Source organism: Coffea arabica, chromosome 5c (genome assembly GCF_036785885.1).
Source record: "Coffea arabica cultivar ET-39 chromosome 5c, Coffea Arabica ET-39 HiFi, whole genome shotgun sequence".
Taxonomy (NCBI): Eukaryota; Viridiplantae; Streptophyta; class Magnoliopsida; order Gentianales; family Rubiaceae; genus Coffea; species Coffea arabica.
Window position 1 is genome coordinate 32,004,515 of NC_092319.1, and position 72,089 is coordinate 32,076,603.

General features: G+C 33.7%; 6 protein-coding genes and 1 long non-coding RNA gene across 8 annotated transcripts in view; 5 read left to right on the top strand and 2 right to left on the bottom strand.

Annotated features, from left to right (window-relative positions):
- Positions 1 to 9,631: 9,631 nt before the first annotated feature.
- On the top strand, positions 9,632 to 11,496 carry LOC140007702 (uncharacterized). The gene is made up of 2 exons (XR_011815051.1): positions 9,632 to 9,993; positions 11,302 to 11,496. It is a non-coding gene; the product is annotated as an uncharacterized lncRNA (long non-coding RNA).
- A 4,517-nt stretch (positions 11,497 to 16,013) lies between these two features.
- LOC113691075 (GDSL esterase/lipase At2g42990-like) lies at positions 16,014 to 22,390 on the top strand. The gene is made up of 3 exons (XM_027209263.2): positions 16,014 to 16,450; positions 18,348 to 18,843; positions 22,080 to 22,390. Exons 1-3 carry the CDS (start codon positions 16,088 to 16,090, stop codon positions 22,271 to 22,273), a joined length of 1,053 nt encoding a protein of 350 aa, XP_027065064.2. The 5' UTR covers positions 16,014 to 16,087; the 3' UTR covers positions 22,274 to 22,390.
- A 4,475-nt stretch (positions 22,391 to 26,865) lies between these two features.
- Positions 26,866 to 30,325, bottom strand: LOC113690852 (pectinesterase 31-like). Its single transcript, XM_027208939.2, has 6 exons — positions 29,869 to 30,325; positions 29,647 to 29,751; positions 29,131 to 29,208; positions 28,458 to 28,645; positions 27,742 to 27,915; positions 26,866 to 27,354 (listed from the first exon to the last, which is right to left on the bottom strand). The coding sequence occupies exons 1-6, from the start codon at positions 30,109 to 30,111 to the stop codon at positions 27,192 to 27,194; spliced, it is 951 nt and encodes a 316-aa protein (XP_027064740.2). The 5' UTR covers positions 30,112 to 30,325; the 3' UTR covers positions 26,866 to 27,191.
- Positions 30,326 to 40,283: 9,958 nt separating this feature from the next.
- LOC140007266 (uncharacterized) lies at positions 40,284 to 41,225 on the top strand. The gene has a single exon (XM_072049975.1). It carries the CDS (start codon positions 40,284 to 40,286, stop codon positions 41,223 to 41,225), a length of 942 nt encoding a protein of 313 aa, XP_071906076.1.
- Positions 41,226 to 42,146: 921 nt separating this feature from the next.
- LOC113689270 (uncharacterized) lies at positions 42,147 to 44,260 on the top strand. The gene is made up of 3 exons (XM_027207065.2): positions 42,147 to 42,780; positions 42,900 to 43,432; positions 43,487 to 44,260. The coding sequence occupies exons 1-3, from the start codon at positions 42,147 to 42,149 to the stop codon at positions 44,258 to 44,260; spliced, it is 1,941 nt and encodes a 646-aa protein (XP_027062866.2).
- Positions 44,261 to 48,453: 4,193 nt separating this feature from the next.
- LOC140007267 (serine/threonine-protein phosphatase 7 long form homolog) lies at positions 48,454 to 50,383 on the bottom strand. Its single transcript, XM_072049976.1, has 4 exons — positions 50,121 to 50,383; positions 49,900 to 49,996; positions 49,546 to 49,629; positions 48,454 to 48,711 (listed from the first exon to the last, which is right to left on the bottom strand). The coding sequence occupies exons 1-4, from the start codon at positions 50,381 to 50,383 to the stop codon at positions 48,454 to 48,456; spliced, it is 702 nt and encodes a 233-aa protein (XP_071906077.1).
- Positions 50,384 to 70,259: 19,876 nt separating this feature from the next.
- The window catches only part of LOC113690954 (uncharacterized), a 3,385-nt gene continuing 1,555 nt past the window's right edge, over positions 70,260 to 72,089 (top strand). For both annotated transcript variants that reach the window (XR_011815052.1, XM_072050745.1), the window contains exons 1-4: positions 70,260 to 70,559; positions 70,664 to 70,725; positions 71,342 to 71,479; positions 71,899 to 72,089. The exon at positions 71,899 to 72,089 is cut by the window's right edge and continues 404 nt beyond it. Coding sequence is in view for 1 of the 2 variants with exons in the window: in XM_072050745.1 (XP_071906846.1) it covers positions 70,690 to 70,725; positions 71,342 to 71,479; positions 71,899 to 72,089 (365 nt within the window). In the remaining variant the exon portion in view is untranslated. The remainder of the gene's footprint in view (positions 70,560 to 70,663; positions 70,726 to 71,341; positions 71,480 to 71,898) is intronic.

Below are 72,089 nucleotides of genomic sequence, written 5' to 3' on the forward strand. Positions count from 1 at the left end.
AGTTGGTTAGCACTACCATCTATTGAAGAAACTATTTGGTGGATTCAACTCCAAGTTTGGAAGAAGCTTGGGAGTTTGATTGGTTTGAATTTCTTTTACTTTATTATTACTCTATTTTTGTACTTTAAAATTGCTTAAATTCTTTGTCATTGTATTTATTTGACTACTTGTCTGGTTGAGTATTTTGGTTGTATTTGGTTGCATCAGGGCTTACAATTGGTATCAGAGATTGGTCTCCTAGAGATTAAGCTTAACCGCTTAGAGTAAAGATCATGGCAACCATAAAAGTTTCCTTTTTAGAAGGGCAATCTATTGATAGACCACCTATGTTTAATGGTCCTCATTTTAGCATGTGGAAACAAAGAATGATGATTTTCTTACAATCCGTTTATATTGAATTATGGTATGTGGTAGAAGATGGTCCTTATGAAGTTAGAATAGTTGACTCTCCCACTAATTTGAGTAGATTAAAGATTAGACAAGAATTGAATGAAAAAGACAAGAGATACCTCTCTTTGAATGCCAAGGTCATGTATATATTGTACAATGCATTAGATGTAAATGAATCTAGTAGGATTAAAGGTTGTAAATCAGCTAAAGATATTTGGGATAAATTGTGTGAATTTCATGAAGATAACCAAGATATTAAAGAACAAAAGAAATCTTTGCTTGTTTCTCAATATGAATTTTTCAAAATGCATCCTCTTGAAAATGTTGATAAGATGTGTTGTAGATTTTGTGACATTATTCAAGATCTTAAATTGCTTGGAAAAGAATATTCTTTGAGTGAGAAAAATAGAAAGATTTTGAATGCCTTGCCAAAAGAATGGAAAAACAAAATAAATGTTATAGAAGAGGCAAAGGATTTAAATTCTATGTCCTTTGAATCTCTTGTAAATTCCCTAACCTCTTATGAATTAAAGCTGAAATTCAAAGTGCAAGAGAAAGAAAATGCAAGAATGTATAAGAGAGGCATAGCTTTTAAAGCATCTCAAGTGGGGGATAACCCATCCTTCATGGGTAATGAAAACATGGAAGTGGACAATGATATAACTCCTCACATCAAAAGTTTCAAGAAAATCTTCAACAAGAGAAGTTCAAGAGGAGATTACAAAATTACATGAGATGAATGCAATTCAAAAAGAGAAAAAGAAGAGTTGGCCCAAATGGCACTAATGGCCTTTGGAGAAGATGAGGTAAATTCTTATCACTCTTCTAGTGATGAAGATAATGAAGATGATGATGTGCAAATTCTTATGATTAAAATGTATAAAAGTTTGAGAGAATCTTATGCTAAAAATAAAGATTTGAAAACAAAAATAAATGATTTGTTGGAAGAAAACTCCAAACTTTTTCAAGAAAACAAATGTTTGAGAATGGAAAATGATGATTTAAAAAATCAAAAAGGTGTTTTTGATTGCAAAAATAATTTGAAAAGGAAGTTGGAAGAGAAACAAAGTTTTATGAAAAAATGTTGGAGGAACAAAATTTGTTAAAGAAAAGAATTAATGACTTGAACGAGTTTCTCCAAAATGAAAAATAAAAGTTTTCTCAAACAAAAGAAAGCAAATCTTTTCAAGGCACAAATAAGTTTGCTATGATAAGAAGTAAGAAAATTAGTTGCATTAAATCCACTTATGTGCAAAATACTTCTATCATGTGTCACTTTTGTTGCAAATTTGGACATATGCAAAATAATTGCTATGTAAAGAAAAATATGAGAAAAGGTATGAAATCCATGTGGATTGCTAGATCATGTTGTACTAACTCCCAAGGACCCTATAAAAAATTACAATTGGTATTTTGAAAGTTTTAACATTCTATATGGTCTTAATTTGAAAAATAAAGGGGGAGTTTGCTTTTTGATTGATACCAAAAGGGGGAGTAGGATTTATTGAAATTTCTTTGTATGTTGGCATTTTCTAAGGGGGAGTTTTATTTGAACTTATTTGATCAAAGAAATCTTCATTTTGTTTATCATCATAAAAAAGGGAGAGATTGTTGACCTTGGTTGATCAGTCATTGGTTTTGATGATTAACAAATCAAAATGTAGATTTGGACTAATGTTTTTATGTGAGAAATTTGTTAGAACAGGTCATTGATCCAAAAGAGAATCGAAAAGATTTGAATCATAGAGAAGTTAAGAAATATGAAGGTTCGGACGTAGAGGATCGGACGCTCGATAGAGGATCGGTCGTCCGACTGACGACGATACTCTTTGGACGCTTGGATCGGACGCTCATTCATTGCTTCGGCCGTCCGACACAAAAAGAATGAACGTTGAACATTCTAATTTCTATCGGACGCAGGGTTCGGACGCAGAACAAATGATTCAGACGTCCGATAGGTGGTTCGGACGCATGGTTCGGACGTCCGACAGGCCAACGGCTAGTTTCGACAGCATTTAATATTTGACCGTTGGAGAGCCTTTTGGAACATTTCTCACCTTCTATAAATACCCCAAAGCACAAGAAGACACGGACTTTTGGCCAACACTAAATACAAGCTTACAAGTGAGATCTTTGAGTAGAAATATTCTTTGTTGGTTGTATAAGGGGTTGAGAAAGTTGGGTTGTGAGATTGATCAAGTGAAGGTTACTCTCTAGGAGGAGTAAAACCTTGGTGAAGGTGAACCTATCACTTGGAGTGGTAAAACCTTGATAAAGGTTGCCTCACTTGTATAAAGTAGTTCTTAATTGAATGGGTAAACTTTCAATTGTAGCTAGTTGAGGGTTTACTTGGAGAGTAGTAAAATTCCTTTGCTCAACCAAAGTATGTTTGGGGTGAGGAAGGAGTGAGCCTTCACTTGTATAAGTTGGTTAGCACTACCATCTATTGAAGAAACTATTTGGTGGATTCAACTCCAAGTTTGGAAGAAGCTTGGGAGTTTGATTGGTTTGAATTTCTTTTACTTTATTGTTACTATATTTTTGTGCTTTAAAATTGCTTATATTCTTTGTCATTGTATTTACTTGACTACTTGTCTGGTTGAGTATTTTGATTATATTTGGTTGCATCGGGACTTGCAACGTGGGACATAATTCTTTAATCATGAACCTAACAGTAAGGTCTTTTAGATTATCCAAATATCGTTTTAATCTAATTCATTTTGATCTCCCATATTTTTTTTTTATCTCCCATAGTCAAAGATGATTCATCTTTGAGCGAACTAGCTAAAGAAGTAAAGATTATTCTCCACAATTATAACATAGTTTGAATTTGGATAAATTACTTTTTTATCCCCTATGGTTTGGTGTTTATCACATAACCCCTCTATGGTTTAAAGACCTATATATAAGCCCCTTATAATTTGCATTAATATGTCACAACTAGTTTTTCTATTAAAACTAACTGTCAATAGTAATAAATTGATAAATTTACCCTTTTATTACTTCTATTTTCCCCTCCAAACATAAAAAGAAGAAATTGAAATAAATATAGATAAATAAAAATAGAAAATACCATTAAAGATTTGGTTTAAAAACTTATAATGATATTTATAATCAAAAAATATTTGATATTTTATTCTTATTATTTATCTGTTTTACATTTCCCTTCCATCTTTTTTGTTTATTTATTTTTTAATTTCCTTTCATCTCTTTGGTGTTTAGAGAAAATTAAGATTTTGTAGGCTATAGTACAGATTTTCAAAGTCATCTCTTCTCCTCCCAAGATAGAGAGAGAGAGAATGAAAAAAGGCGAAAAAAAAGTACTGAAAGAATGAATTTATCAATTTATTAATTTGACTTTAATTTTTTACTATTGACCATTAATTTTAACAGAAAAATTAATAGTGACACTTTAATCTAAATCATGAGAGGGTTATATATATAAGTTTTTAAATCATAAGGGAGTTATATCGTAAAGTACCAAACCATAAGGGAGTAAAAAATAATTTACCCTTTGAATTTTATTGGGTCAAATGATCATATTATGGAGTTTTTTTTTTTTTTGGTGATATTTGAACCTACATGGAATTTTAAATTTCTATTTTGATGGCAATTTTTATATTAACACTCACTTTTCTCGAAGATAAATATGAGAGATCTTGGTATCAAAGGCTATCCCAAAAAACTAAATGTTTGGAATATTTGAAGGACGAAAAGAATACATATGTATATCATGGGAAGGACAAAATTTCCCCATAGACGGGGATAATCAAATTAAATGTTGTGGTCTATTTGGAGTAGTTTTAGCAACTAAGCTTTACTAATTTGCAGAAAGAAAGACATTTATTCAAGTTTATATAGCTTATTTATTGTCTGATTGGTCTTCCTCATGAATTAACTAATGGTTCGACTAGAGTTAAGAGTGGTCTCAAGTGTTAGTTAGTTAGATAAGTATAAAAAAGTTTCCAAATGCAATGGGTGTAATAACGTAATTGTGTATATTCACATAGTAATTTAGATGTACTAACGAGTGTCTATTAGGCACCCATTTAAAAAAAATCATTGACTAATTACTGTAGCATAATTTTAAATAGTTGAAGGAAAGGAGATTGTGGGCTTCTAAAATCCTCCAATATAACTAAGCATTGAATTCTTTGGAATGAATTTTTTAGGGTTAATTATAGTTTGCCCCTTGAACTAGGGTCCTTGTAATACTTTGCTCTCTAAACTCCTAATATACACAGTTTACCTGTTGTAGTCAACTTTTTGACGTGGTTAAAATGAAGTTATATATTTCATGATCAAAATATCCCTAACTAATTCTTAAACAGATATAATAATTGTAATAAAATAAATACCTAATTCATTAATAGTTGCTAAATACACTCAAACACAACTACACTATGCATTTCGATCTTTTAGTACTAAAATGAATTAGATAATTCATAAAAAAAGTAGTCCAAGCAACTCAATTTGCTTATTTCAATGCTGATAGCAAGACTTACTTTAAATAATATAAAATTAATTAGTGCATCTAGAATGAAAATTATTTGCTTATATTTTTATTGTAGCACTTTTTAATGTGTTTTATATGAGATAAAAGCATGATTAAAAATAAAAATGTATTGAAAAATGTATTTAGAGAATTTTTAGTTTTTTTAAATTTAGAATGCAAACAAAATACAAAGCAAGGTATGAATGTGGTATAAAATAACCAAATATCGTCTTGCTAACTCATAAAAATCTTGTGAAAGTTGCAAAGTAAATGAAAATTATCAAAACTAATCCATTTACAATTTAAGGAAGAAAGATAAGCAATGGAAAACTTGCGTAGATGCTTCATAAATTTTTAAATTCTTTGATATTATACCATCTTTTATATTTTAATTTTTTAAAATATATGATTTTGTGTTTTGTCTAATAAAATGTTTCATATTCCGATTAAAAGTATAGCATTATTCTAGAACTATTATGTAAGGGAACTAATGTCATTTTGTTAAAATTTTGGATGGAGAATTCATCATTATTGTTTGACTAGTCAATGAAGGGGCGAAGTGTATATATTTAAAGTTTAATGGGACAAAGTATTATAAAGGGTCAAGTTCAAGGAGACAAACTGTAATTAACCCTTTTATTTATTATTCTTTGGATTGAATTTTTAATTGGCTATAGCTGTCATAATTTGAGCATTTAATTTACTCGTTACACTTGGTCGTTGTTTAGTAACGATGATCTATTAAAGGACCTTCAATAAAGTTTGGTTGTTGTTTAGTAAAGGGATAATCTATTAAAGGAACTTTATACCTTAAATTATTGGATATGCAAAAAATTACTTTCTATGGGCTGCAACAACCGCCAAATAAAAAGTTTTCATTACTACGTCAAACAATTTATACATAAGATTAGGTAATCTCTGTTTGATGTAATTCCAAAAAAAGTATACAGAATGAGATAATACTGCACCATTCCAGAATTGGAAACAGGTTAACTTGAAAGTGAAAGTAGTGATCAAAAGTAGATAATGCCAAAAATTTAGTAATCCTATTGGTTCTCCCCCACTTTTTTGGTCGTTTGAGACAAAAGTTTATCTTGTATAAGATTAGAATTAAATGGCATGCATTTAAAGGTCGGTAAAAGTGTATGTACTATCAGTATATATAAAATTAATCCTTAAAGAGGTAAATTTAACAATTTTTATTGAAAATAACCATATCAAATAATACAGTCAATGATTGTTTTGCAAAACAAGACATTTTACCAACGCCACACTCAAGGGGGCAAAAAAGTTGCTAAGTATTAAAAAAAAAACATCGTTCTTGATTTGGAACAAGAAACTGTTTTCTCAAGTTTCCAGGTAACACTAGTTCATTCGCTTCCAAGCTGCAATATTGGACCTTTCATTTTATTTTCCTTTTTCATTCTTTTTAATAAAACTAAAGTTTTTTTTTTTAAAGTTATTTGCAAGTGAGTAAACGATAGAAGGGACCTTTAAAACAAAAAAAAAAAAAAAAGCCTTACCTTCAAATTTTAAGGAAATGCAAATTTGTCATAAATTCTAAAATATTACTTCAGCATGCACTAGAATGATGATAACGCGAAGATGTTGTGGTATTTGATTCCGAATCCCCTTGTATTTACATCGTTTTACCACAGTAAGTTTTAATGCACTTATTTAGCAGCACAAAAAATCATCATAATAATCTTGTCATTGATCCAAGTCAAAATGAAATTATTACAACATTATGTGGCATTATCAAGAGCAAGGATCAACTTACACTAGGTTAGAAAGCACTGCTTGTATTTCTGAGCTGCTAGATTCTCTTTGTAAACTCTTTTTTTTCTTGACAACTAATAAAAATACTTACTATTGCGTGAAAAAGGAAAAAACTTGTACTAGGTGTAAATATAAGTAATTTAGGGCCTATTTGGGGTTGTATTAACTTATTGAAAAGCACTTTCTTGGTAGAGTTTTTATTAAAAGTACTTATTAATTGCTTAAGTGCTTTTAAATATATTATTTGGAGATATAGTTCAATAAGTACTTATTGTATTGGATAATTTATAATTTGAAGAATTTTAAAAGTGTTTATCTCTTTATTTGGTTCATAGTATAGGATGAAATGATTAAATTTGATGTTTTAATTTTTAAATCATAAAAGCTACTAAAAGTATCAAATTTGGGTTTTTGCTAACAATACTTTTAAGGAAAAATCGTTCAAAACGTTCCTCACATTTTGTAAAATAACTTTTATCGTCCCTTACTTTTAAAAATGTAATTTTACGCCCCTTACAAATTCACATTGATCAAATTTTATCCCTACTTAAGTTTCCGACAGGTTTTTTGTCGGAATTCACCACGTGCCTTGCACGTGATCACATTTTAAGGGCAAATTGTAAAATTAAATTTTATATAATTCGATTCATAATTTCTCACATTTCATAAAATAAATTTTATCGTCCCTTACGTTTCACAAAATGAATTTTTTTATCTTTCATATTTTTCAAAATGAATTTTTTCATCTTTTTATTGATCATGTGTGTGAATAATTTTTTTTTTAAATCTATGTATATATCTATTTGATTTCACTGAACAGTACGAATAGCATGTGAAATCAAATAGAGATATATTACATATTATTCATACTACTCAAGTGAAATCAAATAGATATATACATGGGTTTAAAAAAATTGGTAGTTTTTCACTTATATTCATTTTTTTTACTCAAATTTGAAAATAAAGAACACATTTAATCCTCAATATTATCGAGTGTTTGTATCGAATTAAATTTGGACAGAAAAAATAAACAAAAGAAAATTATGACAAAAAGAAATAAGTGATTGGCATTTTCAAATTTTAAGACAATCACAAGGCAATTACTTCAACTGTTGGTCTTAAAAGTGTCGAGTAGAAATTTCATATTTAAACTGAAATTTGTTAGCACAATTATAGAATTCGAGTTAGAACCCATTAATTAGATGACCTTATTATACAATTCAATAAATAAATTATTACCAAAAGAGAAATGTCACAAATATTGAATAGGTTTAAATGGTGAAATCATATAAATATATACATGGATTTCAAACAAAATTATTAATTTTAAACCCCTATATATATTTATTGAATAACATGTGTATAACTACGATTAGTATATTTAGATGAAATCAAATAGAGATAAATTACATGTTATTTGTACTATTCAGGTAAAATCAAATAGACATATACGTGAGTTTATAAAAAAAAAACTATTCATACATATGATCAATGAGGAATGAAAAAATTCATTTTGAAAAATGTGAGAGATGGAAAAATTCATTTTTTGAAATGTGAGGAATGAAACAATTCATTTTGTAAAATGTGTGAATCAAATTATGTAAAAATTTGATTTGATAATTTTGCCCTTAAAAAATGATCACATCAAGTCACGTGGTGGATTCCGGCAAAAAACTAGTCAGAAACCTAGGTAGGGACCAAATTTGATCAATATGAATTTGTAAGGGACGTAAAATTACACTTTTAAAAGTGAGGGACGAAAAAAGTCATCTTGTAAACTATGAGGGACGTTTTGAACGATTTTTCCTACTTTTAAACCAAAAACTCGACTTCTAATTTTATGGGATGATATTCACCAAACACTTTAAAAGTACTTTTTTTTTACCAAAAGAACCGCAACCCCAAATAAGGCCTTAGACAACTTAATGTGACTTACTATGAACATTAAAGTGGCAACATGTGGCTGTAGAATTAGTTAACAGGATCATACAGATTATGTCTTCTAAATTCCATTAAAATCTGAGGCTAAAAGTATGTTTATCAAACTCATAATGAAAAGATACATAGTTTCAAAAAAGTGTATGACACTGGGCAACTCCAACGGAGTTGCATATATCGTGTAATGGGCCACCCATTACACGGGTGTGTAATACCCATTACACGCATCATGGATATGATGCGTGTAATGGGTAGAAACCCATTATTAAAAAAATTAAAAGAGGAGTAATTGGTGCAAAAGATGAGTAATTGATGGGCTATTCATTAATTAAAAAATTAATTGTGGACCCATACTATTATATTTTGTGGAGTGTAATTCATTGTGAGTGGAAGTGTAATAAAAGAGGAGAAAGTGAAATGCTGATGTGGCGTGTGAATTACATTCTAAAGAGTATAAACATGCCCTAAATCTGATGTATCAAGCTCCATCTTGCCTCTGTTATCAATGTGTTTCAAACTTAAAAGTCATGTGCTAATAAGTCTGTTGTCTATGTTACAGTTTTAGCTTTATTCTTATTCCTTTCTTGCATTTTGTTTGAGCATATGCAGGAATACCTAAAAGAATTACCATCAACTAAATTGCTAAAAGATGAATGCGTACATTTATTGATCCCAAATTACTTGGGATTATTTAGGACATTTCCTTTCTAACATATGAAAGTGTTTTACCAAACATTATTGATAAAGAATGAGCATTCTATACTTCCACTGGTTATTTGACAGTGAAAGTGAATAAAAATTCTAATTTATTTGTCATTAATTACATTGATTGTGGAATTGGACTTTTTTTCTCAGTCGCAATCCAATGTAACCAACAGTTCACTACTACAAAAATAGTCTTTAGTGACACACTTATTATGACACTTTTAGTAAAATGTCATAATACAATCTTAATATGACATGCAATAGTAATAATCATTAAAAAGGAAAAGAAGACACCAAAATGACATTGTAATGTTAGAAACGGATTGAAAAAAAAAATAGAAAATGCTGAAACAAAATGGCACTCCACTAAGGCGCCTTTTTTCAGGAAAATTTGTAAGCCCTTCTTTGAAACCTACCCGACCTCAAGCTCTATTGTTTCCTCCCCCAATTTTTCCTCTCCAAATAGAACCAATCATCCCAATTGAGCTAGAGAACTAATCATGCATCATCGTACACAACATCCATTCTCATACTCTTGCACCATGTCTCATCGCACCTTTTTTCATCTCTCTAAGTAACTCTTGGATCCGTGGTTTGATTGCGAAGAGGAATTAGGGCATTTGAAGCTAGTGATAATTAGGACATTTGAAGGTAGAGGAAGGCAAGATTGTGGTGGCAGACAAACGGTTAGTCTGCATTTGGTTTTTGAAAGTTATTTGCTTTTTGTGCCTAATTTTTCCATCTCTTGATTCAATTTTCTGTTGAGTTTTCCTTGCAAAATTAGGTTAGAAATTTTGGTTTGTAAGGCTAATACCCTGATATTAAGTGGGTTATTCTATTTGTCATGAGTTTGGACTGATTTCAAGCATTTAATGTTATACTTTTCCAGCCAAAAACGCGAAATCTAATAATATTTGCTATGTGTTTGCTGTTTTGCCAGAAAGAAATTTTCAAAATATAGCTGCCCCATTTGAATAGCTGTTTAACTAGTTTTAATACTGCTGGTTGAACTTGAGTGGGTTATTCTGTTTGTCATGAGTTTGGACTGATTTCAAGCTTTTAGTGTAATACTTTTCTAGCCAAAAATGTGAAGTCTAATAATATTTGCTATGTGTTTGCTGTTTTGCTAGAAAGAAACTTTCAAAATATAGCTGCCCCATTTGAATAGCTGTTTGGACTAGTTTTAATGCTGCTGGTTGAACTTGAAGATGCTTAAATTATGTGCTCCTAAACAAGGCAACTTTGGGCAATACTTGAGTGGTTGGCAATTACCAAGTTCTTGGATTCGGATTCGGATTGTGATAAGAAACCAAATAGAGTTTAAGAAACTTATTAGTCTAGTTTAAGCATCTTATTTTCAGCTTTGTTCATTCTTCATTTGATGGCTCTTGAAATTTGGTTTATTTGTTCTTCCTTGTAATTGGATTTTGGGATTTTGTTAGGAAGATAGAGAGTCATCAAGAGACTAATAAAGTGCCGTAACATACTTAAGAAAGAGAAAGAATTATTTTGCAAAATTTTGAAAAAGGTTAAAGTTCCTAATGGTTATTCAATCACAATTTCAAAGTCTGTGCACTTGAAACCTCCTAAACTATCCAGACTTAAGAGCCATGACAATCACATTTTAATGTAACGACTGTTACCATAATGCTACCAAAAACTTCTTCCAAAATCGGTGTGGTCTCCCTTGATAAAGTTGTCCAACTACTTTAGAAATTTGTGTTCTAAAACATTTTGTCCTAGGGAACTTGTTCAAATGGAAAGTGAAATTACTATTGTGCTATGCCAGTTGGAGCGTGTGTTTCTACCATTTTTATTTGTTGTAATGGTTCATTTGACCATTCATTTAGCAACTGAGGCAAGGATAATTGGTCTAGTATACTATCGTTGGATGTATCCAATTGAAAGATAATTATCATAAGTTTAAAATTTCATCTTTTTTTTTCTTAATGTGATTAGTCTTATTATAACATAGTATTTTGTAATTATCTCAGGTACCTATGCACCTTGAAGAATTATGTTCGAAATAGAAGTCGGACTGATGATTTGATTGCAAAAGAGTACCTAATTGATGAGTGTAAACCACTGAAATTTGGGTTGGTTTGTAGTATTATGTAATGAATTTCTGTTTAGGAGTTGCTCTCTTTGTAAGGCCTGGTGCAACCCAATGAGTACAAACAATTTCACAATGATGCACAAAGATATATCAAATTTAAGCACAATAAAGAAAACTTAATTAAAGAGAAAAGATAAGAAATGCAAACCAAATATTAATCCAATAGCCTCTTCAATAGATGGCGATGCTAACCAAGATGTACAAGTGAAAGCTCATTTCTTCCTCACCCCAAACACTCTTTGGTTGAGCCAAGGAGTTTTACAACTATTCTAGTTAACCCTCAACAACCTACACTTGAAAGATCACTCACCCAATTAAGAACTATTTTATACAAATGAGGCAACCTTCACCAAGGTTTTACCACTTCAAGTGATAGGTTCACCTTCACCAAGATTTTACTCCTCCTAGAGAGTAACCTTCACTTGAGCAACCTCACAACCCAACTTTCCCAACCCCTTATACAACCAACAAAGAATCTTTCTACTCAAAAATCTCACTTGTAAGCTTGTATTTTGTGTTGGCAAAAGTCCCTTGTCTTCTTGTGCTTTGGGGTGTTTATAGAAGGTGAGAAATGGCTCCAAAAGGCTCTCCAACGGTCAAATATTAAATGCTGTCAAAACTAGCCGTTGGCCTGTCGGACGTCCAAACCCTGCGTCCAAACCACCTGTCGGACGTCCGAACCCTGCGTCCGAACGTCGTCAAAGAGTCATCAAATCTTTGCGAAATTTTTCGTACGTCCGATACGATTGATGTGCGTCCGAGGCGTGCGTCCGATCCTTCCGGACGTCCGATGCTTCCTCACGAGCGTCCGACAGAGTTTCCTTCTTGATGTTCTTCATCCTTTCGGACGTCCGATAGCTTCCTTTCGGACGTCCGACATGATTGCCCTGTTTTTGCTTCTTCTTTTGTGCCACAAGAATCTGTTCTAACAAATTGCTCACATAAAAACATTAGTCCAAATCTACATTTTGGTTTGTTAATCATCAAAACCAAGGATTGATCGACCAAGGTCAACACTCTTATGTATGATTTTCACAAACTTTATAAAATTAATATTTTCAAGGTTGGGGATGATGTTACAATAAGGAGCATGATTGATCCAAACAAAATTTTGGCTGTTGGAGAGGTTAGAAGTTTGGATCTTACGGCTAAAGTTGGTGACACACCTTTGGGGTCACGTTGGTGTGAAGTTCATGTGAATGTGCCCGTGGAGAGTAATGAGGAGTTGATGAGGCCATACCATAATTTCCGAAAATTAGAGATGCAATTGGAGTAGCTATTGTTTGGCCAATAAATCTAGTACTCTTTTTGTCATACCTTTACCATTTGTCTAATATAGTTATTATTTGTATTCTAATGTTAAAACTGTAAAATAAGATGTGTGTGAATTGTAATTTGTCTTGTTTGGTTTACGACACTTGTAGGTGAGTATTGAAGAAAACTAAAGCAACATTGGGTCAAATGGCAGTTTTTTGAAGGCATCTTCCTTGCTTTGTAGTTGAGTTGCTATCCTGTGCGTCCTTTATATGTACACGACTAATTTAAAACCATCTAAATTAGTATGTAATTTGTAGACACTTTTGGTGTGGATTGTTTGGATGATGTACTTTTGCTCAAGTTTGGATGATTGTATTGCTTCTTTTATATTATTGTACTAGCTACGTTACAATCCTTCAAAATTTAGGATCTGAGATGCTTGTGTAGCAGGATGAAATGTGGTTTCTGACGTCAGATGATATACAACAGGAAGTTGGAACACTTTAATTTGGATGCTAAACTGACAAGTAAAAAATGTCATAAAAGCCTGATCTAGTTACTCTTCAAAAGTGTCATAATATTTCTATCTACTTATACTAAAAAAGCGTCGTGATATGTTATTGTCAATGTTTTAAAAACCGGACCGTTAATTGAACCGGTGAAGTGAAAGGGTCGAGGTTCAATCGGTCGGACCGGTTCAACCTCGGTTCAATGAATTTTTTAAAAAATTATTTATATAAATATATATATGTACAAAATAAGACATGTAATGGATTAATTTAATACTTTATATGATGAAAGGTTTACTATTTTTTAATAACTTGGATTTTTTAAAAATAAATTTTTTAAATTATAAGTTAAAACAAATAAATTTCATCTCAATTTCAATTATATCTAATTCCAACCCAAAAATATCACAATATTTTGAAATTATACAAAATTCACGCCTATGAGAATTTAGATATTGTGAACTTAAATTTTAATTTACGTTTTAGAGATTGCAATTTAAAAAAAGAAGTTTGGAGTTCGAAGGAAGTCAAGAAAATCGAAAATAGAAATGTAAACTTGATAAGAAACAAAAAATGAGATAAAAGTGAGTGGTTGTAGCATTAAATAATTTGGGTTAAAAAAATAATTCTTTTTTAACTTTTTTCAATTTAATGGACAAAAACAAAATTAAAAGATGGAAGAAAACATCAATAAATTAAAAATAAAGAGGTTTGATTAAAAAGGAAGTGACAAAAAAAAAGATGATAGAGAGAGAGATAGTTGAAAATTAAAAAGAAAGAGCCATGAGAGGATGAGATTTTGTAAGAAAAATGAAAAAAAGAAATATGAGTGTTTGATTTATATAAATAAGTTATCAAAAAAAATTAATAAGATGTGATGGTGCAATGGTTAATACATTGGTCTTCTATTACAAAGGTCTTGAGTTTGAATCTTCATAGTTGCATTTTGCAAAAAAAAAGATGAAGGTTGAAAAACGGTTCAATAGCGGTTCAACCGCGGTTTTTACGGTTCGACCGGTTCTTGACTTGTTTTCTGGCAAAGTCAACTATGGTATTGAACCGGATCGGTGTCATGGCCGGTTCGCGGTTCAACTGATCGAACCAGCCGGTCCGGTCCGATTTTCAAAACATTGGTTATTGTACCCCAGCATTTCTTGTCATTTGAAGGTGTCATAATAGGCATAGATAATGACATTTAATAATGTCATAATAATGATAAATTGGGACACTTAAAACTGTCATAAACCTATCGTGACACTAGAATGGATGACGCTTTCAGTAGAGCGTCATTATAGCCTAAACATCATGACATAGATCTATAATGACGCTTTTGAATGTCATAAAAGGACACCTTTGTAGTAGTGGTTCTTTTTGTTGATTAAAAATGTTTAATTTCTATTTGTGAAATCTTTAAGAAAACTTTTTGTTGTTCCCCTTAATGCCAAAGTTTAGTCCCTTCTCTCAATCAATACCGGCCAGTTGCATCCTATTTTCAATGAACTAAACTCCTAAAGCGGTGATTGGATGCCCTCTCACTCTCGAATTCTCTCAAAAGATTTAGGCCCACAAGGATACCTTAAATAATTTTGATCGGCTAATGAATTTAAATTCCCAATTTTGCACTATAAAAATTAATGTTGGTCGGGTCAAACTATTGAATAGTCAGATCTAAGACAAATGGTCAATCGACCTAATTTGGAGTTTGGCTACAACAAGTCATTCCAATGGTTAAGTCAATAATTCTCTAGAAATGAAGAAAAATAAAGTGCTTCAAGTGATATTAAAAAAAATTACATGTTACCATAAATGTCATCAGAGAGTTTTTATAGCCAAGGTAGAGGCCATAAGTTCAATTACTACACAAACAAGAAATAAACAGCGTCATTAGTACTCAGAATTCAATTTAGCTGATATGAACATTAGATGATTGTGAAGTTCCTAATTCAACTTTCAAACCTTCTTCCTTCCTCCTTCTTCTTTATAGGTTTGGAGTCTTCCTTGAACGGAAAAACGAAAAAAATAAAAAAAGTTTTCCGGAAAAATTAAAAAAAAAAAAGAGTAATGCATCGCTGGGCATTTATAGACAAAACATTGTCCATGGATGCAAAATGAACCGCATTCGGCCCGCGCAGCTTCCCTTTACATGAGCACCACATGGCAGCCTCTTAATGAGTGCTCGTGTCATATCAAGTCAAGAAACAAACATTTCCGGTTTCTGTTCCATTAACATGCAACGAGGTACTTGAAGGCTCTTTGAAGAAAGCAGTGGCAAAACCTTCTGTTCACCATACTCGCAAGCATAATTGTCTGAGATATGTTGGTTCGCAGGTCGATTGTATTTTTACTGTTTTGTTTATTCTTTTTTAACCGATATTTATACTTGAGCAACCCTCAAGATCGTGTCTTGCTGTTTTGTCCAGCTACGTGCCCACAGACATTAAGTCCCACCTGTATATTTTGCCTCAATTTTTGGTCAATCAAAGACACTAATAAATAACAAGAAACTAATTACTCATATACTACTATGCGTTGGAATCATTAATTAAAACCAAAGTTTGGACACTACTAATTGGTTCAGCTGCACCAAACTGAACTACACACACCAACCTGACCCCCCATGGCATGGATTCAATCAAGTCTCTCATTAATTACCATAAAAACTTGGCTTGCCTCTTGTACCGGATTTTCAATGAGGCTGATTTTATTTCCCATTAATGACTTCAACAAACTTTGCCCCCTCTACTCATTCAAAATAAAAAAGAAAATAAAATGCTGTCATTTCCATCACTAGCTAGAACATTATTATTATAAAAACCCCATCGTCATATTTCTTCAACACTTCCAACCCAGTCACCTGGCCTTGTTCTGCATGCCCAAAAGCACAAAAAAAGAACAAAAATGGAGTACTGCAAAGAGTACATTTTTTGGCTCATTTTGGCCATGAAGATCTTCCTAGCACATGCTAAAGTCCCAGCCTTGATAGTTTTTGGAGACTCTTCAGTTGATGCTGGTAATAACAACCATATTTCCACGGTGCTCAAGAGCAATTTTCAGCCGTATGGCCGTGATTTCTACGGTGGTTTGCCGACCGGAAGGTTCTGCAATGGTCGAATACCTACTGATTTCATGTCTGAGGCTTTTGGGCTGAGGCCATTTGTGCCTGCTTACTTGGATCCAAGTTATACTATCGCTGATTTTGCTCAAGGAGTTTGCTTTGCTTCTGCTGGTACTGGATATGACAATAAAACCTCTGATGTGCTTGTAAGTCCCTAGTCCTTTCTTTATTATTATTATTTTTTTTGCATAAACCTCGCACATGGGAGGGGAATGCCAGCCCCATTTTTATTAATATAGAAAATTAAAAAAAAAGTATTATCATACACATGGCCTTCATTACACGGATAATAGATACGACCCTAGTCAATTAAAAATGCACATTTTAAAGAAATTTAATAGTAATGTGTACCACTTGGAGTGATGCACTATTTCTTCTAATATGATAATTTGGGTATAATTAACTCTAATTAGGGTTTGAACTCGAGACTGCACAGCTTGGAGATGACTCGAGTACCCCTCTGTATTATTTGCATTTTCTGTTGGTAAATGAGGTATTTTTCACTGTATATACTATAAGAAGTATGAGTTTAGACGTGATATCTTTAATATAGGGATATTACCTAGATAAACAGAACATGTTTCATTCGATTCTTGACTTCTCAATTGTAAGTTTATTTTTAAATGCAGCAAAAAAAAAAAAAAAAAAAAAACCCTTGGCGTGATTTAGACTAATGAGTACGTGCTTATTTGGCACCCGTTAGAAAAACCTTCAATTTTTTTTTTTTGGCATGGTTTTCCTATCACTTGATGATTGCTCACTTTGAAAGTTAAATAACCATGAAATACCGTGGATATCATATAGAGACGGAGTAATATGCTTTTGGGACATGAGATTCCATACATTTTTTAGCTAAATTTCAACATTTCAAAATTTACAATATAGTGTTCATTGGGCACTGTTAAAATACATTTCAGGTATTAGACACTTGAAAAAATAAGATTATTTAGGAAAAGCATATATATGTAAGGGAAAGTAGTAATTATTAGCGCGTGTATATATAGATGTTAGATTAGTTGAAATTTAGGTACATTAACGGATGTCCAGCTATCCGTTAGAAAAATCCTTACAATATTTAAGTCAAGGTAAATCTGTATTCGGACCAAAGACAAAGTACATATTTATTAATGTGCATCTCTGAAAAGTTAAATAAAAGTAAGACCGACCAAGTAATTACTGCGAACCGTTCATTTAATGTTCACCTGTGCTTAATAATGTTGGCAACCAAATAGTTTGAAAATAATAGATGCCAGGCATCATCTATACATACTTTGTTTAAAAAAAAAAATGCTGAGTGAATTTTCCTTTTTCCTTTTTAGCATACGATAACAAATGCTGCAGTTGTATCTCTTTTCGTATTTAAAATCTAGATACTTTTTTAAATTTGTCAAATTAATTTTGCAATTTTGGTAATACTGTTTTACATTTAAAATTTTCTTGTGCTACCATTTATTTTTTTTCCCCCATTAATGGTGTAGATTTCTGTCAAAGTGCAGAAATATCTTGTACATTCAACAGCTGCTTTGTGCACCATAAAGTCAAACCTACTTTTTGAAATAAATATTCATGTTTTAAATCTTCAAAAGATTGCCTTGTTTGGATTACGGTTTTTCGTCGGAAAATTACGTTATTTTCCGTTATCACATTTCCCTATTATCTTTTTTTCCTCACATACATCAAATCGCTACAGTAATTTTTTCATGAAAAATCATGGAAAATGTAATCCAAACACAACTCTAACTATTTTTCTCTGACAAATAACATGATTAATCTATTCTATTATTAACAAATTTGGATGCATGATACTTAACTTCTGTTCAAGTCTTGAGCTATCTTTTTTTTTTTTTTTTTTTTTTGCACAGGTGGCATACATCAAAATCAGTTTGAATAAAAACTTATTTGCATAGATGGTGTATCAAAGATTAATTCTAACAGAAGAAAGAGGTCAAAATAAAATTGAAAAAAAATGGGAATTTTAGAATGTTGATAGTAATATGAGAATGTGATGTACTAACTGTATGTAGAACTGTACTTCAAATGCAGAATGTAATACCTCTTTGGAAGGAAGTGGAGTATTTCAAGGACTATCAAAAGAAACTCAAAGCCTATTTAGGAACAGCAAAAGCCAACTTCATTATTCATGAGGCTTTGTACGTGATCAGCGTAGGAACAAATGATTTCTTGGAAAATTATTATACATTGCCACACAGAAGATCCCAATACAACATTGATCAGTACCAAGCGTTTCTTCTTGGAATAGCAGAAAAGTTTACCTTAGATTTGTATCAATTGGGAGCAAGGAAAATAGTCTTAACTGGACTTCCTCCAATGGGATGTCTTCCTTTGGAAAGAACCACAAATTATTTTGGTGGAAATGGAAATGAATGCATAAAAAGTTACAATGTTGTGGCTCTAAACTTCAATGGGAAGTTGAATGGTTTGGTCCAAAAGCTTAATGGGGAGCTTACTGGCATCAGAGCAGTCTTGTCCAATCCTTACAACACTCTTCTACAAATGATTCAGAAACCATCTGCTTTTGGTAAGTCAACCTTCTTTTACATCCTCCAAAATGAGCTTTTTAAATTATTCAAGTGCTAAAATTTGCATTAATTTCGAAAGCTAATTACCCTTAGCAATTATTAAATGGGGGGTTTTTTAACCTCTAATTTTGTGTAGAAGGCAGTGAAATTTGTCGCTGATAATTGTTGTAGACGATATACAACTAACAATACATGTTTATAAATAGAGAAAAATGATACTAGCTCATAAGTAGTACATCTAAAAACAAATTGTAATACTTTATACTATACACTGAGCTTTGACAATTTGTTGAACACTGTTTACGTGCTAGATAACAATAGCATTTTTATTGTAGTAAAAAAAGAAAAGGAAAAAAAAAAAGAAGAAGACACTTTTAAAACATTAGTGTATTGTTACTCTAAAGCAAAAGCAATATTTTCTTTCAAGAGTCTAACCTCAGTTGCATAAAATTTCTTAATTTTAGCTTTCTTTAACTGTTTTTTTTTAATTCCCTTTTGAGTTTATGTAAAAGTTGTTCTAAGGTGATCTCATTCTATTTATATTTCTGCTTTTAGCTAGCTTGTTCCAGCTGAATTAGAGAGCTACCTTTGACATATTTTTGTTTTTATCAAAACTTTGATAACAAGAACAAATTCTTATATTCTTATATTTGATTTAATAATAATGTTTTCTTAATCAGAAGTAGAAAAGCTTAAAAATTATATATTTTCTAGAACAATTGAAAACTATTTTACAATGTATATATATATTTCTTCTTTTATGCACTTAAGACGTGGAGCTCAACAAAATCACCAATAGATTTGATCTTTCCCATACAATTTAAAGGGCAACCAAAATAGACATGACAGTCCAATCTGGACTGTCAACCGTTTGAATGATCATCTCCTATACACATTCAAAATGGTGACTTATATTAAATATCTCATTTGGCTAACGGTGTAAATTTGAATTACGTGAAATTGTATCAATGATAACAAATCAGGTGCATATTTCTCATATTTTGCTAAGAACTCATCAAATCATGTACTAAATTGCCCAGGAATTGGAGGTTCTGGGTTCAACTCTCCCTTCCTCTTTCTGTTTCTTAAATTTTAACCCTACTCTACTAAAAAAAATTGAAAAAAAAAACTTGCTATAAGCAATTGGTACTAACAATAGTATTCCAAAATCCATGACCATCTCCTATTAATAAATAGATATGGAATTCCTAATCAATACCTGCATTGATATATTGCTTAAAAAAATTAATCTTGAAAATCAGGAATTTTGGTCAGTTAGATATTTAGTATTGAGTAGGTTATACAAATATATCGTTGCTGGCAAAAAAAAAAAAAAAAAAAAAAAAGATATTTAGTATTGATAGTTAGAAAAAAAAAAAAAGGAAAGAAATTTAGTTCGGTTGCACGTGCTTCTGTCGGCATGGGACCCACCAATGTGTTGACGTTCTGTAAAGACTGATGCACAGGCGGGGATGCTATTGCTAGCCTACTGCTGAGGCAAATGCATGCAGTCTACTTATAATTAAACATATTCCCAAGATTATAGACAACTTTTAATAATTCATTTCCAAAATCTTAGTAATATTAAGATTGTAATTATTTGAAGAGCAATTTTTCATTTTTGATTTATTTATATAAATTGTTAAAATGATAGTGTTGTCAATTTTGTGAATCAAATTAGTTAACTATTAAATACTTGATGAGAACTTTAAAAAGATCTAACATGCCTTGTTTTTCAACTTAGAGGTGAAAAACAGACATTAAATCAAGCCACAATAGACAAGTAAGAATTACGTACTTAAATTTGACTTGGAGGGATCAATTAGAATCAAATTTATAAGTTGGAGACTTAATAAACACTTAAAAGACTTGAGGGACGAAAAGGGTCGTGGATAAAAGTTCATTTATCCAATACCTTCTATAGCTTTTATATAGGCTTGGGATTAGCATCTAATTCTTGTTTATTGATGTAGTAACAAAAATTTTACAGTTGTCACCTAAATAATGAAGTAATGATTAGTGGTGTTTATGGATAGCGAAATCAGTTTATTTGCAATTTCGCTGATCCTAATTACATGTGTTGGTTCAACAAAATTGAAACCCATATCCTAACCCTATTCAACTGGTTAATCTGTGAAATAGGGCCAGCATATAGGATAATATAATCCTCTTGTACTTGTGGGGGAAAAAATAGAATTAGTTTAAAAAAGCAAAGAATAAAACCTTTGTCCAAATTAATAACATCATTTAATCCTATAACTCTAATAAAACTATCAACAAAATAGAAAATTAAAACATGTTAGATATTTATTGTATTGAATATTCCAAAAATTTGCTTTCGTTTTCTTCACTTCTTGAAAGCTATTAATTTATTTTCTTACTAAGGATGGCAAATCAGTCCACAACCAAACATGTAAGCTTTAAAAATTGAAAACAAAATAATTAATAGAGTGATGAAATGGATAGAATTTATGAGAAAAGAAGATAAATTTTTGAAAAAAAAAAAACGGAGTAATGGAGTAAATGAAATTAGTAGCGATGAATGTAGGAAGTAGAAAAGGTAAATGGGAGTTAGGCTTACATAGATAAGCTTAGAAGTTGTGAAACATAAACTGTATAATGGTTCAGCAAATGACTAAATAATTACAGATTGAAGTTTGAGTATTAGTCACCCTAACTAACCTTACACATATGCGGGTAGGTTATTAAAAATTGAAAACCGCACCCTAATCTAATTTTTTAAAAATAAGTTTGGGTAATCTAACGATTCTAGAAATTATGGCTTAGTTACTTTATTTTTCAATTTGGACCAATTTGATTTTTTCGATTATCTGCTTTTTCGGTTCTTTTTTAACCCCCCTAGTAATGATGACTCGCCTTGAGTTCTGATTGCAATCGCTATATGCAAACTCAAATTCATTAAATTATTTACATCCAAACCTAAACCCTAATGAGTTTAAAAGAAAATACAGATACCCAAAGCCTTACAATTATGGGTACCTAGTGGTACACATTGTTGTTAGCTGATAATGGATAAAAGAGTTTGTCATTTTTTTCTTTTCAAAATAGAGGGGCGGGGATAAAGAATAATATTTTCCATGGACTATTGACCACATTTTTTTTTTATTTTCACAAATAATATATACTTGATTCTCAAATTAACTATTCTAATCCATCACTAAAATAATACAGTGATTGTCATAGCTAAAAATTGCTCTATTTTGCACTGAAACAGGGTTTGAAAGTGCAGCAGTAGCCTGTTGTGCCTCAGGACTGTTTGAGATGGGATACTTATGTCATCGTTTGAATCCATTGACGTGTACGGATGCAAATAAGTACGTGTTCTGGGATTCTTTCCATCCAACAGAGAAAACTAATCGGATCATCTCCGACTACGTGATTAAACATGTAGTAAATGTGTTTTTGTAGGCCTAATTAATTAAATTTTTATCTATTGATTCTATGTTTTCTGATTATGTAAAATTTATATATATTGATTGTTACCACTCACCAGGATGTAATAAAAATAAATAAGACATTGTTGCACTGCCCAGTATTCTCTTGCAAGTATGTTGAAATTATTGTTTTATCTATTTTTTTAATTCTTTAATGCCAAAGAAGTTTTGGTCCTGGATTCAAATCTCTCGACCCCCAACATCTTCCCTGTTTTTTAAGTTCCACCCCTCCACTGTTCGGAAAAAACAAAATTCTTCAATGAATGTTTGGTACAATTTCGATAAGGAATGATATTATAGTTTACTAAGCTCTTTGATTGATATAAGGTTTGCCCTTAGCAGTTGAGTTCTTCAATCAGAAAACTTGCATTGCCCATTATTCTTTTGCAGGTACATTGAAATTATTGGTGTATCTATTTATTAATTCTTCAATGACTGTTTCATACCTATATCTACGGTTCCAATTTCGGTTAATGAATAAATTATAGCATAGTAAGTTCTTGAATTAATATAATAAGCTTGTCATTAGCGGTTGAGTTCTATAGTTAGAAAACTCAATTGTTCATTGACTAAACTTAGTGTTTTATCAAAAACAGTTACTTTACATTTTGAGGGCATGTCCTTGTTTTCCTTTGTTGTCTTTTTTTTTTTCTTTCGAAGAACTATAACTTTGTTATCCAAACTCACAACTTTTTTTCTTTTTTTCACAAAAAGTTGCCATATATAAATGTTACTACGTTTTGGTGAGCATTGTCTATCAATATAGAAACAGGGTTCATCGTAGGGAGTTTATTGCCAAAATAACTCTTCTTTCAAAACATATATCCAAACTAATCTAATTTTAAAATTTATTACCTTTATGATCTTTTTTTTGCCACTTAGGGCCTGTTTGGTTGGAAGTAAAATATTTTCCTTGGGAAAATATTTTTCGTGGAAGTAATTTTCCATGAAAATCATTTCCCTTTCATCATTTTCAGGTGTTTGGTTAGTTTATTGAAAATATTTTCTTACTTCATTTTTCTGGCGTTTGTTTAACTTTTGAAATATTTTCACTTTTATTTCTATCTTTACTTTTTACACATTATAACTACATACTTCTTCCCATGCAAAATAAGAAAATTTATCTCATTGTTTAATTTTAAAAAATCTTGGAGAAATGTATATATGAATAAAAAATATCTCCTTAAACAATAAACAAATTGCTGGCCATTTAGTGTCAAATATCAATCACATGCAATGCTTATTGTGACATATATCTTGCACTCTCACTGCTGAAAGTTTCTCTAGAAAAGAATGTCCCTATTATACATAATTAATTACTAGCATAGAATGAACAGGATGAGGTTTTTTTTTTTTAATTTTGAATATACTAGGGGAGGGTTGGGTTGGGTTGGGTGGTATGGGGGAGGGAGTGTAAGGAAGAGGTTTTGGGTTCGAGTTCTCCTGTTTACACTAAAAAAAAAAGAACATACTACAAGATGTTTTTAGTAAGTTTGGAACATACTACAGGCGGGATGCATGCATTTCGGAAAACAATTTCAATAAGTTTGGAAGGGAAGTTGTTTTCCATAAGATAAGTGAAAATATTTTACATAAAAAAATGTTTTCAGTAACTTTTGTGCAACCAAACACGGGAAATTAGGAAAATATTTTCCTAGAAAATATTTTCACCCGAAACAAACGGACCCTTAGGCTACATATGTGCCAGGATGGAGATAAAGATACCCTCCATTTCTCTTTCTCATCTAATATCTTCTCCAATTTTCTCTCTAAACCTTCCCACATTTTTTTTTCATTATCTTTTCCTTGTCAAACATAATCTAAGAAACTAATATGTATATTAATAGCATATAAAAAATATGTTTCTCGAGTCGATAATCTTAAGGCAAATGAAGATTATTCTTTTGTCTTTTCAAAGAGTAGGAAGGATAACAAAAACAAATATGAAGTCTTGAAGTTTTTGTAATTGCTTACAATTTTCGTTGCAATTTTCGTTGCAATTTTTGTATTTTTAAATTTATTTTTTGAAAAAAAATATATGAAATATGTTTGATACATTTAAAAAAATTCAGAGACCAACAATAGCAAGGTCAATAATGGTAGAATTTATTTTAGATAATCAAAGGAAATTATAAAACTTATGCAATTTTCTTGTGTCTCTATAATAAAAAATTTTAAAATATTAGTTCATGTTAAAAACTATAAACTAGATTAGAACTTTTCTTTCTTGTTACCCTACATGGCAATCAGGATAATTAGATGACAACAATAATATCATTTTGGGAATAAAATTTGAAAGTGAATCACATTGGGAATATTTTTTAGCAAGTGTTATTTGACAAAAAACTCTATCATAGGTAGTACTTGTTAAAGGGTCTCCACCTGTCAGTTTTTCCAAAATTAACTATTAAAATTGTTAACAATCTCCAATGTATTCAATTTCAACTAAAATTTGGAGAAGTGCAAACGATGAGAGTCACAACTGAATCAAATGCCAAATTATTCCCTACTTATTCCTTACTCCCCAATTCTCTTTTTTAAAACCCCGGATATGGGAGAGGAATTCCATCTCTAAATCTAATTAAAATAAAATAATGAGAAAGAAGGAGGGTGGCATAAACCTAGAGGTGTCAAATAAAACCATTTAACTAATTTTACCCATACCCGCCCATTAATAATTGAATATGGATATATTAAATTTTTATATATGAATATAAATGGGTTACCCAATTATACCCATTTATTAAATGGGTATAATTGATTAACCCATCTAACCCATTTAACCCATTTAACTTACATTCCCAAACCTTTTGTATTTCTCGGGGTGAAAAAGAGCTGGCACCACCTCACCCAACCCCAACTTCCAGACTTTTTCTTTGACCGACAATTAACCCCGTCAAATCACCCATTTCCTTCCCTTCATTTCGTCTTTTCTACTTAACCAAATGCTTCTTAACTTTGACAAAAAAAAAAAAAAAAAAGCTTCTTAACCATGGGAAAAAAAAAGGCTGTCAAAAATTATTTAATTTTTTTCTTTTTTGTTTATAAAGAAAAGGTATTGAATTTAAAACTTCCTACTCATAATCTCTTCCTATGTTCCAATCAAATCCTCCCTGCCCTGTTCAAAATTATTTGCATTTGGAGTTGGATTGCATGTTTGTTGCTAGTCTAGCATAGATCATTGCGGACTGTTTTTCCTTTGAATTTCGGGGATCAGGTTAGAAACTTGCACCACTTACATTATATGTCCACTTCAACTTTCATCGAAAACAAGTAAGTAATATTATTGAAAGTGTGTCCAAAAAATAAAAATCACAAATACTAGGGGTTAAAAGTTTTGGATTAAATTTTTTTGTTAACTTTCATATTATTTAGTCCAAAATTTTAGATTCTCATTGTTCAATTATTAAATAATATGTAATTTTGCGACATGGCATGCGGATGGAAAAAAAATTGATAATTAGACTTATTTGGCATAATAAGTAAATATTTAAAATTAATGATGGGTGTAAAATGGTATAAATTGATAATTTAGTTTAAAAATGAATTTATATGAGCTTGTAAAAATTTAGAATAAATCGGTTATAAATGGATAATTGGGTTACCCAACTCATTTTTTGACTTACCCATTTATACCCATCTAATTAAATGGATATAAATGGGTTGACTCACTTATACCCATTACCCATTTTACCCAACCCAAACCCGCCCAAATCACCCATCTTGCCACCTCTACATAAACCTAACCTCCAATACAAGTCAAAAATAGCCAAAAAAACAAGGAGTAATATTTCCTTATATTGAAAGCTCTAATAAATGGTAAACCACTATTATCCATTCCAAATATTAGCCTGACCTGCACTGATAACTCCTGAATTGAAGATAAAACATGCTTTGACTTTTGTAATGCCGAACTTATTAGCTGATTCTTTTATATTATAAAGAATTGGTAACATAACAAAGATTCTTCTATTCTATTCCCTTACACTGCACGATAAAAAGTAAAATAATAATGCTAGGATTTTATAGCGAGTCCCATCATCTTCTTTTTTGATGTGCTTGTCTAGCATCCATACGACACAAAATAAAAATAAAAAATAAAAACCTACAAATATCATGGCTTAGAAATTAACACTTACTTTAAATTTGCATGTTTGTGGCTAATTTTCAAAACCACAACTTGTATTATGTACCCAACCTCATTAATTACACTTTAATATACATAAAGCGTCAGAGTTGCTACTCCGTTATTTAAAGTTTGTTAAGACTAATTGAGATTTATTGCCTCTCAATTTGGGATATGAGTTTCAGCCTTTCAGGCCCACGCTGCCCTTGTATCTATCTATGTCTCTCTTTCCCTCTCAAGTCACACTTTGTATCCGCACGAGAGTGGTGGTCCTGCACTAACAAACATAAATCAAACACAAGAGCAGAAATTGCATTCTCGCAACCATCCACAAGGCAGAGCCAACGAGCCGGTTCTAAATCATTACTCATGCAGTCTGCTGTCTTTCTCATTAACGAGACGCATGATAAAAAAAACACTTCTACCTCCCAAAAAAAAAAAAAGAGAACTACATCAGCATTATGCATTGCACTAGAAAAGCAAGATCAAATACATACAAATATCTTAGCAGTTAATACCACAGAAATTAAGTACGACAGAGGCACATAGCCATAAAGTAGTTAAAAAGCACCAAAAGCATAAGAGTAGATATCTGGTCTGGTCGCAAATGCAAATGATCTAGTACATTTCCGTGTAACCTGAAGTTGTAATCACCGAAGAGGTTGAAATGGCTAACTAACAATTTATTGAGTAGGGCGAGGTAGTCTTTTTTCTGCCTACAAACCATATATCTTCGTTTCTGAGTCAGCCAGCTTCTTACATTGTCCTAAGCAGAGTAGGGTATCCGTAGAGCCATTCTTTGAGCCAGCCAAGGCCTTTCTGGATCTGGATCGATAAAACTATGCATTATGAACTGTTCAGCTTCTTCTTCCAAGAGATCCCTAGCCCATGTGACACGTTTGGAGGAGCAACTACCTGGCCCAAAACACCTGAAATTCCATTGAACCATCTCAATATGGGGAAAAAAAGCCAAGTTTCATAAATAGCTGGTCTTGATGACAATATATATCCCATTCCTACGCTGACCTATAACCCCGAGGCACATTCACATAGTATCAAACAGCTTTGTCTTTTATCCTGTTGCACGAGCATGGTAGTATGTGATTCAATTATTGCATAAAGGCTCCTGTTAGTTTCAATGACTTAAATTCCAAAAAGAATCATTTTCTTTTTCCAATTATCAAAAAATACTTTTTTTTTCTTCTTTTTCTGTGGTTCTCCAAGCCCTTAAACCATCATACAATTTCCATTTGTGATCTTAAAAACTGAACACAATAAACATTTTCTACAATGCCCCAAATCACTAAAAGGCCTACCTGTACTCGTAAAAGCAAGCACATCTTTCATTTTCTGTCTTGCCCCAGTTATCCCAGCCACAATGCTTAATGCAAGCATCCATATAAGTGTATGCATATACAACCCTCCCAAAAGGTCCCCACGGTCTTCCAAGACATGTGTATGCTGTCTCGCCATTGCCAGTAATGACACATCTGCATTAATCCTCACAAACAGCAAATGAAATCTAATTGTACAACTTTAAAAGAAGAAAAACATGGTAATATATATTTGTGATTAGCGTGCATACATATAGAGCTGTAGCAGCAACAAAACCCAGATAAGTACTCAAAAGTCCACTTTTACAAAGCTGATGAAAGCCTTTCAAAAATTGGTTTTGCTTTAGTTCTTGTTGATCAGAGGGAGAAGAAAGGCCAGAAGCTTGATCTTTGGTAGTAAATTCCCAAACAATTGACAAGTTTTTACACACTGAAGTTTAGGCTACAGTAACCATCACTGTATGATAATATAACAGGCAGGATTTGGTCATACACATAATATAGGACAAAACCAATGAATAATCGTAGCTCATCAACACAGGTGGCCAGAAAGAACATTCATACATAGGACACTGCCAGAGCTTTGAATTTTACAGAAATGGAATTAATTTCAAGAATGAAATGAAAACACCAATTATAATGAATAATCAAAACCATTTCAAAATAGTTAAAGTAAAATATATAAAATGAAGGCACACCTTAAGAATATATAGCCAGTTGTCTCTTGGGAAGATTTTCGGCTTTGTGCAGTTATAAATCCAGCTGATTTGCAGTGAATATGACAATGCTCCAAAAGAGCTGTGCTATTACCAAAAATGAAGTCCACGCTTCCTTCAATATAGCAATCCTTCAAATATTGCTTCCCATAATGCAGATACAGTGTGTCCTGCATAGTTTTCATAAAAGAACATGTTGCAAAGCTAAATCACAAATTAACGACTACATTATTTTATGGTCCTGGTGAGGGATACTATTGTCTGTTAACAGCTATGCAGATGATGTTCTCCTTTTTAGCTTCTTGGAAAAATGAGGATTAAAGAAATGTAGTACAATGATGAAGCTGAAAACTTACAGTCCCACTGACCTATCTTCTTCCTTTTTTATTAACCCTCATCATAGCTTTCTTCTCTTTGCTATATATAGATTGTATACAATATTGGCCTCAGATCATGAAGATCTGAATAAACAGTTAACCAAGGCGTGCAGGCGTAAGTTTGCAAACAGTATGAGAGTTTGCAACTTCAGAAATCAAACTAGACCAAATAACATAAAACTACAACATCTACTATCTAGTATCCAAAGTTTTCATCCTTCTGTATATAATTTTCATGAAAAACTTATCAGCTACTACCAATGCATCAATCTTCATACCTGCCAGCCAAGGAATCTGCAATTGTAAAATGCACAGCGATCGGCAGTCACTCGAAGAGCCACAGCTTGACCAGAGCCCTACAAGGGAAAGCAAGGACTACAGCAAACGTGACCCAGTTACTTGAAAGTACTCTGAAATACCACCACATACAGCTAACTATGTAGGGACTAATAGTTTAAAGTGCAATATGCCCACTATTTATTGTTCATTCAGATCTATCATCCTATTTTTTCTTATCATTTATTCTCATAATCAAATTGGGAAGACAGACATCAAGAAGAAAAAGAACCAGCCAAAAGCTCTTCAATCTGTCACCGCAATTTAAAACTCCAAATCACATCAAAGTTGCAATTTTACCGGTTGCACTGAACACAATGGCATCAATAAGACCAGAGGACAAAAGATCAGTGTGCTATAAAGATTGAATTAATTTTTGTTCAACATCTTACAAGTGAAACAATGAGTGACCTAAAAAAATGAAAAGATCAAGGCAGAATTAAATAAAAGATGATTACTTTAGGAGCAGAATTCTCAAAGGTGATATTCTCAGCAATAAAGTCCTCTCCTTCCACAATGGAACTTCCACATCCAAACGTCCCTGTTCCGATAACTCGTGATCCCTAAACAAAAACCATCTCAGCATATTTATATTTAAAAAGGAAAAAGAAAAGGTAAGATTCAATCCAATTTTAAATGGTTGAAGGAAAATAATAGGATTGAGGAATTTTGAAAGGGACCTCATGGTGTGAAATAGAGGAGGCAGTGTTGTGCCAGGTGAGCACGGTAATTTCAGGACGGAAACCGGCGAGAGTAATGAAGTTCTTGGTCTTGGGTATGTACACCGGCTGCTTGTATACACCGGGAGACACCCGAATCACAGTTCGACAAGTATTGCCCAAAGGAACAGCACCAATGGCCTCCTGCACCGTCTTGAAATCACCACTCCCATCTTGTGCCACCGTCAGAACTCTCGACCCCATTTTCCCCCTTTTGACTTCCTCTTTGTTGGAGAGTGTTACTCCTATCTACGTGATTTGGTTGCAAGAATCCTAGATACTGGTGGACTTTTGGACCCTAGTTCTCTCTTGCTGGACTTGTAATCTAGAAACAGATCAACTGCTGAGACAAAACGCAAAGAACAATAATAATGGAGTAAAATTGTCGGGTTACGAGGAGGGTAAGAATGGAATCTCGTCCTCGTCATGGATAAATTGGCCATTAGAATACGATAATACGACAAATTTAAAAGTGCGCGTGGATACAATATGAGTTTGTTTGGGTAGGAGTTTGTTTGGATGATTTATTTGAGATAATTAATGTAATATTTTTTGTGATATGATGTATGTGAAATAAAAGGGTGATTGAGAAAATAAAAATGTGATTGAAATTTGTGAAGTAAAAATTATTTGCAATATTTACAAAACCACTTGTTTTATACGATAAAAAAAGTTGGTTGAAAAATTACAATGGTGATTGAAAAAATGTGTTTGTGTGCAAGCGCAAATACTTTATTTCAAATAATCATACACCTAATAAGTTAAGAGGTAATTGCATATTTTTTTTATTTATTTAAGGGCAAGCTACAGAGTAGGTGCAAGTTTAAGAGCAATTTCTATAATTAACCCTCCTGTTTTTGTATTACATTGCACCTTACAGAAATAGAGTTCTCAAGTTAGAGGGAATGGCAGAATGCAATCTTATTATAGTCATGGGTAAATTGGTAATTAGAATCTAAAAATTGACAATATTTATTTTCCATTAGATTAACATTAACTCAAGAAGACAAAATGTTAGCTTTTCTACTTAAGGGGCAAACTGCAACTACACTTAAAACCCTTTTTTCAGGGTGCATAATGAACACTAATTAACACAATTGATACACTTCATCTTCCATCTTGTCTCCCACTCAATTTAGATTATATACATACTCACAAAATACTAAAGCCATCTTAAAAAAAAAAAAAAAAAACAGAGAAAGAGAGAGACAATTGTAGATCGTTTATTCACAAGTTCAAAACAGAGTTGGGACTTTATGATTAGATACAAAGAAGAAAGTGTTGCAAAATGAAAGATGATATCAGAAAAGCATTGATCAAAGTTGTAAAAAGCACAAAAACATTATTATAGGCGTATCAATATATGTTGCTCTAGCTTAATTTGTCACGTACATCATTAATTTGTTTGTCAAAACATTGGAGAAAATAATTAAATAGTGCTTAATTAAGGAACACTCTATAGCCCTCATTATTAATTTATCATTAGATGACGAAATAAGTATTTTGGATCCTTAGATTATAACAATTTCAAATATTTTAAAATATAAACTAATATCATCCTTGAGAATGAGGGACACACATCGACGAAATGGTTATGATGAAATAAGGGTCTTAGATTCTATTGATTAGAACAATTTCAAATATGGGTCTTAGATCCTTAGATTATTACGATTTCAAATATTTTAAAATATAAACTAATATCATCTTTGACAATTGAAGATGTACATTGAGGGAATGGTTCCTAAAAGTACGTAGAATTTTCTCTTAATTTAATTGGTTCACTATTATCTTTTAAACGAAATTAAAAGAAAATAAAACCTGCCTAGCCTAATCGCACATGCACCAAATTGTTGAAGTCAACATTGCAAAACTATTAGAGGTCCAAAATCATGATTTTATATTATTATATTTTTGGGACAGGTCACAAATCTGAGGTCCATTTCATTTCATGGATTTAAACTCAAACTAGTCCTTATAGTGCAGGGAGACCCGTGCAAATGGTGCTATGACTTAAGACGTAGAAAGTACACTTGTATTTTTTTTTTTTTTTGGCTCTTTGTTGTAAAAATGATGCTGTTATAAAAGTTAGAGTGGAAAGTTTTGGATTTTTATGAATTTCAGTGCATATGAAAAGAGGTTTTACTATAACTTTGATCTTTAAATCCCTATGAAATTGTTCACCGTCACTAATCAATTCACAAAGCATGAACTTCAAATGCCAATAAATATTTTCAGCCATCCGAAAACAAATTCTTTCCCTGTGAAATATTGAGATAGAAAAGAAATCATTTTCATATTTTTGAAATGACTGACAGAGAGGTACATATAGCAGAGAGGCTGGCATTTTAGCCTAGGAAGGATTCCTTCAAATCAGGAATTTTATGAAGAATAGAAAACTAACTGAGACTTAATTAACAACCAACCAAATCTCTTTATCAAAAAACAATAACTAAATAAAGAATACTAATATACTCCCTCCGTCCCATTGATAGTGTCATACTTTCCTTTTTGGGCTGTCCCAAAATATTTGTCACTTGCTAAAAATAGTAAAGACTTATCATTCACTTTCACTCTTTTACCCTTTTGGTCCCCACAATAATCAAGTTATGTGTGCCCTTTGAGCCCACTTGTTCAGTATTCATGTGTTTGAAAAGCCCATATGAATATGTGCGTGGAGTGAAAAACCATGAGAAACTTGGTTGAAACCTCAGCGTGCAAAGCATGCACAAGATATGTGCAAACAAAACAAAAGTTCTGGTCCTACCATCCAGAAGTTGTTTAGGCTTTAATTTGAATTGGCATAACCAATTGCATTTACACGAAGAGCTTGGGCGAGGGACAAAACGGTAAGCAACTCACCTATGCTGGAATTATTCATAAAAAGCACAGTTTTCTAAGTGCGACGAAATTTTTGGGACGGAGGGAGTAGATGATAATTCCACAGTCCCCCTCAAGCTGGGTTGTACAAATTGTACATGCCCAGCTTGCAACTTAACTCCTCAAATCTAGTTCTTGGAGGTGCTTTGGTGAGGATATCAGCAATTTGATGTTGAGTAGGGATGTAGACAATTTGAATAATCCCATTTTCGATCTTCTCCAGGATGAAATGATGATCAATCTCAACATGCTTTATCTTATCATTGTGAACAGGATTTTTTGCAATGTTGATAGCTGCCTAGTTATCACAGAATAACCTAATCGGTTGTTTGTCCATCACCCTTAGTTCACTAAGTAATCTTTGAATCCAGATACCTTCACAAAAACCCCAATGCTAATTATCTAAACTCGGATTCTGCACTCCTTCGTGAAACAACTGATTATTTCTTACTCCTCCATGTAACAACATTTCCCTAGACATATGAACAATAACCATAAGTTGAGCGTCTATCCAGTAGATTCCCTGCATGCTCAGCATGAGTGTAGATATCAACCTCCCTTTTGTTACTCTTCCAGAATAATATTCCCTTTCCAAGTGTTGACTTAAGATGTCTTAGTATCCTATACATAGCCTTCATATGCTCTTCTGTGGGATTATTCATGAATTGACTCACTAAACTGACAGCAAATCCAATGTCTGGACGCATGTGCGAGAGATAAATTAACATACCAACAAGTCGTTGGTATCTCCCCCTATCTATGGGAATGCTTCTTGAATCTGCACTTATCTTTTTGCTTAAATCCAAGGGTGTATCTGCTGGTTTACAGCCAAGCATCCTTATTTCCTTCAACAAATCCAATATATATTTTTGTTAAGTTACTGCAATACCTTTTCTTGACCTTGCTACTTCTATACCAAGAAAGTACTTTAGATTACCAAGCTCCTTAATCTCAAATTCCCTTACTAGATGTTGTTTTAAGACCTGTAATTCTTCCTTGAAAATTATAGTGTTAAAGGAATTATATTAGAGAATTAGTGCATGAGTGTACCAAACAAGAGAGGAATCGGTAGTGTACGACACTATTTCGACAACTATTCAAAGTTGACTTTTTGTACCCAACTTAAAGCAACTTTCCTCCAATCTTCCAACACAAGCCAAACACACAAAACCCTCCTCTCTCTCTCTCTCTCCATAGTCAGCCGAACCTCAAGGAGGAAGAAGGGAAAGAAAACTCCTCACTTCTGGCTTTCATTTTGCTTGCAATTCATCATCCAACTTTCTAGCTTCTTAGAGATTCATCCTAGCTTGGAGTAAGAAGCAATCTTGTGGAATTTTTTGGAGGAAATTTCAGTGGAAAATCTGGTTTTCTTCAAGGGTTTTAAGGGTAGCCACTCCACCTCTTTTATCTTTCAAATTACAAGAAGTTTAATGGTTAATCTTCATGGGTTTACAACCCTAAGCAAGAAAATAGGTTAGAGGACTTGAGGAAACCATTTATTTCACTTTAAATCATAGGCTAGCGGACTTGATGAGACCTCTAGGTAGCTGACTTGAGGCTTGATTGTTTGGTTGTGGTTGTTTATGTAATATATAGCTTGATTATGGTTAGAAAGTGGAGAGAAATCGAAGGAAAAATGAGAATACAAACTGGCCGAAATTTCTGGTCATGTTGTTCTATTTTAGTTTTGAAAATTTGATGCTTGGTTGACTGTGAAATTGATGGATATATGTTTTATATTGTGTGTACAAAGTGCCTTTCAAAAATCGTATTGAATGGTTGTGCAAAACTTGAGTTTTTGGTAGAGGTTCGAATCTGGAAAACGTATAACAGTGCACTCGGATAGTGCTTATTTGTCTGAATGTAACTCTTTGTACAAAGGTCAAAATTGAGTGCTATTTGTGGCATTCAAAACTAGACATTTATATCTTTCCAACGGTATAAAAATCCCCTACTGGTTCATTTTGAGTGAACCGTAGTGAGTCGGCAAAGTTGGCTGTTCTGTTTCGACTGTTTATGGGAATGAAACTGAGAAGCTGCATCTTGTGGCTCGATTTGGTCCCATTTGTGAAACGATTTTCAAAATGATGTCTTCTGATAAATTGTAGCATTTTGAACCTAGTTTCCAACGCCATAAACCATTCTCAATTTGAAGTTGTACAGAGCTAGATATGGTTTGATTTCGAAAATGCGACAAAGCTGGAAATTGGAAGATTTTCCCATCCTTGCTGACCGAATGGTCAAATCTGTTTTGGGAGGTTATATTTCGAAAATTTTAGTGTCATTTAACCATCAATTTCTTATTAAATGTTTCTGGAACTTTGGTTTCAAAATTGGACTGAATTGAGGCTGATTTCGTTGGACAAAACGTTTGAAAAAGAAAGAGAAAATAGGATGGCAGATTTGCTTTGAAAATTTCATCAACTTTGGTCATTTTGTTAACCGTCTTCCCGTGCAAGTTTTTGCCTAAATTTTGATAGAGAGGTAGTCCATATGGAAGTTCAAGTGCACCAAATTTGGTGTAATTTCAAGGTCATTTCGATGCCCAAATGATGCCCCAAACATTGCTTCTCGAATCTAGAAATTCGCTGATCAGATTATAAAAATCAACCAAATTTAAACTGTTATATCTTGTTGCTCAAAACTCCAAATTTATTTCTATTTATTGTGTTTGAAACTTTGTATGGAACTATTATTGTGTTACAAATTTCAAAGACTGATTCACTTTCTGTGAATTTTGCCGAATTTCCAAATATTGCCGAAAACCAAGACTGGTTTTGTCTTACCTTCGTGAATTAGCAACTTTGAACTTAAAAATGAATACTTTCTGTTTAGTATCTTGAAAAAGTGTCTTCTAGGAACTTTTAGTACTTTGAATCTAGTTTCCAATGGTATAAATTTTTCTATTTTTGGACATACCGAAGTTAAGATCTGATTTTACCAAATTTATCGCACAAAGCTGAAAATTCATGTTTTCTTGGGAAATAAGTTTTTGAGAACTTTTTATTGTCTTTCGATCTTGATCAACCGTTTTAAGCTCATTTTCATGGAGGATGCAAGTTTCTCTTGTGACTTTAAATCCTCACTTTTGAATCTCGATTTTCGAGATATTAAAGCTCTTTTAAGACATTGTCTTAGTATTACGCAAGTGCACATTCTTCCTTGTTTGGCAAGGGGTTTGTAAGTAATTGTGAGTGATAGTTAATTGTTATTTTTTCAGGCACTCAAGAGGATCTTGAAGAGGATCTCAGAGCTAACCACCAAAGATCTTATTTGCACTTACTCACTTATTTTGAATTGGTGAGTGTCAAGTGCATGAATTGTTGAAATTACTTGAATTGCTTCTCATTGATTAAATGGTTTAGAATTGTCGAGTGAGTGTATACTTTATCGCACTCGTCCTCTTTTAATTGGTTATATAATTGAATTGCTCATAATTGAATTGTATATGGTTGATTAAATGTCGATTGGAGTGAACCTCGTTGACTTATAATTATAATTGGGGGACGCCCAAATTTCAATTGGCCGACCTTGCGACTCGAGCCAGCATGGGCTTGGTCGAGAAGCTCGGTGAACCATGAGATAATCAAAAGGTTGATCTATTAAGAGATCTCATTTGGCATACTCGTGGAGTATTGCCTTTTATAAAAGAAGTGCGGGTCCGGAGCAAGAGGTGTAACGGTGAATAGGAGAGAAGAGTAAGTGGAGTTTTACGGACTTAATACCTACCCGGTTGACGGAGTGTCATCGCGGGAAAGTATTTGATTGAGGCTTGGCAAAGCAAGTGGAATCTAGCTCTTGAGAGATCCAGTATCCTTAAATTGTTTCTGCATACTTTTCCTACTTGAAATGTTAATTACTTGAACTTTACAGTTTTACGTACTGTATAAATGTTATTGTTACTTGGACTATGTGTTTGCATGTGTGTTTCTTGGCCTCACTGAGCGTTCGCTCACCCCATTAGTTCTTGACAATCAAATTTAATTTCCTATTGGTGAGTCTTAGCGTCCGCCATGCATCCTTCTATCCCGTTTCTTGAAGCGTAACAGCATTTCTCCACGCATCATTTTCTAATTATATCAACTTACTTTGATTGACCGATGTCACGACAGACTTAGATTTTATCCCACTGACAGCTTTTACTTCGGTTGAGCTTGAGTTTTATCCTACCAACCTCGGCATGCTTGGGTTTTATCCCACTAACCGCTTTTACCTCGGTTGGGCTTGAGTTTTATCCCGTCAACCTTAGCAAGTTTGGGTTGTATCCCACTGACCGTTTTTATCTTGGTTGAACTTGAGTTTTATCCCACCAACCTCGGCAGGCTTGGGTTGTATCCCACTGACCGTTTTTACCTCGGTTAGGCTTGAGTTTGAGTTTTATCCCGCCAACCTCGGCAGGTTTGGGTTGTATCCCACTGACCGTTGTTACCTCCATTAGACTTGAGTTTTATCCCGCCAACCTCGGCAGGCTTGGGTTGTATCCCACTGATCGTTGTTATCTCGGTTAGATTTGAGTTTTATCCCGCCAATCTCGGTAGGCTTGGGTTGTATCCCACTGAACGTTTTTATCTCGGTTGAGATTGAGTTTTATCCCACCAACCTCGGCAGGCTTGGGTTGTATTCCACTAACTGTTTTTATCTCGGTTGGATTTGAGTTTTATCCCACCAACCTCGGCAGGTTTGAGTTGTATCCCACTGACCTTTATATGTTTGCTTATTTCAATTTGCAGCAGAATAAATACAGGTAAGTATTTGGTGTCTACGTCTTTGTCTCGAGTCTTTTCGAAATTCAGACAAAGAGGGGCAAGTTTTAGACACCAAAATTTTATTATTTTATTTAATTTTAGCTTTATTCTTGTTTTATTTTATTTTATTTTTATTTTTATTGATTAAATGATAGTTAATGTTCATTTTGTTTATTTTTATAAATTAGGTTTACCATTTTCATTTTTAAGGTATTTTTGCATTAAATTTCTAAAAGAGGAAAATTCTCACAAAAATTCAAAATTTGTCTTTAAATCTTTTAGATTCACTTTTTTAAGATAAATAAAAATTGTGCAATGCCATTTACAATTAGGAGTTAACATTTTTTGTTGTTTACCTAAATTGATTTTGGAAAAAATATATAATAAATAAATAAAAATAAGAAGACAAGTGTATTAGGGGATCATTAGACAAGTGTATTAGGGGGATATTAGACAAGTGAAGTGCATGCAAATAGGACAAATGTCCTCATTCTTGGTTGACAAAACATGCAAGGGGGGGTTTAGATGGCTAGACACTTGGAAGCCTAGGATAATTTGAAAAAAAAATGATAGAAGCAAAAGGGGGCTATGGGAAAACTGGAGCAAGGGGGAAGATTCTGGTAAGGGAAAAGAGAGAAACGTCTCTTTCTTGAGAGTTCTTTTCTCTCTCTTGAGAGTTGCGCTTTTCTTCCTGTGTGTGGAAGTGTATGCCAGCAAGTTGCAAAAAGTTACCAACAGCAACAAGACTGGACCTTTGAATTCACAAACGACCATCTACCGACAAAATGCTAGATTATATGCGTATGGATAGATGACAAATCCTCACTTTTGGATGCATATGCTTCAATAACAACACTATTTATGGCGGTGACGGGATTGTATTCTGAAAAATGGAAGCAGAGCTCTCATTTGCACTGATGAAAGAAATATTTAGAGGGTATAAACTCGATCGTATCATTAGCTTGCCAGGTAAAGTTTTAGTAGCTTACTGCTCAGTCTAGTCAGCTTTGTTTTTCTTTTTTCTGTTTGTGTTCTCTGTTCTTCCCTGGTAGTGTCGGTTGGGGTTGTGCCTGACTTAGTACGTTGGTGCTAGATTGCGTCTCTTCCTTTGTTGCTTGATTTTGTTGTTGGGTTAGTTCTAGTGTTAGTTTGCATTCATATTTTCAGCTGTGATTGGTATTTCCCTGGAATTTGGGTGGGGATGGCGGAGGCTGTGGATATCATGCACAAATTTGTGCTTTCTGAGAGAGAGCTATGTGGTACAGCTATTGAGTTGGGGGATGCTGATACGGGTGTCCAGGAGTGCCAAATGAGCCTAGTAGGGAAAGTAGTTGGGGAAAAGATAATCAATTTCGTGGGGGTGAAAAACTTTGTCAATCTGACTTGGGGATATCCTATGGGGTTATTTGTGATGGAGTTAGGTCCTAACTTGTTTCAGTTTGTTATTCCTTGTGCAAATGACAGAGAAAGGATTCTGAATGGAGGCCCTTGGATAGTGGACAGTCAACTACTGGTACTTAGGAGCTGGTATGATGGGATTGAAGATGACCGGTGTGCTTTTAGTTTGGCCCCTTTGTGGCTACAAGTTTGGAATCTCCCAGTTCATTGGATTTCGAAAGAGGTAGGGTTGAAAATTGAATCTATTTTCAAAGAGATGAAAGAGGTTATCATACCCCAAGCAGGAGGAAAGGAAGAGAGACATTTGAAGTTATTGGTGGTGGTTGATATTTCCCAACCATTGTTGAGAGGATCAGTAGTTAAACTTAATGGAATGAGGAAATGGATCAGTTTTAAGTATGAACGATGCCCAGATTTTTGTTATGGTTGTGGTATCATTGGGCACAGTGAGAGAAATTGCAAAACATCCACCTCTTTAGGGAGAGGATTGTCTGATAATCAATACGGCCCTTGGTTAAGAGGGAATTGAAACAAAGGGAATTCCCAGGTTGAGCAGCCTAGAGGTAGAGGGAGATCTGATCAGGTGGTTTGGAGTTTTAAGAATGGGAAACTGGTACGAAAAGGGGTTACTGAGGACCATCAGGATAAGGGTTCAGGTATGCTAGGGGTTAATGAACAAAGGATCATAAGACGAGAGGAGCAAATTCAGGCATTCAAAGGGCGTAAGGAGGCTAGCTCAGAGGGACCGAGTGGTACAGAGTTGGATACCACATCTGCGGTGGTACTAGATAATAAGGTTAGTGACATTAAGGTAGCTACGGATAGGGGGTCAGGTGAACTCACTGCTAATAAGGAGGAGAATAGGGATCAGCAAACAAGTGAGGGTGTTATAGAAGAGGGAGATGTACGAATGGAAGAAAGGATGCAAGGAGAAAACACAGTTGAGGAGAGGCAAAAAGAAGCTGTCCACAAAATGAGCAAGAGAATTAGAAGACAACTCAAACCTCCTAGCAGGAATAGAAATCCGGTAGATAAATTTGATGGTAGTTCTAGGAAAATGGAGACTAGAGGAAAGAGGAAGAATTACCAGGAATATGCTAACATAGAAGAAGTTATACACGACATGTTGACATCTAAAAGGAATAAACTTGATCATTCGCTTGAAATTAGAATAGATGTTGTTGATGGAGGGAGGGGGACCAGCCTTAGTGGGTCCCCAAGTGTGCAATGAGGGTTTTGGTGTGGAATTGTTAAGGAGTAGGGAGCCCCTTGACAATTCTCCAGTTGAGGGAGGTTTGCAACCTCCTCTCCCCTCATATGATTTTTTTGTGTGAAACTAAAAATAGGGAGCAGTTTATGGAGCGTGCTAGGAGTAGATTGCGTTTTGATCATAGTGTGGCAGTCGACTCTATGCATAGGTCAGGTGGTATGGCTCTTTTTTGGAAGCAAGAGGTGAATGTTATAGCTGTAAATAAGACAGTTTTCACCATTGAAGCTCACATAGTGGACCGTAGCAAGCAAATTGAGTGGTGGCTGGTTGGCATCTATGCTAGCTGTGATGCCGCAGTTAGGAAGAATCAATGGCAAGTGCTGAATGCTAGGAAATGGCCGTGGGGACAAAAATGGATAGTTGCAGGAGACTTTAATGACATTGTGTCAAATGATGAGAAGTGGAGAGGTAGGAGAAGAGACGAGTGGTCGTTTAGAGACTTTAAGCAATTTATTGATGATAATGAACCGGTTGATGTAGGTTTTGATGGGAATCCATGGACTTGGTGCAATAACTGGGAAAATGAAGGGGAAATTAAACAAAGGTTGGACAGAATGTTGTGTACTTTCACATGGTTCCAGAGTTTTGACAATACAAGGTGTAAGCATATAGACAACTATAGCTATGATCATAGTATGCTTGTGGTGGATACTGAACCTGAAGAGAATAAAAGAAGGAAAAAGTTCATCTTTGACAAAAGGTGGATTGAGAGAGAAGGGATTGATCGGGTAATTAAGGAGGCTTGGGGAGTGGATGTGGAAGGTTCCAAAATGTACAAAGTCACTAGGAAAATTTCTAATTGTAGAGTGGCTTTATTAAAATGGGAAAAAAACTTCCAGAATAACTCTAGGAAAGTTATAGACAGAATTAAGGCTGATATGGAGAGATTAAAACACTCACCTGATTTCACTAAAGGAGGTATGGATGAACTGAAACGTCAACTCAAGCAAGCGTACTCTAATGAGGAAATGTACTGGTCTCAAAAGTCAAGAGTGACTTGGTTGAAGGAGGGTGACAAAAATACATGATTCTTCCATGCTAGTGTTAAAGGTCGAAGGTGTAGGAATAGAATGTCCAACATACAAAGAGATAATGGGACCTGGACACTGTCAAAAAATGAAATAGGAGAGGAAGTGACTAGCTACTACCAACAGCTTTTTAATAGTCAAGGGTCTGAGGGTAGTGATAATATTCTGAGGGGTATACCATACTCAATCACTGATCATATGATTGCTAACTTGACTAGAGCTGTCTCTGAATTTGAGATTAAAACTGCACTCTTCTCCATGCATCCAAACAAAGCTCCTGGTCTTGATGGAATGACACCCTTGTTTTTCCAAAAATTCTGGAATCTTATTAAATCTAATGTCATTCCAGCAATCCAAAGCTTCTTCCATTCAGGTTTCATGCTTAAGTCCTTAAACCACACAGTTGTCTCTTTGATCCCTAAGATTGACATGCCTTTTAATCTCAAGCACTATAGACCCATAAGCCTGTGCAATGTCCTATATAAAATCATTTCCAAAGTGCTTGCAAATAGACTCAAACCAATTCTGCATTGTTGTATTAGTAAGAATCAAGTAGCTTTTGTCCCAGGGAGACAAATTCTAGATAATGTCATAGTGTCCCATAAATACCTCCACTATATGAAAAACAAAAGACAAGGACCTGTTGGTTGTATGGCATTAAAACTTGACATGTCCAAACCTTATGATAGGGTGGAGTGGAAATTCTTAAATGCTATCATGCAGAAAATGGGTTTCTCTGAGACATGGCTTAATTGGATATGACAATGCTTATCAACGGTCTTGTATTCTTTCAATATTAATGGTGAGCAGAGAGGTTATGTCATTCCTATGAGAGGTATAAGGCACGGGGATCCTCTTTCCCCTTATTTGTTTCTATTATGTTCAGAAGGTCTATCTAACCTGCTGAGAAGGGCTGAAGAGATGATGTTGATTACAGGAGTTAGGATCAGTAGACGGGATCCTTTAATATCCCATCTATTTTTTGCTGATGATATGTTGGTTTTCTGCAAAGCAAGTCCGGATCAAGCTGAAGAGATCATGACAGTGTTAGCGACATATGAACAAGGCTCCGGTCAGGTTGTAAATTATGACAAATCATCTGTGTTCTTTAGCAAGAATCTCCCTCAGGTGGTAAAAGATGAAGTGTGCAGAAAGCTGGGAAATGTCCAAATGGTGAACCAAGGAAAATACCTTGGGTTACCTATGGTCATAACGCGTTCAAAAGAGCAACTGTTTGGCTTCATTAGGAACAATTGCCAAAGACGACTGGGCAACTGGAAAAACAAAATGCTAAGTAATGCTAGGAAGGAGATATTGCTCAAAGCCAGCACAATGGCTCTACCTACATACGCTATGTCATGTTGCAAAGTCCCAGGCAGGCTATGTAAGGATATTAGCGCTATGATGGCCGGATTCTGGTGGGGAGAAGACAATGGAAGAAGGAAAATGCATTGGTGCTCCTGGACAAAACTCACTAAGAACAAATGTAGTGGGGGACTGGGTTCAGAGACTTGCAAAATTTCAATAAAGCTCTGCTGGGTAGACAAATTTGGAGGTTTGTCACATGCCCGAATCTACTCATAAGCAAGGTTTTGAAGGCTAAGTACTATCCAAACAAGTCAATATTTCATTGCAAGATCAGTCAAACTGCTTCATGGATTTGGAAAAGCATAGCCAGTGTTAGGGAAGAAGTGGGAAGGGGCGTCTGGAGGAAAATTGGGGATGGAAAAAGTACAAATATTTGGGAGAATAGGTGGATTCCAAATACCAAAGAAGGGAAACCATCTACTCTAAAGTCCCAAAGTTGTTGTCTACAAAGAGTGGAGGAGCTGATAGCAAACTTCAGGTGGAACTGGCACCTGGTTTTCAGAATTTTCAGTAGCAAAGATGCGGAGGAAATCCTAAAGATTCCAATAAGCTTGGCAGGAAGAGCTAACTGCAGCTATTGGGTTGCAGGTAACAATGGAATTTACTCGATCAAATCAGCATACAACCTGTTCAGCAAAGGGGAACATATTCAGCAACAAGACAGGCGAGAGCAAGGGGAAACAAGTATACATGGGCAAGGGGAAAAAGATTGGAAGAAGATGTGGAACTTGGACATCAAAGGAAAACTGAAGCACTTTCTGTGGAAATGCCTAAACAGATTGTTACCAGTGAATGAGATACTATATTACAGAACTAGAATGGGGGAACCTATTTGCCAAGTATGTGGAGATGGTGAGGAGACAATAGAACATCTGTTCTTCTTTTGTACTTAGGCTTGGGAGGTATGGGGGTTGGCACCAATACAGTGGGATGGCATTGCTGACCGCAGAGGGAACTTCAACAAATGGTGGAGTGGATTCATTGAGGCAACAAGTAGGAAAGAAGGAGCTCAGTACCAGGCTCTTACTGTGAACATTCTTTGGCAAGTTTGGAAAACTAGGAATGAGAAGATTTTTAACAATAGATGTCGTCACCCTTTTGAAATTGTACAGAAAGCTCACTTCAAATGGCTCGAATACACTGAAGTGCTCCATGGAGAAAAGCAAATGAGCAATCCAGAAACAACGGTAGGGTTGGAAGAGCAGCAGAACGGTAATGCAGACAGTAACATGATGCTCGTTACAGTGGACATCAGTCATCCAAACGAAGGGAAGCCATTAGGTATAGGCATAGTGGCTCAACAAGGAACTAATGTGCATGCAGCATGGGCCTTGACGAACAGAAGTTCAGGAGACACATTGCTGGATTACGCTACAGCAATCAAGTTAGCGTTGGTCAAGGTAAGACAACTGCCTTGGCCAGAGGTAAATTTGCTGGTTTCATCCATTCAGATGCTGCGACTTTTGAGAATTAACAAGACTCGTGATATCAGACATTTTGCTCATCTAGAGGATATCCACATGCTCAAAGCTTTGTTTATGAATTGCTCATTTAGCTTGGCTGGCAATCAGTGTAATGGTTTAGGTAGAAAAATTAGCATGTATGATACTACTTTAGTGCAAGATGAGGAATATATAAGTCCTCAGTGTCGAATGACACAATTGTAAAGCTCCGCATGGGCCGTTGCTCAAGTTGTATAGTTTGCTTTGATTTCAATACAAGTTTTAACGTTTCCGTAAAAAAAAAATTGAGAAACGAAAAAGCCAAGCTAGAGAGAGAGAGCTGGGGGTGACAGGCTGGAGGAGGAAAAAACTAGAAAAGAGAAAGCTTGGACAGGTAGCTAGAGGCTGAGGGAAACAAGGGTTTCATGGAAGAGAATCGAAACTGAGAGAGAGAGAAAAGGGGAAAGAGATTGGGAAAGGTGTTTTCTGGGCAAAGAAACCAAGCAAGGAAAGGCGGCGGAGGAGAAAGGGCTGGGACCATTAGCAAGGAACAGAGGAGAAGCTGGAAACAGCCGTCGCTTGCAGAAATCATCCATCACCACTGCCATCAGAACTTCTAAAAGCATCCCCAAAGCTGTTGCTTTTTGCTGTTTCCCTGTATTTTAGGTATGGCCATGTCTGATGGTTCTCTCTTTTCTTACCATTTTGTTTCTAAAATCTGTTTTTTCACCCAAGAGCCAACTCCGTCTGTTATTTGTTGTGTTTCATCCAACGCTCTCTGTTTCATGTCTGGGTTTTGTTGTTTGAGAAAGGTTGAGTTATATTTCTGTTTTGGCTGAGTAATTCGTGGGTTTGGCCTGGGTTTGGGGATAGAAGTTTGGGGTTTGCTTGTTGTTTGATTGGTAGGCCATATATGCATTTTACCGCAAGCTTTCTTCTTTCTGTCTTGGTTGCATTTTTTCTGAGAAATTTTTAAGTTTGTGATGAAATTTAAAAAAATTCTACAAAAGGGGCGATTTCGGTGAAATATTCCGTAGGGGGGGTCTTCGCATTTGATAAGCTCGCATTCCTGAAATGCGAGCTCAACAGATTTTATTTTATTTTTTCGGAGGTCATAGAGCTCGCATTCGCGGAATGCGAGCTCTACTTATTGAGCGGAATGCGAGCTCTCCCAAATTTAAATTTTTTTGGTTTTTTTTAGGAGGTAGACAATTTTTTTTTAGAAAATAGTAATAGCTAAATGCGAGCTCCTAAATTTTGTAATAGTAAGAATTTTATTAAAAATTTTACAAATAGCTCGCATTTGATAAATTTGACCACCAAAAATTGTATTTAATTTTTTTGTTGGATTTCGCATTTATAAGTATGACTATCAGAAAATTAAATTCAAACTTGCTAGGAAAAAATTTTAAATGAAATTTACGAGCTCCCAAAAAAATGTAAAATTAACTGTAAATGTTGTTTGTTTTGTAGAATTTGTTTTTACTAAAATGCTGTCGGTAGTAAAATCTTATTTTAAAAGCTGTACTAAAATCTTAAATTTTGGAGAAATGTTAGAGAAATGTTATTTAAAAATTTGTAATTAGCAGAGGAATAAATTTTATTTATTTTAAAACTTGCACGTGCCTAAAGTCATCAAATATGTGCTGTAAAAAAATCATATTTCTTTTATATTAAAAAAAGTTGGAGCATTTTTTACGGTTGGAAATACATTATTTTATTATAATACATTTAAATGGTGGAAAAAGTACACATGCATAGTTCTTTGTGTTCCATATATCAATGTAAAAATAGAATGAAATTGTTAACATGTAAGGTGTTGACTGTATTTTATGAATAAAATACTAACTTTTTTTCTTTTTCTATCAAATAAATTTTTTTAATCAAATTCTAATTTTCCTTTGTTATTAATGAATCGTATTTATTTGTTGATACCAGTGAATATTAGTTATAAGAATCTAATAGTTAATAGTCATTAATATCTGTTACAATTTCAATTGTAATTTTAGAAAGATTAGGGAGTGAACGGATGAAATGGAAGATTAGAAAGAGAGGGTTAGGGTTCGGTGAAATGAGGGAAGAAAATTGTGAAAAGTGCAGAAACGAGGCTTCGGTTCTGCTATATTTGCGAACCGATCCGAGTTCGGTTCGCAACTGAAAGGGTGCGAATCCGGCATGGTTCGGATCCGCACCGCCGAAAGCACAGACGATCCCTCGGATATTTGTAAAGAATTTTTGGATCCGAGCTCGGATCAATGGATCCGCGGTCGGATCAGTCTGGGCACTTAGGATCCGAGCTCGGATCTATAGTTCTCTGCACTAATTGCAGAAACTGCAATTTTTCAAACCTTTTCTCTCTTTTTCCGGTCAATTCCTAAACACGCGTTGGAAAAACGTTTTATGAAATCTAACCTCCCACGCACATGTAATATACCAAAAGTATAATATCCAATCTCTTAAAACACATCAAACACATCTACATTGCAAATCGAAGGGTGGGGTTCTTTGATCATTTTTGCATTTTTACACTAAAATGGCACTTTTGGGCATTACATGCACATCAAATGAGTCCATGAGCATGTATAAACATGTTATTAATAAAACTCACGTGAATATACTGAAAATGCAACATTGTACGTATGCTTGGGAATTCTAAACACTTAAAGCACAATTTGATAAGAAAACCCACCTTTTTACACTTATTCCTCAATTGTACCTCCAAAATAATGATGAAACTTCGGTACCGCCTGCAAACAAGTGAAATATATCTAATTAGTCAATTAAATCACACCAAAATGTAAGAAACACATAAAAACACAACTACAATATTATAGGATGTAAGGTTGCCTCCCAACAAGCGCTTTCGTTTATAGTCGTTGGCTCGACTCAAAAAAATTTCGATCATTTTAGAACAATAGGGAGGGTTTTTTCTCCCCATGGATCGAAACTTCCGAGCCACTCTTTTTTTTGTGAGCCAATAATTTTATTATAATACAACTATACTAACGAAATAACTACACATCTTGCTTCTTTATTTTCAAGGTCATACTAAAATTAAATTAAATTGTTAATAAGTTAGGGCATAATTTTCATGAATAAAATTGTAATCTTATTTTTAACTTGTCCATATGAGAATATTAAAGTTTGTTCCCTATATTTAATGGAAAAACTATGAATAACAAATCTCATATAATAACAATTTATAAATATATTATAAATAGTATGTTTAATTTTTTTTTGTTGAAATTCCGACATGTAACTAATTTACCGTGTATGAATTAGAGGAGAGGTTAGTATAGTTTACCTTTTTTGGTTTACATATGTAGCCATTTTTTTTTATTTTGTTTAAAAGAGTACTCATATAAAGTGAGAAATAAGATACGCGTGATGACATTGTTCCTAACCCGAATTCGTGAAATTTTAGAATATATACAAAATGTCACCAAAAAAGTATGCAATCCATAAGTTAGGTTATTTATACAATAACGATATAAGTAGCGTGCCATCAATGCTGTCCAAGTCTTCCATGAGTACCACATGTTGTTGGTTTGGGTATTCTTTGACTTCGACGTGGTCGGTTTGGGACTACTGTATGGACTTGAGTAATATGTGTCAACAGTGTAACATTTTCAATTTGAGTGCTTGTGCCTTTACCTCCTTCACATTGCTCAGAAGTATGCCGATATGAGTCCCTATCGAGCGTAAACTCTGGAAAAGTAATAGGGGACCTAGAATGCCCAATCGATACATCTCTCTCATGCATGACTTTGATCTGAGGAGTGACAAAAGTAGACGCGCCAGCTTGGTCCTCAGTAGCCATCGAACCTCCATGGAATCCAATTTGTATGGCGGGTTCTAGTGATCGGAGTTTACGACGTCGTCCACCGCCATGCTGACTTCCGTGGGTATTTCTAGGAGCTCGCTGAACACGACATGGATCAGGGTATAGTGGAATCTCCTGTGGTACGTGGGCAGGGCGAAATGCAAGTCGGCGTGACTCTCCTACATGATACAAAGATGTGGATGCAAAGTCCCTCAACTCTGAAAACATCTGCTGTGTTGTTCATCACTAACTACAAGAGAGTCCTGTGCCATGAAATACATGCGAGACATGGCATCACTTTGGAAAAACAAATATAAGAATTAGAATGAGATACTGTGGTAAAAAATAGTTTAAAATGTGAGCAAACTCAAAGTGATTATTAAAAGTGGGTTGGAAATAAACTTACAAGATATTGTGCCCTATCGCTATCACCCTAAAAGCCCTCTGGGAAAGCGGAAAATCGACTCAGATTTGAAATATAAATCACCGTCCGCTCCCGATACCACTGAAGATACTCATCCGATGGATAAGTAGTATCTTCAATTATAGTGCCATCTTGTACATGCACACGTGGATCAGTCCAAATATCAATATATTATCTATGCGTGGTGGTCCAGTCTTGATTCGCCCTACTACGACGATCTAGAAAATGTAGAGCTGCCTGATTATCCGTCAACCTCATATCGGGCAGGGACTGATGAAACCCAAACTGCCGCATAACCCGATGAGGGAGGTGCGACTCAACTACATCCCAACAAATAAGATACGTTACGGACCTCCAAATGTCCCGACCTGCAGTATAATATGTAGGAAGAGAAGCGAGAACGTCCTCCGAATATGGCTGCCATATGAACTGAAAAAAATATAAAATCAAAGTTGTTTCATTTTTTCTATTAAGAAATAATAAAACTTCCCAATATTCAATTCTAACAATTTCATGAAAAAAGTGCTCGGCTGTGGTCAATTTAAAAATTAAAAAAAGTGCTAGACAAATTGTGAAAAGTGCAGAAACGAGGCTTCGATTCTGCTGCAGCTGCGAACCGATCCGAGCTCAGTTTGCAACTGAAAGGGTGTGGATCCGGCATGGTTCGGATCCGCACCGCCGGAAGCACAGACGAGCCCTCGGATATTTATGAAGAATTTTGAGATCCGAGCTCGGATCAAAGGATTCGAGTTCGGATATGTCTGGGCACTTAGGATCCGAGCTCGAATCTGTAGTTCTCTGCACTAATTGCAGAAACTGCAATTTTTCAAACTTTTTCTCTCTTTTTCCGGTCAATTCCAAAACACGCGTTGGAAAAACGTTTTATGAAATCTAACCTCCTACGCACATGTAATATATCAAAAGTACAATATCCAATCTCTTAAAACACATCAAACACATCTACATTGCAAATCGAAGGGTGAGGTTCTTTGATCATTTTTACAATTTTACACCAAAATGGCACTTTTGGCCATTACATGCACATCAAATGCTAGTCAACCATTATTATAAAATTTTTTAATTTCTAAAAAAAATTCGGCAGAGTCTCCCCTATAACTGGAGGTTAACTCCCTGCCAACAAACTCAATTTCCATTAACAAAATGCAGTATGACAAACTTATGCTTTGGATCGACTAAAATTGGTAGAAAAGACTACTGGAGAGAATTTCAAAAATTCCTATTGTCCGGACATATGTACAATACCTCTTCAGGACGCAGGCCTGTCAACTGATCTCGAAATGCGGGTACAACATGCCTAACAAGTCTGTGTACGTCCAAGTCATTATTCTACATATATTTAATAAAGTAGGAACCTGTTTAGAATAAATTAAAGTTGTCCCGATAACAAATGTCATTAAAACAACCGAAATAAAGGCGAAACGCGCACCTAGCTCCATATGGATCAGGGTAATGCTCCAACGGCGCGATTCGGTCCGGACGCATGGTTGGTATATGTTCCTAAATCCAGAACTGTTAGAAAACTAGAATCAATGTTAAAATTGCAAAATGATAAAATGCAAAAAACCAAAGATAAATGTCACCATTATTGCAATGTACCTGTAACAAAACTAATGGACCAGCAATAGCCGATTTGGCAGGATGCGTGGCATCACAAAGTGACCGATAGAGAGTCGCCAAACACGCACTACCCCAACTATATTGCCCAACAGTTTCCAAATCCCCCAGTAATGGAAGATACAACAAAGGGACTTTGTTGCCGGACTTATCGGATAATAAATGTCCACCTAATATCAGTAAGAGGTAGATGCGCGCGCTACCTACATTCGGCATCTGAAGCATCGGGTGGCAATTCTGTATCCAAGACTCTTGCTAAACATCCCAATTTTAGCCTTTGTCCATCAAAGTATCCAACTGCAGGAGAAAATCCAATGAGCTCCTCACAAATGGCTCCCCACTCCTGAATACTGCAGTATGTGTCTACCCCTATAATCGATGGACCATCGATGTGCAACCCCCACAACACCTCTACATCCTGTAGTGTCACGGTAGCCTCTCCAACCGGTAAATGGAATGTATGCATCTCGGGCCACCATCTCTCTACTAAACTTGTGATCAAAGAATGATCAACCATCTGATATCCACTCTCAAGCACCCCTCAAATCCAGCCAAGGCAATATAACGACAAACCCGATCAGGAATAGGCGTATGCTCCCAAAATCCTCTGTCACACCGTCTGACATCTAACTGATTGCCCTCAATATGTCCGTGAAAAATGGAATGTGCCCAGTGTGCAGTTCCCGCCGATATAATGTCGTGCACGTATGGTCTTAGATGTAGACCTGCAGGGATAGAAGTGTCGGCCATAATCCCAAGCAAATATCTGACATCGATTAAATTCATGAGTTATGCATAAGTAAAACTCAAAAAGTCAGCTGTATCCAATTTTGACCTATAAATCGCGGTCACGGCTTTTTTTTTTTTAGCAAATTTTGACCATACATTCGTTATACATCGACTAAAACTCATTGTCTATCAGTTATTTTTTTTAGAAACATTTTTTATCCCTCTATATATTCATATACTGCAACAAGGATCTTGTAGTCATATTTTAAAATTTTTAAAAAGAATTTGGCAAAGTCTCCACCATAAAGCGGCCAAAACTCCCTGTCAATAGCTCCTCAAAAATACCATATCATGTATATGCAAGAGCATTAACACATATAACACACCATCCGAACATTCCTATAACAGATATGTCAACAAATTAATAGATAGGGGATTTAGCGACAAAAGAACCTGACTGTTGGGTTGCACGTGTAAACTGGTTATTTCAATACTTATCAAAGTACAGAACGAAAATGCATTTGACAAATGCACAATGAAAGTCACTAATGTAATTATTTAAAATAAATCCAGAATCGAACACAAATGATATATCTCGAACCCCACGACAAAAAAAAATGCACTGACATGAGTTTCAAATTTCTAGAGAGTCGATCAAATCAAGACCTATAATTCGGACAATTTCTCCTATTGTGACCTGTCTGATGACAATTTCGACATCTTCTTGGTTCGTTTGGATCCCTTTCATCCATCTCATTCCGAATTCTGCTAACTCGAACCCGCCCTGCCCGACGTGTAACAAATTTGCTCCTGTCTGCCTGCAGCTCCCATCCAGAATGGAGCCAAGTATCTTGATGCGACAGTGGGTTAAACTTCCCTGAATACTGGACGGCCCACCTTATTTTGGTAAACTACTGGTCCACAAGCAATTCCGGATTGTCACATCTATTCCTACACACCGCCAAAACGTGTGAACAAGGAAGCCTGTAATTCTGCCACTTTCCACAAGAACATGTCTTATCAAAAAATCTGATGGTTTGCGTATTGCCTCCTTTACCATCGACACGCCGCCCTGTGATAACCTTGTATACGCCCGATGGGCCATCAAACTCAATGACTCTGTGGGCGCCTGCCTTCCGCTCAGCATTCTTAAAACGCCGTCATATCTTTGGGGGAAAAGGATTGCGATAATGTGAAACATCTTCCCTTCTCGTCTTAAATAATGCAACTGTCCAATGAAATGTCATGTCAATGCATGCACGAATTGGCAAATGGCGTGTCCCGCGCAAGACATTATTATACCTTTCGGATATGTTGGTAGTTAAAATACCCCAACGACGGCCATCGTCGTGTGTTAGACACCACTTTTCTGGACTAATGGCCGACAGATAATTCCAAATATTTGAGAACATGCTTTGTAGTTCTCTTCTGAACATCCGCCACTTGCATAATTGTCTTACCCTTCCCATTGCCCAACACAACTTTTTAAGGTGTAAACCTTTGAAGTGTGTCATCAAATTGCTCCTAACATGTCGCAGGCAAAATCTATGGTAGGCTAAAGGTTCCTCCCAATAATCAAAGTGTGTCATAGTATAGATGATACCATTGTGGCGATCGGAAATGACACAAATAGGATGTCGATCAAGTGCCACATTATATCTTAATTGTTTCATAAACCACGACCAACTGGAAATCGTCTCCTCATCCACTATGGCATAAGCAATTGGCAGAATCTTGTTGTTCGCATCTTGAGTGACTGCAACAAGGAGTTTGCCCTTATATTCACCACGCAAATGAGTGCCATCAACGCATATAACCGGCATGCACATGTGGAATGCTTCAATAGCCGGTCTAAACGCCCAGAATATATACTTAAAGGTCTTAACTCGATCCGAACTATCCGAATGATGTGACCACTCTACCACGGTGCCTGGATTGGACTGCACCAAGGCATCGAGATACTGTGGTAGTTCGGCAAAATTCGCCTCCCAAGATCCAAACACAAGCTTAATTGCTTTACGTTTGGCATACCAGGCTTTTTTATAAGACACATCAACCTTCAAGTTTTCTTTAACGGAACTTAGTATGTTCTTGACCTTTAATCCAGGGTCATCTTCAATGTTACGGAGGATGTACCTTGAAATAACGAAAGCCGTCAGGCTTGTATTGTTATTTCTAATCATGTCGCCCAAGCAGTTATGGTCATTGACCCATGTTGTAATTTGCCACATTCCATGAGTCTTTTTCTTTACGGTTCTAACACACCAGTTGCATGGTGGATACGATGGCGCGGTTGAAGTGGAAGGAGTTCTTTCAATTGATGATTTGCATTTAGCAAACCACATGTTACTCTTACTCTCAATAACTCTGAACTCCCTATTGTGATTGATGGACCACATCCTAACTGCCCGGCTGAGCTGCTGCTTACTTTCAAATCTCATATGGAGACGTATATTATTATTATCCTCACTGAATATTACAATACGCTTCAATCCATTCTCCTCTTCTATATCATCATCATCTATACTCCCAAGATCGGAGAAAAATGACATTCCTCTTGGAACATATGCAGAGCTGCCAGCTGTGCTATTGCGTCTGTCCTCTTGGAACATATCAAGGTTTAGTCTTAAACACCCACCTTCATGATCATCATCTGAGTCACTATCAGACACATCTTGCGACTCCGACTCTTCAACCTCTTCCGCATCAACTTCCTGGTCATCTTCTTCCGGATCATTTTCAAGAGAGCCAAGGAGCCTATCATGTATACTAGCATATACATCATTTTCAGCTGAACTGCGACAACCTTGACTAGGGTTAGACTCGATCCCATGTGGAGAAATATGGCATAATGGACCTGGATCTCCAAAACTTGGAATCGAATCCAGGCCATGAAAATATTCCTAGGCACCCATGGACCCTGATGTGAGCCTTGGTTCTAATGAATCCATAGATCGATCATCATGCATATAGTGACATGCCGATGAAGTCTCTGGAACGACTGAATTAGAATCGAAGTTAAACTTTGTTGGATCCAGAAATGCATGTACAAGCGACATCATTGGACCAACATTACCTATTGGTCCAGTGAATACGCTATTAACTACAGGCATTTGGACGATTTCTTCCTTCTCGATATAAATCTCCGCCATGTATGAAACTCTTTCGATCCAAAGATCGTACATTACATCAAGAGTTTCATCATCCACCACTGCGGAAACAGTATATTTGGAACTCTCCAACGGTTGACGAAGAAACAATTTTAACTTGAACATCCCTTTATCGACCTCAATATAGTGGTAAATCCTGTCAACCAACTCCCCGTATCCAATTCTATGCCTCAAAATGAATGTCCAGTTGGAAGTACGAGGCAAATAACAAACAAAGTCACTCTCGTAATGTATTTGTCCTCTCCAGTATAGGTTTACCCACAGAGGTCTTTCTACAGACATGTCTGTGAAATGAATCCCTATTTTGGGGACAATATATTAGAATTAGTAGTCCAAGGGTCCAAACAAATGAAAGAGGGTGGACTCTAAATCGAAATTGGAACTATTAAATAGACTAATTTCGATCCAAATGTTTATGAAAAAATTGAAAACAGATATGAAATATGCTATAAATGACGATAGGAATAGCCTAAAACTCCGAACGAAATTTTTAGAAAATTTGGACAGAGTCTCCCTTAAAAATAGACTAAAACTCCCTGCCAACCAATCCACAAATTTTACTAAAACTCCCTGTCAACCAATCCGAACAGGGTTTATATGAAGTAGTAATCACATTTGCCACACTACATATTGTCAAGAGACCCTATAATTTTCAAAGTACAAGCGTAAGAAATGTACGGGAAGTTATATATATTTGGGCTCTACATTCACACCGCATAACAAGATCCACATTCACGATGATGTGATATTCTAGCAATGAATCTTACAAAATTAATGTTTTTCCCTGTAGTAGATTTTGCCACTTTTTTAGCATTATAGATTTTGTCAATTACAAAAAACATTACAAGGTTGGTCATTGACTTTCAATCCATCAATTCACCTTAAAATAAATCCGTATTTCATATTCTAACGCCCTTTTCTACTGAAACAAATTTTAACAAACTATACTATTTCTACTTGTCGGCACACATCTAATAGTTGTAATATAACATAAATTAGCTAATGGCTTGTATCAAATCCGAATTAAGCCTTATGCATAAGAAATTATAGTTGTAATATAAAATAAATTACCTAATAGTCAGTTGCCCTCACAAAGAAAGATCTAAAAAAATTTCGACATAGTCTCCCCTATAAATGGACTAAAACTCCCTGTCAAACAATCCAAATATTTATGAAATTCAAAAGCTCCAATCTATAAACTACATAATGTCAATAAAATTTCTAAGCTCCAATTGCAAAACATACAATATCCAATGTAGATAGTGTTTTGACCAAAAGTAATAGCTGCGAAATAGATTTTAAAAACAAAAAATTATGATGAATTTTAAAAGAATTCTACAAATGGGACATTTTGAGCATGGAATTACGTCTAAAGGGTCCTCACATTCAGCAAATGCGAACTCACGGAGCTCGAATTTTCGAACGACAAAATCCAAAAAAAAAAAAAAAAAAACCAGACCTCGTATTTATTATGAAATGCAAGGATCCGAGTTCGGATTCTTTATGGCATCCCTCAGATCCAACAGGGTTCGGATCCGTCTCAACAGATGATCAGACGAGCCCTCGGATCTGAGTGAACAACTATGGATCCGAGCTCGTATCAAAAGGATCCGAGGTCGGATTCTTCTGTGTTGAGTCGTATCCGAGCTCGGATCATGTTTTTTCTGCACTAATTGCAAAAATTGCAAATAAACTGCAACAAATTGAGGTTTACAGAAAAATGGCCCGAATTCGAAAAACATAACGTATATCCTCAAATCCACCACAAAAATTGCAAAAATAAGCACAACTCACATCAAATTTAAACCCAAATTTCACAACAAATCTGAACTTGTCCTTGGATTCAAGTATTCAAGTATTAATTAAACTTAAAATGCTATAAGTGAGGCATTGCAAGTGGAAAAGCCTAACCTTTATTCTGTTTGAGAGTCGCAATGCGACGGCAATGCTGGCAAATTTTGGCAAGCGGCACTCGCGGAACCAGTCTTTGGATGCTCCAGTCAGCTCCGGTCTTTGCATCCTTCGATATGCAGAAATCGACTCTGTTTTCTTTGTTTTGCTGTTCGACAATTCCAAATTCTTTGTTTTGCTGTTCGACATGTATGTTTGGATATTGCGTTCTGCTTCTCCCACTCACTTTTGTCTTTTTTTTTTCGAAATGGGGTGTTGGCAGTGGTTAGTGCGAGCTCACTGAGCTCGCATTCTGAGAATGCGAAGACCCCCATTTGTAGAAACCCCTCCCCGAACCGCCCTCATTGTAGAATTCTTTTTTTTTTCATCATAAACTAAGAATTCACCCCATTTTTTCTTATCCAGTAGCATTATGGGATCTGTTGGGAATAGGTAGTTGTATTTGGGTATTGTTAACAACGCTAAGATGAAGTTTTTAGTGGGTTTTGGTTGATAAGCTTGCTAGCTTTGGTTTTTAATTTGTGAAGGATGTCTGAGTTGAATAAATTGCCAAGTGGCAGTAAGAATATTGCTGAAAGAAAACCAACGAATACGATGGAGTCCTCGACTAGGCTGCCTGAAATATTTGGAAATGCATATTTTCTGGTCCCTTTCTATTCTAGATGTCCTTTGATTGAACGTTCAATCTTGCGTTTAATGATAGTTGGGTTCGAAGTTATGTTTACAGTCATCGCAATCCTCCTGGGTTGTTAATAAATTGCAAAGTTGCAGAGAAAACGCTTGCTGCACTTTTTCTTTTGCTGTTTATTTCTTTGACGATCAACTCAGTTTCTCTGCTTTAATCCTGTAACAAAGTGTAGCGTTTGATTTAGTGGATGATTGAGACTTGTAGCGTTCATTTGTTTTGATCTAAAATCTTGTTTGCGTGATGAAATGAAAAGAAAGCCGTGGCTGGAATGTTTGCAGAAGGAAAGAAGGCTCCAGTTGCAGAAAGCCTTCAAAGCATGCATGGAAATTTTCTAATAAATCGCACTTTCTAGTCCCATTCTAGGCCCATTTCATTTCCTTTATTCATTTTCTAAAAATCAACAAAATTCATTTTTACTCCAAATTAATCAAAATTTATCTTTTATTCATTTTCCAATTAAAAATTCATTTTTCTCAAAATTAATCAACAAATTCATTTTTATAAATATGTTATTTTTCATTTAAAAATGGGACACGACAGCTTGGCCACTCCTATTTTTTTTATTAAAAATCCTTTTTAAACTTTTATTTTTGGGTCAAAATCGTCGCATTTTTAAAAGTCCCATTTATGCCTATTTTCTTTATTTATTTTCTAAAAATCAAAATCCATTTTTATTCAAAAATTAATCAACAATCCATTTTTTAAAAAATTATTTATTTTTTCAAAAATGGGGCGCGACAATGACTATTTTCCAAAATAATTTGAGACAGCACAATTTTCCCAATATATTATGAAAACTTGAAATATGCTCAATCTTGAACTCCCCAATTCTAGAGTTCTGTCAAAACTTATTACTTGTAAGATTATAGATTTTACGTTCCCTTTCAAATGTATTGTTAAACTTTTACGTTTAACTCAAACTTTTTAAAATTCACTTCCCCTCCTTCTCCTCTTTCTAGTTGTAAGGTTTAAAATTTTCAACCTCAACCATGACTATTTGGCCGAAAAAGTTTGTGTTAAACGTAAAAGAATGTCTCTATCAAAGAGGTGAAATTAGCATTTGCGGAGAACACAAAAGTTGTATACAGTTGAACTAACTTTCTAACAAATTAAGAATCAAGTCATTTGGAAGTGTAAGTGCAGAGTTATGCCTAGAATACCCATAACTGGTCAAAAGACAAAATGTGTCAATTTTAAGGATGCTTTTTGTTTCTTCCTTGTACTTTATTTCTTCATCATTTGCACTTCAAGTCCATTTGAAATTAACTTCAAATCATCAAGAATCATATAAGTATCTTTTCACTTCACTCTAATTGATGGCTGAAACATGAAAAGCTACAAAAATATGAAGTTTCAAAGCTTTTGTCCATAGAAATGCAATTTTGTAACTTAAGCCACTTAATCATCAAAAGAAGTAAATGTAGCTTTATTTAACTAAGACTAACTTAAAAATACACCAAAATATATTAAACAACCACATAAAAACACCTAACAATACATATTTTTATAAAGTTTAGTATGAGCTTGTTTTACAAGGCTACTTGTTATATGTACATGATGTGACAATGCAAAAATCAAGTGATCCAAAATATCTTATTGATAAATAGAAATTTATAGTGTGATTATAATGATTTTGAAATCGAGTTGGGGTTAACGAAGATACTTATTGTTGAGCAAACTATTTTTGGAGCTCCTAAATTATTATAATCATCAATATTTATACCTCACCTATATCAAGCTCATTAACAATAAAAAGTGTTAAGTTTTTATCTTTAAGTCCAGTTCTACCATTAGATCCATCAAATTGTGCAGTTAGATCTATTAGCTTTAACAATGGAGATAGACTGAAGGATCAAATTTAAGATCTAAAATAGATTTCGGGCCAAAAGTTAGCATTTATAATAGTTTAGGAACTCTTTATTATATTTGATTATTCTAGTCATGGTTAAATGCTTGTCTAAGTACGAGATATGTGTAATTGAAGTTTAGTGTACAAAGTATCTTAGTCGGCAACAATTATTTCGAATGAGGTGATAACAAATTTAATTAGGACAAAGTGCTCCAATGGCACTGGGACAATAGTTTTATCTATCAGATTACAACTAACAGTGGCTTTATTTGTAAAGAATTCTTATCTCACTTTTTTTCTATTCTCTCTTTGACATTCTCTTGTGATTGGCATCTAAGTCATATATATTTTAAATTCGACTTTGACTTGAGCTAGGTACTATTTCCAGATATACAACTCCAAGCAGTTAATCCATTATGTTTTGGTGATTGCGAGTTCAATGTAATAAAATGTTGGATAATTTCAGAAACTTCCCCTGCATTCTACCTCAATGTCGCCACCTCCAATTTTTAAAAATCTCACTTAATTCCCTTGAAATGATAAATTGTCTAATATTGCCATTCCTTATATGTAAAAGTAGTAGTAAAAAAAAGCATTGGAGGAGAGAAATTAAATCATCCTTCCACTTTTACCCTTTTGCAATTATAATTTATGAATTTAAACATTAAGGCTAAGTTTGGGAGTTTAGGATAGAAAAGAGAAGAAGGGAAAACTTAAGTTATGGGAGAAGAGAAGAGAAGAGAAGGGATTGTTATATTGTTTGGGAGTTTTGAGAATAAGTGGAATGATTTTGGATATGAATGTCAAGAAATATTTGTTCAAGACATTTTTAAGGATAAAATAAGTATTTTAAAAAACTTTCATAAGCTTCCTCTAACTTTCTCTCCATTTTTCTCCAATTTGGGAGGAAAAAATTTGCCTACTATTCATCCTCTTAAATCCTTCCATTTCCCTTTTTTTCTTTCCTACTAAAAGCTAACAAATGAAGGAAAAGTTAACTTTCTCTTCTTTCCCTTTCTTTTTTGTCCAAATCCTCCACTCCCAAACGAAGCCTAAAAGAAAAACAAGGGGTTAACCTTTATGTCAGTTAGATATTTTTCAGATACATATTAGTATGCCTTACATTGTTCTTTCACTTTTATCCTTTTGTAGCATATTCAGTTTTTTGCCCAATATCTCTCTCTTTGCAATGTTTCTTCACCAATTTTTTCCCTCGTCACAGTTAATTAAACTAGAGTTCAAGAGCAAATTGGAGTAGAAGAAAAAAAAATTGGAGTAGAAATAAAAAAAGGGAGAGATAGCTTTTCTATGTTTGATGGCCTCCTTACAAAATGCCTATCTTTTCATCATATATGTGGCCAAATTGGCATCATTTTAGGTGGCATTCTTTTTATTTTCTTTCACATATTTCAACCTAAATGACTTTTTGTTTAGCTAAAACAAAATTTTTTTCCTTTTCCCCTTTCAAAAGTAGAAAACCTATGGGAGTAGCATCATCATTTCATTATCATTCTGTCTGGGAAGGTAAGTGATATTTCAAAAAATTAGGGAATGATAAGTGATATTTAGGTAAACCTTAGGGAAGCTTTCTGAAATCAACCTTTAAAATATTGCAAACTCGTCCAAAACATGAATAGCTAGTCTATGAAATTCCCAAATCATTTCTTTTTTTAGTAAACATTACTCAAAGACATGTTTTATCAGCTATTATTATGTTAATTAGTATTCCTATTGTCCTATTTTCAATATTCCCTCTGCAAAAATTTTAGTCACACTTTGTGAATCCAACTTTTTATCAATAGTGTTTTGATTATGATGTTTGTGACTTTTCTTTCCAATCTTATCCCTCAAAATTAAAAGTTGAATATAAATATAGCATGTATTTGATTAAAAGGAAAATGACCAAATTCGTCCCTAAACTTTTTACTAGTGTTGATTTAGTCCCTAATTTTTGTTTCTGGCCAATTTGATACATGAATATATGTTGCGATTCTAATTAAGGACTTCTACGGCTACACCACCACGTAAAAACACTCGAACCTCTAATTGAATAGCTAAATAGGACTATTTTGAGAACTTCAAGTATGGATGTTAATAAAACCAAGTAAATCAGAAAAAAAAAATCATTAATTTTTGGGTATTTTAAAATTTAAAACTTTTTGAGATATTTTTAAAATTTTTATTTTAATTTCTTTCATCTTCCCCTGCCTTACCTCTCTCCCATCTCTACCATTGTCACCACTCTCCTCTCTGCCACCGCCACCACCCCCTCCTATTTTCTTTCTTCTTTGTCTACTACTCTCCTCCTATCCCCTTACTAATGCTACATCTCTTGATCTTGTTCCATCAAAGAAAAGTCCAAAAGATAAAAAGTCAAAGTTCGCTGATTAAAGGAAGAGAGAAAAATGATTAAATGAAGAAAGGAAAACTTTCAAAATCAGATCTTGTAAAAATCCCAGATCAAAGGAAGAAAGAAAAGCTTTCCATTCGATCTCACTTCATAGGATAGGATTTCTATTCCAAAACTAGATCTTGCAATTCAAATAATTAAAAAGGTGACTGCATAAGAATATTTTGAAAAAAAACCCAAGTTCAATATTAGAAGTCTTTGGCTTTTCTCCTCAGTTCGTTAAACTCTTTCTCAATCTCAATGCATTGGGATTTGTTGTCCATAGTATACTTCTAGCTATCTTTCTCATTGCTAGATTTCCTAAATGTCATCAAGATGTATCATTTCCTTGAGCAATTGTCCTTCAAAAGAAAATTTTACTACTACTGCACTTCGCTTCTCATGTCCCAAGAGAGAGGTGGGTGGCAAGTAATGGAATTTGGTGGTAGAAGAAGATGATAGCCCAAAAATGCCAAAATACCCTTGTTTGTTCAGTCTATCAGGAACTAAATTGATGTTCTGTGGTGGCACCATCGCGGAGGTCCTTAATTAGATCTACAATATAAGTTCACGTATCAAATTGACCAAAAATAAAAATTAGGAAATAAATCAGCACTAGGAAAAAGTTTATGGATGAATTTGACCATTTTTCCTTGATTAAAAGTAGAGACAATATTGGGAAAAGAAACCAAAACGAGTTTTGACTTTGTAAATAGGACAAATATTTTGGGATATTCTATAATGGAAAGTAGGATAAAAATTTTGGGGTAGAGGGAGTATCAATATTCACTTTTTTGATGTGTGACAATAAAAGTCACCTCTTCACAGTTAGCACATGCTTTCTACTTTTGTACTTTGAAAAATTCACTTTTTCAAATCTCAATGCACATTTAATAGGGGAGTATTTTAAATTCAAAAGGTACACACGTAAATTCATCTAATACCGGTTTAGATGGACATAATATGATTAACTTGGACTTTCAAAAATTTACTCTAGTATTGGTCAAATATCAATTACTAAGTTTACCATATATTTAATCTGGATCGAGATATAATTTCACCTAATATTGCGACAAATGGAGTAATACGAGTGTTTTGTCGCTGCAAGAGCGCACCAATATAGGCTGCATCTACCACCCACAAACCACCCTGTTGAATGTGCATGCCTCTTTATTGTGTAAAGGTTTCGGCTGTAATAATATGGATTATTATCACTTTACCCGCTTAAATTATATCATTACTATCAATTTATCCCCTAATGTTATCTTTTAGTCGCTTCACCTCATAAGTAATTCAACACAACATATTAATAAATTTTTGACAAAAATACCCTTTTATTTTATAGCATTACTATATTATTATTATTACTTTATCCCTTTAAATTATAGTGATATAATCACTTTACTCTCTAACATTATTTTCTAGATTTTTACCCTATCATTAATCTAAAAAGTATGTTCAAAAATTTTTAAATGTATTTACCTTTTTTTATATTTAATTCAAAATAAAAAAAATTGGAATAATTATTCTTCCTTCTTTCCACTCTAAGATTCCAAAAAAAATAAAAAATAAAATGGTTTTTTCAAATTTTTTTCACACTTATTAATAATACTAGGAATAGAAAAGGAGTTAGGAAAGAAAGAGACAGAAAATTAGATTTTGTAAAAAGAAAAGGAAGAATCTAATATTATCATATTACTTTAATGTTCTCTCTCTCTCCCCCCTTCCTCTATTTTTCTATTTTTTAAATATTAATAAGATTGTCAAGAAGAAAGAAATTAATGTTTTGACTTTTTTTCCTTGATACTAAAAAGGAAAAGAATCACTCTAAATTTTTATTATTTTTATTATGCAAAAAAGAGGGTACTATCTTGTACGGTTTTTTAACTTGATAAATTGGTTTAATGGTGGGATAAATTGTCTAAAAAATAACTTTAGGGGATAAATTAATAATAAAGTTATAGTTTATGGGAGTAAAGTGATAATAATTTTGAAAGTTAAACATGTTGTATCACTTGAATTAATAAACTCCGTTAAATTTGACTATTAGTTTTGAATTATAGCATTTTGAATCTAGTTTCTAACACCATAAACCATTCTCAATTTGGACATGTGTAGAGTTATATATGGTCTGATTTCAAAACTGTGTCAAAGCTGGTAACTGGAAAATTTGCTGAACAGGTTGTGAAATCCAGCCATCTTCAAACTGTTGTATCTTGCTGTTCAAAAATCTGAATTTAGTTCTGCTTGTTGCATTTGAAAAGTTACTGAAACTCTTGCTGTGTTATAAATTTCAGAGGCTGATTCAATTCCTGTGAATTTTGCCAAAATTTCAAACTTTGCTGAAAAACAAGAACTGGTTCTACCCTGTCTTCATGAAACACTAACTTTGAGCTGAAATTCGAATGGTTTTTAGTTGGAATCAGGGAAAGGTGTCTTCTGGAAAGTTTTAGTACTTTGAATCTAGTTTCCAACAGTATAAAGTTTTTAATTTTTGGATTTATGGAACTCGGGTTACGTTTTTTCAAGTAGTGCCACTCTAAACTGAAAATTTTCTGATTTCAAACAAAAACACCTTTTAAGAACTTTCCACCTTCCTTTACAATTGTTGGACCGTTTCAAGTTTAATTTCATGATTACATACAAGGTCTCTTTGAACTTTAAAACCTCGGACGGCTTACTTCTAATCTCTTATCTTGATTTTTCACTTCCTTGAACTTTTCTCGCTAATGTATCTCCCTTTTCCTCAAACTTTTACATTTTTAACAAGTTACCTTAATTAAAGTGGTCAAGACTTGTACTTGGCTTTTAGCCACCATTTTCAAATTTTCAAGTGAAGCTTACTTGCTAGACTTGTCCATATGCTGGCCTTGGTATTTGTACTAGAGTTGGCAATCATACAAGCATTTTAAAAGAATGATTTGAAAGATTTCTTGTGAACTTAATTAGTAATACTCGGAATGCTTTGGCCAAGCTTCCAAGTAAAAATGTATTCATCTTCCTTATTTGAAAACCAAAGTTTTATCACCATAGTCTCCTAAGTTTACGCCGTCGATTTAAACATTGAAAATGAATGTTAAGTGAGTCCTTTACTAAAATAAAACTTGAGAAATTTCACTCGATTTTACAACTTGAAGTGGTAGCTAAAGAAGTTAATGAGCTGTTAGTGGCGGTTTTACTAGATTTAACTAAATGAGTTTGGAAAATGTAAAAGCTCGCTTATACTTGAAACTTGGGCCTTTAACTAGGGAATTTTGACAAGAAAATAATCTTCCATCTTTCTCGATTTTTGCACCAAAACTTAGAGATCTGCTTAATCCTCAAATTTGAGAATCTTGGACTTGACTTGACTTTAATTAATGCATTCTTAGACAATTTCAAATACTACCCTCGTGAATTAAGTTAGTAAGTGATATTTGCATTCGATCTAAATGTGTTATCTCTTGAGTGAGGGTAGCGGGAATACTACTAGACATTGGTTGAATACCTAGGTGATTTGTAATTGTGCGTGTCTCAGGTGATCAAGAGGATCCCGAGGAGCTTGTTTGAACTTGCCTTGCTCGTGCTTTACACTCTTGATTTCGGTGAGTGTCAAGTGCATGAATCGTTGCTAATTACTTGAACTGCTTCTTGTTAATTAAGTGATTTAGAATTATCGAGACGAGTGTGTACTTTATCGCACTTATTCTCTTTTAAGTGAAGTTATAATTGTATTGTGTGAAGTGAAGTGATAATTGAACTGAGTGAATTGTTGAATTATTTCTTTAAAGGTCTTGTATGTAGTAAACATTTGTATATACTTCATTTTGGGAAATATCCTGCAAACTCTGAACAAACAAAATCCATTGCTTGAATAAAACGAAATGTAGCAGCAGAAAATTAAATGCAAACAGATAAACTCAAATCTTCTGAAAATAATATGTGGTAGAAGGTTATCTTTCAAATCTTCTGAGAATTCATACTTCAAAATTTTCAAATAAATCAATATAGAAAATTCATCTAGCAACCCTGAAGTCCACCAGGCTCCATACATATAGTAGGACCGAAACCACATATAAAGTTCTTGATATACTATTAGGGTTATTATCACTTTACCCCCTTAACGTTTGGTGTTACTATTAATTTCTCCCATAATAAAAATTTTCTACATTACAAGTATATGTAGGAATATACATTTTGAAAAGGGCGAAAAATTTGGATGGCCTTCAAACTATTAATTTGGTCGACTTTTAGTCCTTCAACTATTAAGTGCATATTTTTGCCCCTCCAATTTATAAAAGAGTATGTTCCTCACCCTTTTTGCTGGAGATAATTTTAGAAACCTCCTCATAAAGTTTCAAAACTAATCACTTACCTCCCCTAAAACCATACCTTTTGTAACAATCTCACTATTGTATTATTAAAATATTCTTACAATAATTATTTAACGAAAGAGATATATTTTTCTCTCAATTCCACCCTTCTTTATTGTCTTATATTAAATTTTCTATCAAATCAATTAGTATAATAAAAGATTTACATCTAAAATTTTTCTCTTCCATAATGTTTTGCCTGAAAATTATTAAGTAGGGAAGATAATTTTATCAATTCATGTACTGTAAAAGTGTTTAATGGTGTCATCTCATTGATATGGATGTCAAGTGAAATTTGTAAAATTTTAAATGTGTCAAGTGATATTATCATAAATCTTAGGGGAGGTTTTTGAAAATTTTTCTAGTCAAAAGGATTAAATAATATGCTATTTTACAAGTTCAAAGGGCAAAAGTATGTATTTAATAGTTAGAGGGTTTATAGTCGACCAACTATATAGTTTGAGGGCCATTCAGATTTTTTGCCCAAAAAACTTTTGAAACTAACCATCTTTTTGTTTCTTTGTTTTTTGCCTATGAAATTCCTATTGATTCATAATCAAAAGTTACTCCTTCCGTCCCATTTTGATAGTCTTGTTTTCCTTTTTCGTCTGTCCCAAATTATAGTCTACTTTCCAATTGAAAAATATAGTTGTATTTTAATTTTCTTAAAATACCCTTATTCAATGTAAGTTGTTGTTACTATAAACCTATCCTATTTAATGAGAGTTGATTCTTTTTTTACCATTTATTTAAATTCTCATAAAGTTGTACTCTAATTAATGTGAGGGTAGTTTAGAAAAATAGCTATTTAAATTGATTGTTTCAACAAAGTTAACTATTTTTTCTTAAATTATGTGAAAAAAATCAAGATTATCAAAGTGAAACGAAGGGAGTGTTATGTTTCGCCCTAAAAAAGATTCAATTGACGGATGTTGATGCGGTATGTTTAGTAGTCAAAGAAAGAGGTATGGAAAGTAAAACATATGGCAAACAAGGCGGCACGTTGCAACCTGAGATGTACGGATCAAAAAGGGAATATTTCTACAAAAGCAAGTGGTGAGTCTGGTGACCTATAACCGGGGTTTGGAAATGTTGCGTACTGCAGAAGCTAAAAATGTGTTGGAATATCACGGAATTAATATAAATATAAAGGGCCTAAGAATAAAACATTTGTAAGGAAGCGTAAGCACTACTAATTACTAAACAAAGCCATCCTGGGGCCACCGATTATGGGCATTATGTCAATAAAATACTATCTATTTATGGGCATTTTATTCTGAATCATTACATTTATGTAAAATACATAAATATTTTGGATAGCACGGATATTCACACTAGTTGTCCTTGTACTAAGTTTTATGGGCATTTTACTCTGAATCATTACATTTTGGATACTACTTTGATTAGAATTTAGTTTAAAGACATTCACTGGAGTTTGGACGCATCCAGAGAGCATCGATCGATGTATGTTCAAGCGTAAATTGAAATAAATATGCAACTTAAAATTTTTAAAAATAAATTACTACTGCATATCCGAAATTTACTTTTTGGATAGTAGGTTTAGTTCATACTATTTTTCATAGTATTTTAAAATATATAAGTACAAAAAATTTTAAATTATACCTATAATCATGTATTATACGAGTATATTATGAGTACTTACTAACTAAGGTACTAAGCTTTAATCATTAATAAAACATCTTATCGTTATTTCAAATAAACTTTCTAATACTAGTTTGAGATAAGTTTTAAAGTAAAATAGTGCATGCGTCCCATAAATCAATAAATCTTGATTATTAATCAAATTTGCCATGTTATCAGTAATAATTACTATTTATGTATAAAAACTTACTATTACTTGAATTAAACTTACTAAGGTATATTATGAGTGCTTACTAACTAAGATACTAAGTTTTAATCATTAATAAAAACATCTTATCATTATTTCAAATAAACTTCCTAATACTACTTTGAGATAAGGTTTTAATGTAAAAATTGTACATGCATTCCAAAAAATGGTAAATTTTGATCCTTAATCATTTTTATTGCCATGTTATTAGTAAGAATTACTATTTATGTATAAAAACTTACTGTTATTTGAACTAAACTTACTCTTTTAAAAGTAAGTTTGGGATATCAAGTAGTAATCTATTTATTTAAAAATTAAGTTTAATATTTATTCCAATTTACCTTTGAGGTATAAAAGTTACTAATCTATTACACTTAACTTACTATTTTAGATAGGAAACTTACTTCCATAATTTTAGGTGTTATTTTATTTAGGTGAACAGGTCCAACAATAAATCAAATGATCGCTAAAAGTGCAACAACATGTTATATCAGGTAAAAACTATTTCGCTATCATAACTATCGTTTAGTATCTATATCTATATGTATTGCTGATGGGGTTTTGGATAAGGAGCTTCCAAAATTATCAAAAGTCTGAATGCTATTTTAATAGAATTTTACATTTTTATAATTAAAAAATATTTATCTCTTAACTAATCATGTAACCGGCCCTACAAATCCTATAATCATGCTTATATTTTTTTCCACATTTCCCTCATGTTTTTTCCACTACCCCATAAAATTCAAACTCCTAAACTTTAACTAACGGATAATAACCACCCCTGTAAAATTATATCTGCAAATTCCAATTCACATCTCACATTTATTACTGACACTTATCATATCACTTAGAGTAATAACTAACCGTTAATTTAAGAAATTCGCAACTACGAAAGTCAAATATCCAAAATTTAGGAACCTGTTTAAATTACAATTTTCACAATTCAACGTATCTTATTGTCATAATATATTTTACTCTCACAATCATTCACAAATTATAAAGGCATTAAAAATAAATAATTTTTTTAATAAAAATTAATTCAAAGATAGTTAATTCACACACACACACACACACATATACATATATATATATATATATTCTCATAATGCATATATATATATACGATTATCAAATCGAATGCATAATATTGGTAAGTATTTCATTTTAAAATAAAAAAACATGCAATTACATTTATTTCTATCCATATATCATTCATTTTCTAATATAAATTATTATTATTATTTTAAGATCCATCTTTTGTACAAACACAATTCTTGAATGATTTACAGTTTTTTTCATACTTTGAACTATTGTTAGATAAATCTTAAATTTTAATTATGTTGGTATAATTTTTTTAACTTTTTTCAAATTAAAATGGTATAATTTTTTAATTTATTTTAATAATGTAAGCACCGTGCGTAGCACGGATATTCACACTAGTTGTCCTTGTATGACCGAGCCTGAGAGTTTGAGCATGTGTTGGTTGAATTTTATGATTCAAAATTTGGGGTTTGGAGGGAATAGGTTATATCCATTGTAATCAAAACTCAAACAAAAGTGGGGATAAGTCTGGTTGTCACAACGAACTATATAAAGTGGATTTTTTTATTTATTTGCACAACGCTACCTTATTTTTACATGCATCAGAATGGATTGATTACAAGTTGCATTTGCTTGCCTTTTGCTAGAATTTTGGATAATTAACAAATTATACTAATTGTAGAAACGTAAGTTTGTAATCATTTTCAATTTTTGAAAAGCTTGAAAGTTTGGATAATAATAACAACAAATCTTCCTAGTTACATGTAGAATATCACTTGTTTCTATATCACAATTTTTATAACTTAACACCTATGAATATAATAAGATAAAATTATTATTTTATAATACGATAAAATTTTATTATTTTCTAAGGTTATGTGAAAGGTCAAAATATTTTTCACAAAATATTTTAAAATATATAAGTACAAAAGAATATTAAATTATACATATAATCATGCATTATACAAGTGTGTTACGAGTACTTACTAACTAATGTACTAAATTTTAATCATTTATAAAATATTTTATTATTATTTCAAATAAGCTTCCTAGTATTCATTTGGTATAAGCCATAAAGGATTGAGTGATTTGAGTCAGCTGCTTCTATGTTAATTTTGATTGCGATTAACAAACTCAATGATTTAGCCCCGTCTAACTTAGGTTAGTGGGAAAATGGGTCACAGTTGGTTGGAATAAAATTGTAATAAACCCGTTTTCCAATAAAAAAATGAATTCTTTATGACTTTTCTCCATTATAAGAATAGAGTACCTATTTTTCTAAAAAAAAATTATTTATCAGATAAAATAAAAATAAACCCATTTTTCAATAAAATCCTAACTCTTTATGCCTTTCCTCTATTATAAGAACCGTGTACCCATTTTGCCATAAACAAATTTATTTATCGGATAAAAAAATTTATTTATCAAAAAAATAAAAATAAACCCATTTCTCAATAAAACATCAGCTCTTTATGGCTTTCCTCCCTTATAAGAAAAGAGTATCCATTTTGCCATAAATAAATTTGTTTATCGAATAAAATAAAAATAAACTCTTTTTTCAATAAAAAACCAGTTCTTTATGACTTTCCTTCATTATAAGAATATAGTACCCATTTTTCTAAAAAAAAATATTATTTATCGAATAAAATAAAAATGAACCCGTTTTTCAATAAAACACAGGCTCTGTTTGGATCTCCTATTTTTGGAGTGTTTTTCAAAAACTAGTTTTTCAAATACAATAAAAGTTATAACAAAGTACTCTAAAAGATAATCTAAAAATTAATTTAAAATTTTTTAAAATTTTACCAAATATCTCAAAATAAAGTGCCAATAAAAAATATTCCAAAATATTTTTTAAAAATATTTCAAAATATACTCTAAAAACTCTGCTACAGCAAAGTTTTTCAAAAACATCCCCAAAAACAGCTAATCCAAACGGAGTAACAAGCTCTTTATAGTTTTCCTCTATTATAAGAACAGAGTATCCATTTTTTCATAAATAAATTTATTTTATCGGATGAAAAAATAAATATATTTTTCAATAAAATACCAGTTCTTTATAATTTTCCTCCGTTCACTATAACAAAAAAGGGTATTAGCGACAACAACTTTAGCAAGAAATAGAAAGTTTGACGCTCTTAAGAGGTTTATAGCAAGGAAAAGGACAATACTTCACCAAAAATTGGAGCCATCATATACTGATTCTAATGGGCCAAAAGGAGCGCGGGAAAGCTTCCCTCCAAATACTGATTCTAGTGGGTCAAAGTTTCTATGTTATTGGTGAGAAATCATGGGTGCTTTTTTGTGAAAATTTCAAAATTTTGCTCCCTTCCAATTTTTAGCAGAGCCGCGCATTGAAAATTTTTTAACCATTCCCGCCACAGCACTTGTCAAGCCTAGAACCACATGAATTCCAAGCCTTCCATACTTGCAAGGCTACTTTCCCAAATATTGTTCTCAGATCAAAGCCCTCGAAAGTTCAATCGCAACCTTCCCTGCACCTTTCTCCTTCTATCTCTCTTTCCCTCTCTATCAATTTTCAGTTTCCCGTAGACATATGGTTCCCCTCTTCCTCTCTAGCATCCAGATCTGAATTTATACAATCATGGACACATTTTAAAGACCCTTCCGATGCAATGGCAGACTTTAAGGAAAAGCGATGGTGTAGGTTTTTTAATATGTTATTTTCATCTCTGTTTTGTCGATTGCCTTTTTCTTGCATTTTTGGTCAATTTAACAATCGCGAGATAAACTTTTTGAAATTGTAGGCTTATACTTCAGTGGATTAGAGTGAATGGGCATCTCAGTTGGAGTAGTGTTCTATTTGCAGGTATTTTGCTTGTACATCTATTGCATGTTATTTTCTTTCTTTCTATCTCTTGTGCAAATGTTGGTGAAAATGATTTTGCAATCAACCAAATAAATGTATTTTGATGCTTGGTTTGTTGGGGCTTAAAAAGCTCAGCTATTGTGTTAATTACGCTGTGTGGTTCTAATGGTGTTCTATATGTATTTCAATTTGTTAATTATTTGATGTCTCTTGAAGTCATAGAAGTTATTTCATCAAAATGGAATTTGTAAGAGTAATTTATGTAATAACTGTTGCATTTTGGACTTTAGGAAAATAGTCTTGGATATGTTTGGAGAAATGTGGGCATTGAGTACTTTTAATTGCAGGTATAATATAGTTGTATGGTTAGATAAGTTAATACCATGTGTAAATGCTCAGCCAACATGTCTTGGGATAATGACCACATTTTTTCAGGAACTATGCTCCTTTTTAGTCTGAGTAAAGGAAAGCTTGTTTGATTGTCCCTATTGCTAGCTTTTTTCTGTTGGGATTGAAGTGTAATTCTGCTTTTGACATTCAATCTTAGCAAATAAGCCCTCGCATTTTCTGAGTTGCTAGCTCTGTTAATGGTTATTGTCTCCTTTTTATGTTTCAGCGATATCGATACATTGAAGCATATGAAGTTGATCGGAAGCTCATGAATATAGAGCAAGAGTACATTGTGAAAAGTTCTGCCCAAGAAGAAATTTTAGTCAGGATGAGATCCACAAGTCACTGGAGATCTGCATTAGTTGTAAGTATTTCCAAATTTTAAATGGTTTCTTTGCTTCTTTTCTTCTGAAAATTATGCAGGTGTTTTGATAGTTCAAATGACATTGCAAAGTTGGGCGCTTATATCTGTGAGATTCTAAGTAAATTTAGTTTAGTTGTAGTTCAAATATTTGCTGGAGATATGATGCCATGGGCTCAATAAAGTTTCTATCCAGAGTTAATTTTTGTGCAATAAAATGAAACTGGGGTCTTCCAAACAGGTGAAGAATAAGAAAAGTTACACTTGGATACTCCAACCATATTTTCCTTCTCTTCTTTGGTCCTATGGAGCATGTCTTATTTCCTATTACTGCCATGTTAATTTAAGTTGTAGAAATAAATGTCTTTGGAACTTCGGGTGAGGGATTTAGCTTTTCTAAATACATAGTTGTGGTTCTACAGGAGAAGAGCATAGAATTATTGCCTGATGTCATACAGCAGCAACTGAAAAATGGAAAGCTTCATGAAAATGGGGTGCTTCCTAGTAATGCAGGTGGTTTTCCAGCTAACTCCAATGATGCAAGAGAACAGGGACCTATATTGACCGGTTTATTAGTTCCGCCTGTCATTTCTTCCTCTGTTCAAGGAACAAA

Coding starts and splice junctions, on each gene's coding strand:
- LOC113691075 (XM_027209263.2), top strand. CDS start 16,088: ATGGAGTACTGCAAAGAGTACATTTTTTGGCTCATTTTGGCCATGAAG. Junction 16,451..18,347: donor ATAAAACCTCTGATGTGCTT/GTAAGTCCCTAG, acceptor CTTCAAATGCAG/AATGTAATACCTCTTTGGAA. Junction 18,844..22,079: donor TCAGAAACCATCTGCTTTTG/GTAAGTCAACCT, acceptor GCACTGAAACAG/GGTTTGAAAGTGCAGCAGTA.
- LOC113690852 (XM_027208939.2), bottom strand. CDS start 30,111: ATGGGGTCGAGAGTTCTGACGGTGGCACAAGATGGGAGTGGTGATTTC. Junction 29,752..29,868: donor CCTCTATTTCACACCATGAG/GTCCCTTTCAAA, acceptor GTTTTTGTTTAG/GGATCACGAGTTATCGGAAC. Junction 29,209..29,646: donor TTGAGAATTCTGCTCCTAAA/GTAATCATCTTT, acceptor TTTCCCTTGTAG/GGCTCTGGTCAAGCTGTGGC.
- LOC140007266 (XM_072049975.1), top strand. CDS start 40,284: ATGGAGCGTGCTAGGAGTAGATTGCGTTTTGATCATAGTGTGGCAGTC.
- LOC113689270 (XM_027207065.2), top strand. CDS start 42,147: ATGATGTTGATTACAGGAGTTAGGATCAGTAGACGGGATCCTTTAATA. Junction 42,781..42,899: donor CTGGGTAGACAAATTTGGAG/GTTTGTCACATG, acceptor GGAAAAGCATAG/CCAGTGTTAGGGAAGAAGTG. Junction 43,433..43,486: donor TGGGGGAACCTATTTGCCAA/GTATGTGGAGAT, acceptor TTTTGTACTTAG/GCTTGGGAGGTATGGGGGTT.
- LOC140007267 (XM_072049976.1), bottom strand. CDS start 50,383: ATGCATACATTCCATTTACCGGTTGGAGAGGCTACCGTGACACTACAG. Junction 49,630..49,899: donor GTCCATTAGTTTTGTTACAG/GTACATTGCAAT, acceptor AAATATATGTAG/AATAATGACTTGGACGTACA. Junction 48,712..49,545: donor CAGGCCTGCGTCCTGAAGAG/GTATTGTACATA, acceptor TATTTTTTTCAG/TTCATATGGCAGCCATATTC.